At 41.4% G+C, this 71,470-nt stretch overlaps 4 protein-coding genes, 1 non-coding gene and 1 pseudogene across 7 annotated transcripts; 1 reads left to right on the top strand and 5 right to left on the bottom strand.

The window, feature by feature from the left end:
* Positions 1 to 15,662: 15,662 nt before the first annotated feature.
* Positions 15,663 to 20,454, bottom strand: LOC124449172. The gene is given in 8 exon segments (XM_047000121.1): positions 15,663 to 16,121; positions 16,123 to 16,420; positions 16,423 to 16,663; positions 16,885 to 17,198; positions 17,584 to 17,626; positions 18,011 to 18,601; positions 19,957 to 20,166; positions 20,263 to 20,454. Coding segments are annotated over 8 exon segments (2,082 nt in total). The 3' UTR covers positions 15,663 to 15,928.
* A 9,404-nt stretch (positions 20,455 to 29,858) lies between these two features.
* Positions 29,859 to 30,911, bottom strand: LOC124449171 (52 kDa repressor of the inhibitor of the protein kinase-like). The gene is made up of 2 exons (XM_047000120.1): positions 30,740 to 30,911; positions 29,859 to 30,619 (listed from the first exon to the last, which is right to left on the bottom strand). Exons 1-2 carry the CDS (start codon positions 30,909 to 30,911, stop codon positions 29,859 to 29,861), a joined length of 933 nt encoding a protein of 310 aa, XP_046856076.1.
* Positions 30,912 to 31,264: 353 nt separating this feature from the next.
* On the bottom strand, positions 31,265 to 33,138 carry LOC124448835. 3 transcript variants are annotated; one of them, XM_046999813.1, is made up of 3 exons: positions 32,868 to 33,138; positions 31,926 to 31,992; positions 31,265 to 31,840 (listed from the first exon to the last, which is right to left on the bottom strand). In XM_046999813.1, the coding sequence occupies exons 1-3, from the start codon at positions 33,092 to 33,094 to the stop codon at positions 31,838 to 31,840; spliced, it is 297 nt and encodes a 98-aa protein (XP_046855769.1). In that variant the 5' UTR covers positions 33,095 to 33,138; the 3' UTR covers positions 31,265 to 31,837. The 3 variants fall into 3 exon arrangements, with proteins under 3 accessions (XP_046855769.1, XP_046855768.1, XP_046855767.1); XM_046999812.1 differs by having other exon boundaries at positions 31,265 to 31,774; XM_046999811.1 differs by having other exon boundaries at positions 31,265 to 31,602.
* A 7,220-nt stretch (positions 33,139 to 40,358) lies between these two features.
* LOC124449170 lies at positions 40,359 to 42,231 on the top strand. Its single transcript, XM_047000119.1, has 4 exons — positions 40,359 to 40,392; positions 41,223 to 41,276; positions 41,398 to 41,638; positions 41,818 to 42,231. The coding sequence occupies exons 1-4, from the start codon at positions 40,359 to 40,361 to the stop codon at positions 42,182 to 42,184; spliced, it is 696 nt and encodes a 231-aa protein (XP_046856075.1). The 3' UTR covers positions 42,185 to 42,231.
* A 21,983-nt stretch (positions 42,232 to 64,214) lies between these two features.
* LOC124449898 lies at positions 64,215 to 64,378 on the bottom strand. Its single transcript, XR_006949663.1, has one exon. It is a non-coding gene; the product is annotated as a U1 spliceosomal RNA (small nuclear RNA).
* Positions 64,379 to 64,688: 310 nt separating this feature from the next.
* On the bottom strand, positions 64,689 to 64,870 carry LOC124450113 (annotated as a pseudogene).
* Between the last annotated feature and the right edge of the window lie 6,600 nt (positions 64,871 to 71,470).

Here is a 71,470-nt window from a genome sequence, read left to right as displayed (position 1 = left end):
GGCACACTTGTCGGGTCGAAATTGTAGACCGAGGATGAATGCGGCCTCACCTGCGGCAAATAGGAGCTCTCTCAATGCCTCACCACTGCGAGCCATCAAGATGAGGTCATCGGCCAAACAGGATATCTCTGTGCCAAAGTGATTGCATGCACCGGATTTAAGCGTTGTCGCTGCAGCTTTAACCATGCGCATGATTAGCTCAATGCACAGGTTGAAAACAATGGGGCTCATCGGGCAGCCCTGCTTGACTCCTGATTCGATGTGGATGGGATCCGTGGGACCGTCGTCAGTTAGGATCTCTGTAGTGGCGTTGGTGTAGACATTGCCAATGAGCTGGATCATATCGTCAGGAACACCCATATGTTCCAGGGTATGTTTAATGGCCAAATGCGTTTCTGAGGTCCAGCCAGGCGATGTTTAATTTCTTCTTCGACATTCGTGCCTGGCCAAACAAAGACTTCATCACGTAGGTATGCTCGTAGCATCCCTCACTTGGTCGACCACTTTTCTGTTCATCGGAGAGGAGGCCTGTATTGATGGCCCATTTTGTCAGCCGCCTTGCGAGAACACCCATAAGGAGTTTGTAGATGCAAGACATGAGGGCAATCGGTCGGAAGTTACTCGGGTTCGTTCTGTCACCCTTTTTGTGTATGAGGACGGTCCGGGAGGTTTTCCAGAGCGGAGGGACATCTTTTTGTAGCCTGCAACGCTGGAATATGCACGCGAGGATTTTCCCCGTCGGGTCGATCCTCTTCAGATGTGCATACTCCACCCGGTCTGCTCCAGGGGCAGTGTTGGCAGCTGAGCGAAGCTTCGCTGCGATTTCGTGCTGTGTGATAGTATCATATAGTGCTTCGCTTTCACGATCTTCCGTGGCAGAAGGGACGTATTTCTGCAGCATTTCCGTAAGCCCAAAGTTTGTACTGTGTTTTTCTGCAAAGCTTGTGGTGAAAAATGTGTGCGCATCTTGTAACGTGCCACTGTATGATATGGAATTGTTGTCTAGAATCTTGCACGTTTCTTTGAGTGTTTGTACAGACCTTGTATTCTTCGTGCTTCCAGGGCATTGAACCGTTTACTGTTTGGGATGCCCCTGCCGATGGAAGTCCGTCGTGGTGGCGGTTTTGCGGTGGTTTTTGTCTCCGAGGTGTTGTTGTGTGGTCGTGTGGTTGCAGGTTTGGACAGTTGAATGGCCAGGTCTCTCGTGGTCGGATGCAAAGGCGCAGGAGTGCAAAACTCTTCCCAGCTGCTTTCCTCTGTGAAGCTGGTGCCACGTTTGGCGGAATTCCTCTAGCTTTTGCCGGTACTCGTCTTCCTGAGTCTCCTCATCCGACTCTCCTAGCGTGTCATCGTCCTGCTGATGTTCGTGGGTGGATTGTGGGACGATATCAGGTGGACGCGGTGGTTGTGGTTGTGCGCAACTTATATCCTCCATTTCCGTAGGTTCGAGTTCTCCGCCGTCAGGCTCAGGTCCGTCTCTGCATTCAGGGTGTTCTCCCTTCGATGGGATCGTTGTTCCGTTGATGTGTATGACGGTGTGTGACTTGCGGCGTGGCGTCGCGGAGGAACAGTGAGGGATGGAGAGAGATTGGTTGAAGAGTGGTGGTTAAAAGGGTGTGTTTGGTGTGAGACGCGGAATTGGGGGCAACTTCTAACAACGCGACGTTCATTGGGGATTTGGTGGTGAGTATTTACCAGTGTGGGGTCGCTAGAGGCTGTGGTGGTGAAATTGATGTTAGAGAGGTCTGCTCATCCCTTAGTATGCCCGGAGGTTGTCGAAGTTTGGGTTGAATATTCACTAAGATTGTACGCCTAACGTTGGAGAGCTGTTGGGATGTGCTTGTCGTTTAAGGAGTGAGCTGTGGGGATGGGTTGTTTGTAATGAATGGCGGCGAGAGCGATTTCTCTGATGATGTGATCGATGTCGATGGATGATGGACCTGAGTTGTGTTTCCAATATTGGAGTAGAGGGTTGGAGATTGTGTGGGTATGGTAAATTGAGATGGGACGATAGGTGATGGCTGATGGATGATGTCAGGAGTACGGCTACGATTGTCTGGCGGAGATCCTCCATGTATGGAAAGTCTATCGTCCTGCGATGTAGGAGGGTCTAACGTGATCCAATGAGGTGATGAGAACGATAGTGGAGGACTCGACACAGGTGGTTGTGTAGGCGATAACGAGGGTGCGAATGGGGTAGCCAATGGGTTCAGTGGTGAGTGATGAAGTTGATGTGGCGCCAAAGGCTCGGAAGTTTTCTTTGGTGAGGTTAGGCGGAGTGATTCATGCGGGAGAGGAGCTTAATGTCAAGCTTCATGGGCTAAAGTGATGGCATTTTAGCAGACTGTGTTCGTCGGACACATGTCAGTGACTGGTCTGGGCTGGCCACATGGGATAGCTCATCTGTTGTAGGATCAATGATAGGGATCGGTGGGCTAAACACTTGTCCAGGCTGCGAGGCAGTAGTATGTGCTGTCCTGTGGGCAAAACGTTCGGCAGGATCCATAAATACTCTACATTGCTCACAGTGATACTGTATGACCAGCTCACTTCGTTTATGATGCTTGGTAAAGTGTTTCGCTAGGTGTCTGGTCGTGTTGACACGTTTGCTGATAAATTTACAGCCCCAGTGCGGGCAGCGGAGATCTTGGGAGGTGCAGTCCGTTTGGAAAACGAGCGTGCACTGGTTTGCCGGTGTATTTGTTTGTGCTTTGTGGTGTGTGTTCTGCCAGTGCTCCTTCAGTTCAGACCGCGTCCGAAAATCGGCGTTGCAGTACACACAGCGCATTGCTATTAGTCTATATGCGGTGTTGAAAGTTAGTTATTCCCTCAAAACTACTGGCGGTTGTCGGGTGTCGAAATTGAGGTTGCCGTTGAGAAAGAGCCGATAGTCATAGACTGTCAGAGAATCGTTAAAGAACGTACGTAATCGAGTGCAAATAGTCGAACGTTCGCACAAGTAGGTTTAAATATCTCGGGGAATTCCCCTACGTGAGGTTGATCGACAGGTCGTAAGTACAGACGAATTGCGCTTTTGAATGCGTAATTAGGTATGCGAGTTTTGATCTGGAATCTCTCAATGCAGCGCTTGGAGGAAAACAGCTTCCAGTTATTTGTTATGGTGTTTACGCTGTTTTGACGAGATAGAGCGTACACCAAGCCGTAAATGAGCACGGGATATACGCAGTGAAAGCGCGTTGCCGAATTTAAAATAGTTACGTAGCAACCGAATAATATCCAACGGTCGCTTCAAAGACTTGTGCTGCTGTCTTGCAGATTATTGATAGAAAAGTTGAAAATACCGTATGGGATGGTAATAATCAAGTTATCTGTGGTGTTATTTACTCTGTTTTGATGAAATTGAGCTTAGAACAAGCCGTAATTAAGCACGAGATTTACGCAATGACACCGCGTTGCTAAATTCGAATTCGTTGCCTCGCGACCGAATAATATCAAACGGTCGTTTTAAAACTTGTGTCGATTTCTCGCGAATTATTTGTCAAAAGTGTTCAAAATTCCGTATGGGATGTTGATAGTCAATGAAACACGTATGCACGGTACAATAACCTGCAAATTGTTCATGGAACACGTAGCGAAGCTTCGGCAAGATGTCCGGTTTCGTACTAAGATAGTTCGCCGGCCAAATCTCGGCTTTTAGCAACAGATATAATGGAAAAAACTCGCCCGAGGTAATCGTGGAGAATGCTAAGCCCGATTGCGGTGAGATTAATGTTATGAATCGCAGTATATGGACCCAATCGAGTGATATATAGGAATGCTGGTCAGAAAGTCAAACTTCCGTATCGCTCAGATAAAACCAAATACAGCCAAATTCACTAATTCCAAAGGGAGTCCAAAGCCAAGTCCAAGTCCGATCCGATTCGCGGACGAAGAGAAATCCAATCCAAATCAAAATCAAATCCACTAACCTTAATGAGGGTAATCCAATTAGTAATTACCTTTCAACGAACCAATTAACGATAATTGATCAAGTATAGCGCTGCCAATTAAGCTGATAAGAACAGAATTGACTTTTATTACAGTTGAAAGTTTTACACAGAATATAGATATATACATTATGGAATAGAGTAACGCTAATAACATAGGTGTTTAAGATTATTGTAAATATTGTACATAGAAATGTAAATATTGTATAAATGTAAAAAGAAAGGATACATTAGAATAGAAATATAGATTGATAAAAGGAAAAGTTAAAAGAAAAATAGAGAAGAATTTAGGTGAGACTATACTTCACATGTTCATAATATATGTCCGCTGAGCCACGGATGACATCGGTGCAGCACAGCTTTCGAAAGAGGGATTTGTAATTGTTGGACATGTTTCTTGGACATGTTGGACATGATTGTGTAATTGTTTAGATAGGACAGCTTCGTTGTTAGGATGCCAAGCACCAAGAGAGCCAATAACAAAGCCATGAACGCTACAGGATTTACCAGTAGATTGGAAGTAGCGCTTGACATGATCGTATTTTGTTATTTTGTTGAAGTCAGCTGTTGACAGCGCGTCAGGACCGTTCTCAAAAGGGCAAGTTACGTCGATGATGGTGACATTGTTACCGTCTTCAATTACTATGTCAGGTCTGCATTCATCGTCAACGCCGTCGACTTGTTGGTCAACTTTGACTGTTTCGGATCTTGCTGCATTAACCAGTCTATCGACTATTTTATCATGTCTTTTGCGAATGCTGACCATGTTCGTTTTGCAGTGGTTGAGTATATGTGGTAGGGTTTCAGAGGTGTCATGGCATTTACGGCACGATGATGACGTGTTGTTCCATTTGGATTTGTTTTGATTAACTGGAACCACGTTTAATCTTGCTTTATGTATGAACCTCCAATCACTGAATCTCATGTTTAGGCCACTGTTGAGAAATTTTGATCCATTGCCAAAGCAGTCTCTGTTGAGCGTGGAAGCTACCTTGCCTTGATCACGGAGGTTCAACAGTTTGGTACTGGAGATGTTTTGTACGTGTTGGTGTAAGAATGCAGAGGCGGCTTTGGCTGTACAAGGGCCTTTGTTAGCTGAAAAGATGGCAGGATGGTCGTTTGTCGGTACAGCGAAAGTTATGTTGAGGTTCCTGCAGGCATTTCGGGATCTAGTCCAAAGAGAGTGTGTGGGGTAGCGGATAACGTCCTTGTGGAAGCAACCGGTTGTTGACCCAGAATGAAAATCTTTAATTAGGGCAGGCGAAGGATCCCAGTCTACTCGATCAAATGCCTTTTCTTGGTCAAGTGACATCAATGCACCACCAAGGTTCGAAGAGTTTGCATGGTCCAAGCAGTCTTGCACCAAACGCACAATTTCACCAGAGAAGCGTCCCGTAATACCACAAGTCTGGCACGGGACACGACACTAGGAGGACCTTGGCCAAGCGGCCAGTAAGAACTTTCGACAGGATTTTATAATCTGAACAAAGTAAAGTTATCGGACGCCAATTCATTGGGTCTAATTTGTCCCCTTTTGTACAGCAAAGATATCATACCCGTATATTGAGACAAGCATAGTTTTCTTCTCTAAAGAGGCATTGAGCACCGATACCAAGTCGGGTCCCAAAAGATTCCAAAAGGCGGTAAAACTCGTAAGTAAGGCCATCCACCCCCGGAGATTTATTATTGGAAAAAGAGTTAAGGGCGGCAGTACATTCTTCTAATGTAACAGCTCCCTCGCAAAGGGTTGCTTCCATAGGGGATAGTTTGTGTGTTATCCTGTCCAAGAAAAAGGTTTGCTCTGCGGCGTCCAGGTATGCTGCAGAAAAAAGGGCAGTGTAAAACAGCATCCACACGTGCAATATGCCACGCAAGGTTCGCACAGTACGTCCGTGGATATCATTGATCGCATGCATCAAATTGCGCACAGCACGAGTTTTTTCCCGCTGAAAAAAATAGTTGGAGGAAATCTCCCCCTCCTCAGCCCAACGTTCTCGGGCACGCAAACGCGCACCAGCTGCCTTGCGCCAATAATGATCATATAGTTTGTCCTCTACTTCTTTAATTTCATCGGTCACATCATCACCCGCGTCACGACGTGAAGATAGGAAATGAAGGTGACTGCTGAGATTGTGGTGAGTTTCTTTTCGCTTCACCGCTTCGTCGGCAGCAAAATCCACAGTCAGTTGGCGGATGAGGTTCTTGCCAACGTCCCACCACACAGCTAGTGAAGGGTAATGGATCTGTTCCTGTTTCCATTCCGACCAAAAGTCTTTTATTAATTTAATATATAAGGCATTATTTAATAAGGTTTTATTAAATTTCCAGCAGCCCTTCCCACGCTGCGGCGCATCCGGAAGGGAGAAAGAAAGATACACGTACAAGTGATCGCTACGAAAGTAAGGCAGAATGGAGACTTCCTTAGCGGCACTATGATGACAGCCAGAACATATCCAGTCGCGATATGTTCTGGCTGTCATCGTCCTTATCAGATTTAGTAAGCGGGCCGATATAGGCCGGCTTATATCTCCATATGTCGATATATCTCCATATGTCGATATATCGCGATATGTTCTGGCTGTCATCGTCCTTATCAGATTTAGTAAGCGGGCCGATATAGGCCGGCTTATATCTCCATATGCCGATATCTCCATATGTCGACTAAATTGAGGTCTTGGGTAAGATTGGCTAAGGTGTGTGGCCAATTGTAAGCCCAAGGTGAAGTGGGTTTACAGCCAGTGCGGTCAATATGTGGATCGACCACCGTATTAAAATCTCCTCCTATGACGGTAGGGAGAGAGACATCAAGCAGAGGGAGGATAGAATTAAAGAACTCGATGCCAGGGTTCTTTTGGTTAGGACCGTAGAGGTTAACAAGCTGGAAAGATGTGGAGTGGAATGAAAATGGATAACTTCAACCGACCTTGTGAGTCGGCTGAAGAGGAAAGAACGGAAGAGAAGGGTGATAAAGAACGGCAACACCCCGCGAACGGGTCGTGCCGGGAGAGGAAAGAACTTTGTACTTGGATTTGTTGTTATCGTGACGAGTTTCACTGTCGATCCAATGTTCAAACTCTGTTTGACTTGTGGCGTGTGTTTCTTGCAGACACACGATCAGGGCGAAAACAAGAAAGCCAGGAAAATAAAATGGACCTCTGTTGCGAATTGCGGAGGCCTTGGCAATTCAATGTAATAAATGTTAATAATGACGGTGAATTAGTCATTGTAAGTAAGATAAAAGGCAAAAAAAGTTCGAAAAAAAAAGACAAAAATTGTCTAAAAAAGTTAAATAAAGTTAATACAATGGAGAGCCCCCCTGGGTTGGAAGCACTGCCGCCAATTTATATAATGCATCTGCATCGTGTGCTACGGCACCAGCAGATTCGTTGCGGTTCTCAGTTTGTGTGTCTGTCCTGAGAGAAAGTCGCACGGGACGAGGAGCAGGCGAGTTGGCAACTCCGCCTCGGAAACGGTAGCGAAGGAAGCGCCATCATCGCTAGAATATTCATCCTCCCCAAGGTCAAGGTAGTCGGCAGGGTCCAGTTGGTCCACTTCCGAATGCTGTGACGTGTTGTTGTCACCACTATCATCATTTTCATCATTATCAACATTATCATCATTATCATCATTATCATCAATATGATCAGTATCATCATTATCATCATTATCATCATCGCCATCCACGTTCGTGTCCGTGTTTGTCTCCTCGTCCATATCCGTTTCATTATTATCATCATCATCATCTTCATCTGTGTCTTGAGGAAGGGGCACAGTTTCAGGTTCCACATCTTCAGGCGTCGCACGCTTCTCCTCCGGCTGTGGCGATGTAATAGGGGAGTGGCGTCGTTTCCCACGTCTTCGTCGAACGGGGCTCGATGGTTGCGACGGAGAGGACTCTATGTTGACAGTGCTATCCCCCCCAGAAGGGGCAGAAAGGGCAGGAGAGGCAGAAGAGGCAGGAGAGGCAGAAGAGGCAGGTGCAGGCAAGGCAGAAGAGGCAGGTTCCGGAGCGTCGGAAACGCAGGCAGGAGCTGACTGGGTATTACTACTATTATTTAATATGGGAGTGGATGACCCGGCACTCTCGGAGGTGTTGGCAGGCAGAATAGTGGTCCTTGCAATCGCGGCATACGATCGCGAAAGAGCGGCAGGTACAGAAGACTCTGTATTATTATTGCTAGGAGAAGTAGCAGGATCCTCGTTGGGATTTGTATTATAGCTGGCCAGGGCAGCTCGATAAGACGGACAGTCAGCAATGATGTGTCCCTCTTTGTGGCACTTAGAACACACCAGCTTCTGACCACTGTATTTGACCACACACTAGTGTCCGGCGATACGAAGGCGAGCAGGGATGTTCGCTGTGATCTTCATGAGCACGTTGTGCTCACCAGTGTAGATTTTTTCATGCAGCACAGATTTGATGGTCTTGATGCCGCCACTGTAAGGGGCAAGTGCCCGAGTAATGGCTTCGTCTGGGATGCTGTACAAAAGACGGGAAATATAGACCCATGTAAATGGGGAAACAGATCGGAATTCCACGGGTTTGCCGTGTATCAAAAAATCCTGATTCGAAAACGCCTGCATTTGGCGGGCGTTGTTGAAAGTCAAACGATATCGCTCTGCTAAAATCTGAACAACAGCCTCGACAGTAGAAGACAAATCCCGTGTCTTCAGAAGATTTATCACGTCCTTGGCTCCCTTTTTGGGAAGAGGGCAGTCAGGGTGAAGAATAATATCGACCGTTCTCGATGCGTACGGTATCATGATTGCAGTTTAATACTATCAAGTATTGTAATTCCGTTCAAAAAAGATTAACAAACGGGGGCGTATGAAAAATTAGCAATGCATGCAATCATGCATTCGATTCATACAAACAAGGAATCAGACGTTTATGGCAGATAATAACGCCCAAAGCAGACAGTTTTCGGTCAAACAGACCAAATAATAGTATAAAAAGTTTAGAACACGCTTACACCAGTCGAAATAAAACAACTAGTGTAAAAACACTCAGGATATTAGCGTAATTTCAAGCAAAATACGCTCGACTACGCCCACGAAAAATATATAGACGCCGCGTAAATATACAACGGCAAAGACAAAATAGTAAGAAAATCTACAGTTAAATATGAAATTCACCGTAGAACAAGAAAGGCAGAAGGCAGAGTACACTAGTCTATAAGAAACTAGCAAAAAAACAAGGCAAAGAGGCAGAAACGAAGCAAACAAACAACGTGCTTCGCGAAAAGTATAATAACTTGAACGGCAAAGGTCCAAGCAAATCAAACGATAGCTTAAGCAACGCTGAATAACAGCAATCAGCGTTAAGGCAGAAATAATATAATAGTAAGTTCGAGCGAGAAGTTATGAAACAACGCCCGATTAAAGTCCAAACGACCTTCGATAAACGATCGTTTCTTATAGTAAAATAAACGTTCGAGCAAATATATAAACTCGAAAGCACACAGTATATAGCAGTTCCTACTTATAGCAGAAACCAAAAAGAATATAAAGCAAGCGTGAAGTCGTATAGATTCACAAAACCAAGTCGAGGAAGAAAGCTTCCCGATAACAAAATGGAGATAAACACACGAAGTATAAGAATTAACACTGAAGGTGTCAGAAAGTGGCCAAACCACCCCCCGACTAGACCCTAGCAACAAGTAAAGAGGAAAGACCCCCTCCTGTTCGGTTGCCCCCTAATAAGGAACTGCCAGAAAAATACAAAACACAAAAATTTACAAACAAGGAACGAATTCACGATTTTGTAGACGATATGAATTACGATTACCAAACACCAAACGATCACAACGCGCAGACTCAGCAACATCAAATCTCGACAGGTCACCGAGTCCGTTAGCGGCTACACTTGATCTTGTTTTGGGTGGGGACCGGGTAGGTTACGAAGTCGGGGGTGCAATGACTACGAACCCTTACGTGCAAGACCGGTACACTCAGGGAGGCCGCTACAAGCGACGAAGATCGACAGAGGTTGTGAACCTCTCCCCCGCGGACAAAACCGACAGAGAACAAAAAGGAAAGATCCAGGATCTTTCGACAATACTAAGCCCTGGCATAAATGCCAGAACTTTGACGCAACGAACGAGAATCACGAGACGAGATATTGAGAAGGACAGCAAGCTGCCTTCTCGCAATCTACGCAACGTACGACGAACGGGCTATCCGGCAGTACAACCAATAAAGGTGACCCCCATCACCACCGTCCAACAAATGACCAACAATTAAGACATAAAGTCCCTGAAAAGTATACAGTGTTTTCTGCGGTGATCGAGCCAACCAAACCACGAAGCAACCATTCCTCTTCAAACTTCGACAACAGACAGTGGCGATGTTCGAGTTTCACCGCGAAGCGGAAGGTCGATTTCGCCAACCGCAATACCAAGGAGGCATCGGGTGAGAGACGGTCGAACCTGCATCGATTGCGATGAAGCCAAAGGTGGTGTCGGAAAATACCCAAAAGGGCATTTATGGCAGCAGGGGTCTTCTTTGCTTCCGGGAATCTAAAGAGGATGGTCGAGATGTTGAGGAGAGTGGGGAGTTCCAGGGACACAAGAAGAGGAGCAAACCAATCCCATACTGTCTTGGCCACAGGGCAATGGCAGAAAAGATGAACAGCAGTTTCCTGCTCTCCACAGAAGCATTTTTCATCCACTTTCATCCCAAAGTGAATCAAGCGGTCGGCGGTGGCGAGGCGGCCATGAAAAATGTAATAGTTGGTATCCGCCACAGAGCGGATGAATCTCCAGAGCAGGAGCGAACGCCACACAGATGTCCAGGGGACTTGGATCTGCATGGTAGCAAATTTCTCGATGGCTTTATGAGGGGCCAAGGAATTTTCCAGGAGCACATAATACGTGCGCTTAGCGGTAAGTTCCGCCAGCGGAATAGGAGTGGCAACATCATGCCCGACAAACCAAGCAGTATCCACTCGTCGGCCCTTTAATTGCACCCACGCATGTACCAAGAATTGATAAAACTTTGGCAGTTTCTTGAGCAGATAGGCAGGGATGGTTGTTTGAGAAAAAGGTGTCCAGGTCTTGGTTAAAAACTTGGCCAATATTGTAGGAGAACAAAACCGGCCAAGGAACAGTAAATCGAGTCAGCAGAAGGCGACGTAGCCAAATGGCACGTAAAGATAAAAGTTTCGTACCGACATGCACGACACCCAAACCCACCCCGAAGACGAGGAGCAACGGCAGAGCTGCGCAATCGGTTCTTTCTTTTATTCCACAAAAAAGGGAACAAAAGTTTATTTACTGCATGCACAACTGTCTTGGGCATGTCAAAAATCGTAGCCTGGTACCAAAAGATACTCAAGCCTAATGTGTTTGCAAGCAGGGTGCTACCCTGCAAAGACAGAGATCGTGAGGACCAAGATTTGATTTTCGAGGTGAATTTTTGGAGCAGTGTGTCCCAATCTGGCAAAACAGAATTTCCTACGCGACAGCCGTGAATAATCAAAGAGTCGGACGTCCATTTCAAATTAATTGGTAGGTCTGTCCGTGATTGCCAAGACCCAAAGAGGAGACCTTCCGTCTTGTCGAGGTTTAGCTTTAGCCTGTGGCTTTGCAAAACGATCACAAATGGTCAATAAGGCGAGCAGGCTGGCATCATCCATGACGAAGCAAGACGTGTCGTCGGCGTATTGTAAGAGTTTCACAGTTGAGCCATTTGGTAACAGAAACCCATGGATAGCGTCGGAGTCCTGAATCGCTTGGGAAAGCGGTTCGGCAGCCAGGATGTATAGAAGTGGTGAAAGGGGACAACCCTGCCGTACTCCCCGGGAAATAGAAAAAGGATCCCCGAGAGCACCGTTAATTAATATACGGGAATATAAGGTGGTATAAAGCAGGCGGACCCAAGCACAAAAAGAAGGTCCAAAATTCATGGTGGTTAAGACGTTCTGTAGAAAGTCCCAATCGACCCTATCAAGGCTTTCTCTTGATCGAGTGATAAGAGGACGCCACCAGTGTTGGAAGAGTTTGCAAAGTCCAAACAGTCTTGTATCAAACGCACAGCTTCAAGAAACGTCCCGGAATGCCACACGTCTGGCATGGTGAAATGACAGTATGAAGGACCTTGGTCAAGCAGCCAGTGAGGATCTTTGAAATTTTTTATAATCTGTGCAGAGCAGAGTTATGGGACGCCAGTTCTTGGGATCCAGTTTGTCCCCCTTTTTATATAGAAGCGTTATTATTCCCGTTCTCTGTGACAGGGATAATTTCCCGTCGGTGAAAGAGGCATTGAGAACAGATACTAAATCTGGGCCCAAAAAGGTCCAAAAAGCGCGGTAAAACTCATAGGTAAGGCCATCCACCCCCGGAGATTTATTATTTTCAAAAGAGTTTAATGCAGCAGAACATTCTGCTAAAGAAACAGTTCCCTCACACAGGGCTGCCTCCATAGGGGACAGTTTCGTGGTAATGTCGCAGGAAGAAAGTTTGTTCGGTGGCATCTAAGTATGCAGCAGAAAATATGGCAGTATAGAATAGCATCCACACATGCAATATCCCACGCAGAGTTCGTACAACACGTCCGTTGACATCGTTGATCGCATGCATCAAGTTCTTAACGGCACGGGTTTTTTTCCCGCTGGAAAAAATATTTAGAGGAGATCTCCCCCTCTTCGGCCCAACGTTCACGTGCTCGCAAGCGTGCACCTTCGGCCTTGCGACGGTGGTGCTCGTAGAGATCATTTTCTACTTCATTAATTTGCTCCGTCACATCGTCACCCGCGTCACGACGTGAAGAAAGCGACGTAAGATGGCTGTTGAGGGTTTGGTAGTTTTCCCCTCTGCTTTGCCGCGATGTCGGCAGCGAAATCAACGGTGAGTTGGTGGATGAGTCCTTTCCCAACGTCCCACCAGACAGGTAAGGAAGGGTAATGGGTCTTTTCGTTTGTCCATTCTTTCCAAATATTTTCTATTAATTGTTTATATACTGCATTATTTAATAGGTTATTATTAAATTTCCAGCAGCCCTCCACGCTCCGGCGCATCCGGAAGAGAAAAAGAAAGATAAACATACGAATGGTCACTTCGAAAATACGGTAAAATGGAGATTTCCTTCACATACGGTGCTAAGAAGGAAGACACCCAAAACATGTCAAGGCGTGATCCAACTTGTCCGTTAGACCGAGACCAGGTATAGGAGCGTTCATAAGGATGGCGAGTTCTCCATATGTCCGTTAAATTTAATTCGGTAGTAAGGGTGGCCAGGTGTGTGGCCAATTATATGCCCACGGTGAAGTAGGATTGCAACCAGTGTGGTCAATATGTGGATCAACCACCGTATTAAAATCTCCTCCCATGATTGTAGGGAGAGAGACATTAAGCAATGGGAGGATAGAATTAAAGAACTCTATGCCAGGGTTCTTTTGGTTTGGACCATAGATGTTAATAAGCTGGAAAGATGTAGAATGAAAAGAGAAATGGATGACTTGCAACCAACCTTGTGAGTCGGCTGAAGAAAAAGAACTGAGAGAGAAGGGTGATAGAGAACGCCCAACGGTGGTGCCGGAGAGGAAAGGACTCGATACTTGGTCTTGTTATTATCGGCCCGATTTTCAGCATCGATCCATTGCTCAAATTCGGCATGGCTGGTAGCGTGGGTTTCTTGTAAACACACGATAACGGGGGAAAAACAAGATAGCCAGGAAAATAAGACAGACCTCTGTGTCGCATTACGGAGGCCTTGGCAGTTCAACGTAATAATGGATAATAATGACGGTGAAGTAGTCATTGTAAGTAAAAATAAAGGCAAGAAAAAATTCGAAAAAAGAACAGACAAAAAATTGTCTAAAAAGTTAAAAAAAGTTAGTAAGGAGAGCCCCCCTGGGTGGGAAGCACCGCCGCCAATTTATATAATGCGTCCGCATCGTGTGTCACGGCACTAGCAGACTCATTTCGATTCGCAACTCGTGTGCCTTTCTTGAGGGAAAGTTATGGAAAGCCGATACTGCCAAAAGTCTATCGAATTACGTAGATGGGTCTCAGTTGTGCAATAATATAGTTCAATCGACTTTTAATACTGTTGAGATAAAAAATACTAGAATTGAAAATTAAATTTACATGTTCGAGATTCTCGCAGGCGAGTTTTTTAATTCTCGCAGGCGAGTTTTTCAATTCTCGCAGGCGAGTTTTTCAATTCTCGCAGGCGAGTTTTTTAACTCTTGCAGGCGAGTTTTTCAATTCTCGCAGGCGAGTTTTTTAATTCTCGCAGGCGAGTTTTTTAATTCTCGCAGTAGTTGTATATAAATTTCTGATATCAAGACGAATTAAACATGGCGACCAGAGACGAGTTAGAAAAGTATTTTAGAGATTTCAACGACTTATTGAAGCAGTTGAACAACGTAACTGACAACATGCTCACGGAATATATGGAAAGAAAACTGGAATATTTCATCGTAGTTCTTTTTGGGATGATTAGCTCGTATGAAAATAATGAAAATACTCTGGAAACAAACGATGTACTTGTATTGTTAAAGCAATTGTACGAATTTGCTTATAGCAAATGGAATGAAGTCAAAGAGAAAATCGCAGCCGAACAGTCGTTGCAAAGTTCGCAATACCTCACTCCTCAGGAGGTGACTGGAGGACGCCCAAAATTTATAATCACTAAACAACAGTTAGGATATCTTCGCGAAACTGGAATGACTTGGAGCAAGATTGCAAAATCCATCAATGTTAGTGAAAGAACATTGTACAGGAGAGTCGAAAATTTTGATTTGTACGTACGATATTCTGACATTACTGACGCTGAACTTGACGTCTTACTGAAGAATGTATTAGCTTTGACTCCAAAAGCAGGAGAGAGCTATATTCGAGGAAGTTTAAAAGGTAGGGATGTGCTGGTGCAGCGCTGGAGGGTGAGACAGCGGCTTCAAGTTGTAGACCCTATAGGACGAGCTGTTCGGTGGGGGTGTACTGTTCGAAAAAGAGTGTACAATGTTAAATCACCTAATAGTTTATGGCACATAGATTCTGACCATAAACTAATTTCTTGGCAGTTTGTGTTCCATGGATGTGTTGATGGTTATAGTAGAGCAATAATTTACTTGCAATGCTCGACCAATAACTTGTCTGCCGAGACCCTTCGTTACTTCCAGGATGGAGTTATGCAATATGGACTCCCTAGTAGAGTTCGTGGCGACAGAGGAGTCGAAAATTACGATGTTGCACATTTTATGGTTTCTAAACGTGGCACCAACAGAGGAAGTTTTATCGCAGGCAGGAGCGTCCACAATAACAGAATCGAAAGACTTTGGAGAGAAGTCAACAGGGTGGTCATCAGTTTGTATAGAGATATATTTCAGCACATGGAACTGCACGAGATTCTTGACCGTAACAATGAATTGGACATATGGATACTGCACTACATTTTCTTGCCACGCATTCGTCAATCCACGGATGAGCTTATATTGCAGTGGAACTACCATGGCATGAGAACAACAAACCAATCTTCTCCTATTGCCCTTTGGAATTATGGTATGTTAACACGGAATACTAACGCCTTAAACACTGACACTGCGGAAGACCTTAACAGTTATGGTATCGACTACGATTTTCCAGGAGTTGATGATGATGACAATGGAATAAGTGTCCCAACTAACCAATTTGGTCTTACAGAGGATGAGTATATAGAACTCAGCAATCGTTTTGATCCTTTGAGCAATGACGGAGATTCAGGAATACAACATTTCTGCAATGTTCGTTCTTACATTATAACTTACTTTAACATAATTTAAGACGCTATTTTTTTACTTTTGTCCTCTACCGACTTTTCTGACACATTTTTATCTATTTATATGAAAGTCCATAGCATTTTTATGCAGAAAGATTAAGATGGCGTAATAAGCACATCACTAACAGAACGTCATGTAATCATAACATAAACAAGAAATTTTGTATACTGTATAACAAAACAATTTGTAAAGTAGAATGTCCAATGTCTTTTTCCAAGCACTAAGCTTTACCAAAGTATGCATTTGCAAAGGCAACATCGTAAATATCAAATAATGCATTCTCTTGCGGAAGAGGGAACCTGCCAGAGACGCACCTCGGCAAATGAAGTGTGTTTGAGCATGTGTTTGCAGACGGAATAAACGACCAGCGGTTAGCATCGTCTACGGACGGAAAGGTTATTTTGGTGGCAAGCAAAGCCAAGTGGAGGCTCCTCATCTGTTCCAGTTACAAATTGTAATAAGTGGTTCAGAGTTATCGACCCCCTGATGCCACTTGCTGCAGCTTGCAAATATTGAAGGAAGCACTGATATGTGAGGTTTTCATCATAATGGGCATTTGATCCGTCTTCTGAAAAACTTGGGACAAGGATATGAATAAGCTTTCGTCTTGACAGTAGTACTGCTGGAGATTGGTGTAAAAGGTTGAAGAAGCTAGGCAATGCTTTTCCAATCTCGTAAAGTCCAAGTTTAGCAAATCCTGTGCGAAGATTCTGCACTTGGACGGACTGTCCGAGTGCAAAAGATCTTGTAGATCATCAGGTGACATAAATCTTGGGATCGTACCATTTTGGAGAATGCTCAAGGCCATGATTAAGCCAATAACACTGTAGTCATCACATAAATGATCTTTTAGACCTCCTTCAAAATATTTAGCCTTAATTTCGTGCAAGCACAACCGGAAAAACTCTCGTCTTGGTCCTCCGTAGTCAGTGGCAATCTCTCCGTAAAAGGATACCTGCAGTGATCAATTGACATAATCAGGGCAAAACACATTCAAGGGCAAACGCCAAAAAATCTGAACATTAAGCTGCAGTTTGCAATTAAGAAAGAAAACATTACTATCAAAGTCATTATAAGTATTGAATATTGACACTAAAAGTAGCTATTTACTAGTTGGCATGAAAAAACTTTAAATGTGATGATATAGAGAATAAGATATAAAAGACCACTGAATACCTCTAGTGTCAATCTTGGATTCACTAACGGATTTATTTCCTCCATAGCACTTTTAAGGACATCTTGGCGGTTGACTAAAATGTAGTTGGTCTCTCCCTCTAAACATACACTTGGATCTGTAACCTCTAGCTGGCGACCTGTTACTATAAATTTTTGAGCAACTCTTAAAATCTCCACTGGGTCTTGTATGTTCCTTTCATGGCAGTAATCTATACATTGCTTTACAGAATCTGCAATGGTTGACATATCTTTTACTGGTGGTTCAATTTCTACTACTTCATCTTCAATAATTGATTGCACATGGTCTACTACACCTAGTACATGCAACAAACTGCTTTTAACTCATAATGCACACAATGTATTTCTGATCAGTAAAACATCAAAACCCTTTATTCCAAAACCCATTAATCTCCAACCCCCTTGGGGGTTAGGGCTAAGGTCATGCCTCCTTCTTATGAGAGTTGCTGGAAATTTGTTAAATGTTAAGATTTGTTGTAAATTTACAGAAAGTGGAAATCAGGGTATGGCAGAAAATTAGCCCACCTTTAATGGAGTTGTGTTAAAATTTGTCTAGCTGTTGGATCTCCTGTTAAGCAGTAGACCCCTTGTTATTATTGGAATTTTAACATTAATTACTGCTAATCATTTGTAAACCCTTACGTATTCGTGACGGTTAAAAATAAAGGAAATACTACACACCCAATGTGACATTTGAATCCCACGTTGAATGCCTGGCAAATTCCTAAAAAATCAGACGATATACCATTATTTAATAACAACTGAATTTTTAATTATTGGCAAGAAAAAGACTTTGGCAAAGATCATAAATAAACTTCTAAACAATTTGGGTCCAATCTCATGCACAACTCTCCGCCCTCAAGAAGAGTTAACAAACTACAACATCCTGTCCAATTGCTAATCTGTCACCGTGTTTGTCTATAGCTTATTAATGTGAAATGTGGTATGTTTGTGACACGCTGAATACAATAAACCTCCAGCTCATGCTTCCAGACAAGATGTTGGAATAGAAGAACTGTAATATGATTGCCATAACCACACTATGGTGCTGGAAAATATGGTAAAACTATTCAAAATTGATATGATTGTACTTAAAATGTATATTTACCTCAAATTGTTCATCATCTAGCTTCTCTTTTTTTGCTGCAGGTTCTTCTGGGTTCATTTCAAGAATTTGCCGTGAAGGGCGGATGTAAATAGGCTTATCCTTAAATATCTTTTGAAGAACAAAACCAGTAAACAACTGCCCTGGAGCCAAAGTGGGTGGCAATAGTTTGAAGTGGACTGACAGTAAAATCTCAATTTCATCTGAATCCATGAGTTTGGATGGGAATAAATTTTTGAAAAAAGATATCAATTTAGTGCTATCCCATTCTTTTCGAAGCTGCACGCCACATAGGATGTGTTGATTCTCCATTAACCACACCCTAGAACCTTGACGAGGTACTGTGTCATCTTCTGGACCACTCAGCAAGATGACATCTTTTGTGAATGGACCTGCAACTCCTTTATCTTTTTTCCTGCCTCTAGATGTTGTCTGAGGAAAATTGTGCCTGAGTCTAAAGCGTGGAGTGCTCATAGTAGCAGTTGCAATAGATTGTTGCGTTTGGCTTGCAGCAGATAAGGGACTGGTAATGGAAGGGCTTGATCCCCTGAATATTCTTGAAACTTCACTGTTAGTACTGGTGCTCGTACTAGCCTGAAAACAAAATAAAAGATAAACACTGAGAATATCACACAGCACAGATGATGTGGAGGTAGGTTTCAGTCAATGACATTGATATCATGAACTTCATCAGTCGTTTATTTTTGGCAACTATCAAGACTAATTTATGTGATATGTACGGCAGCTCCATTAGAACGATAATTGATATAGCTCTGATATGTCAATACACTGATATAGCTCTGATATCTTAATATTAAGATACACCCTCCCTCGATAGTTATTCAAGGCAAACAGATTGTTTTTTAAATGCACTAGGTAGAGATATGAAGTCATATAATGAGTACAAGCAGCCAAAACTGATACCTAAATATATGTATGTAGAAAAATTGAAACACAGAGCGTACCTGATTTTGAGTGGGAGTATTAAACAGAACAGAGCTTTTTCCATTGTTTTGTAGTTCACGGCCCAGTCGGTTTATATTTGCCAAAATCTGTTCTATTATTGCATTCATGTCTTTTCTGTTATCACTCTGTTGCACGTGCAACCTTGTGACGGTGTAATTATTGAATACAACATAATAATAACGCGTGTTCTGATTGGTCGATGCCATGCATAGATCAGGCCATGTCGTTAAAAGCAAATACGATTTTTTGCAGAAAGTTACATTCTGGCGGTGTAAATCCTAACTAAAAATCGGTGATTTTCCCAAACTTTTAAAGGTGATAACGTCACAGTAATTCCACGTTTTCGTTGTTGTTGCTTCATTGTTTACTAAATTTTACGTCTTCGTTCGCGTGGGAGAATTTAACTTTCGTATTTCCGGTTACTAAAAAAAACTTGCAGCACTATCCTCTGGTGCTAATTGCATAAAATAAATACTAAATGATTTCAAGTGCTTAGTTGGCCCGATCCAAACACTTGGGAATGTTCCTCGAGTGAAGAAAAATGGTGAAAAATCCTAAAACTGTTTAGGTTGACGGTCAGTCATTTTGTGTTGAGAGTTGCCTATCTTGTCTAATATAACATATACGAAATAAACTAAATTAAGAGAAAAACTCTACGAGGCGTTTCTAAGCTATAACATACAATCATACCAACACATTTGCTATTTTATACATGTAATGTTATGTGAAGTGAAACTGTTTGCTAACGTGGAACTCACTCACGCGAGATCACGCGCTTGACAAACAAAACTCGCCTTTGAGAATTGAAACTCGAGAATTAAAAACTCGCCTGCGAGAATTAAAAACGCAGAATTGAAAACTCGCCTGAGAATCTCGAACATGTAAATTTAATTTTCAATTATAGTATTTTATCTCAACAGTATTAAAAGTCGATTGAACTATATTATTGCACAACTGAGACCCATCTACGTAATTCGATAGACTTTTGGCAGTATCGGCTTTCCATAGAAAGTCGCATCGGGACGAGGAGCAGGCGAGTCGGGCAACTCCGCCTCCGAAACGGTAGCGAAAGACGCGCCATCATCGCTGGTGTATTCATCCTCACCAAGATCAAGGTAGTCGGCAGGGTCCATTTGGTCAACTTCCGACTGTTGTGACTCATTGTCGTCACCAATATCATCATTTTTATTGTGCTGAACATTATCAGCATTATCATCATTATCATCAACATCGTCATTATCATCATCATCATCATCATCATTATCATCATTATCATCATCGCCATCAACGTTCGTGTTCGTGTTTGTCTCGTCGTCCATATCCGTTTCATTATTATCATCATCATCGTCGTCATCAGTGTCCGCAGGGAGGGGCACAGTTTCAGGTTCTGCGTCGGCAGGCGTCGCACGTTTCTCCTCCGGTTGTGGTGACGTAGTGGGAGAATGGCGCCGTTTCCCACGTCTTCGTGAACGGGGCTCCATGGGTTCGATGGAGATGACTCCATGTTGACAGTGCTACCCTCCCCAGAAGGGGCAGGAAGGGCAGGCAAGGCAGAAGAGGCAGGCAAGGCAGAAGAGGCAGGTTCCGGAGTGTCGGAAACGCAGGCAGGAGCTGACTGGGCATTACTATTATTATTAGTTAATAAGGGAGTGGATGACTCGGTACTCTCAGAGGCGTTGGCAGACAGAATGTTGCTCCTTGCAATCGCGGCATACGATCGCGAAGGAGCGGCAGGTACAGAAGACTCTAGGAGCGTAGTTTTTTATCTATTTCTTCGGAGCTGATGTCATCGTCTAACGTGTTGTCGATAGGGCCCGAAGGAACAAACTCAGATAGTTTGTCTTTTAGTAGATTGGAGTTGACATTCTTTTCAGAGAATGTCTCTTGGAAGAAAGAGTCGGCAGCGTCTACGCTTCCAGAGTAGGGTGGTTTGTTATCTGTGATGACTTTCCGCGCTGCTCTCTTTTTTGAGATCCTGTAAAGGGTTTGTATTCGTCGTGCCTCGCGAGGGTTGTATTGCATTGGCCTTCGGTTTACATTTACAGGGCGATTCGATGGTCTGGAAGTATTTCGAGCCTTAGGGATGTTTTTGCTCAAGTTACCGTTGTTTTTACAGTAGTTCCATAACTCTTCTGTAAATTCCTCACAGTCATTAGTGAATTGTGTCCAATCCGAGTCTCTGGCAAATGTTTCTGTCCATTTTGACTTGAGCGATGTGAGAGCCTCCTCGGACTGATTTGGTAATGTGGATGGGTATGAATTGGTTAAGACGTCATTAGGACTTGTGTTTTCGGGTTGTGAATCTGGTAACGTAGTGAGCTGAGGGTGAAAGTCATGGAGAGTTGATGAGGGTGTTGTGTCTTGTGAGGACGTGTGTTCTTCAGTGCCTGAGTAAGTGTCAACAACCTCACTAACCCATGGTCGATCGATGAGTGATGGAGGGATGTGTCTGTTTGGTGAATCGTTAATTGGGTTATCGTCTGTGTAGTTAGTGGTTGAAGTGTCGTTATGGGTGAGAGGTAGAGAGTGGTGTGTATTAATAGGAGATGTTGTTATTTCAGGCAGTGGTTGATTTTGGCAGGGAAGTAAGCATGGCAGCGGTTTAGAGATAGAGGTGGGCAGTCTTGGTGAATCAAGTTGTGGTGTTGCTAATAGTTGTTGATGTGATTGTGATTTGGAGTCGGGGCTGTTGCTTGTCTGTTGTGTTGATGTTGTAGAAGGGCTGGTTGGGGGTTGGGTGAATGTCAGTGAGCATCTGGAGGCACGAGTGTGTCTTTTCATGTTACGTGATTGTCTCGTTTTCGTAGAGGTGGGTTGGCTGGTGGATGGTGGTGTCGACTGAGGTGGGTCCTTTGAGTTGGGGTGTTTATTTGAGAGTCATGATAATCCACGAATGAAATTATGGGTTCAACGGGTGGTGGGTTGAGCGTGAATGTGGATGGTAGTTTGTGTGACCGTTTGAGGTGGACTCCCGCCTTTGTTGTGTCGAAAGGGTGTCGCAGATGGTGCATAGACATGATGTATTGAGAGGTACTTGGGGTGTGATGTCAGGCAATGTCTGCAGAAGTTTGCTAAAGAGGCTATGATCGTGTCGCAGATACAGCAGTAGAATGATTTCCCTTTGGGGTATTCGACAACCACATTAATTGACTTGATGTTATCGTCAATACAGTGGGGTGTTTCTTGACACGGTGGAGGCTTAGTCTACTTTGTATGTGTGTTTCAAAATCGCAGTCTTTACAATGGAATGTTTGTGAGCAATTATCCGTATAATTTGAGTTGTCCATCGTATAGTCTTAGTTGAAGAGCTTTGCCGTTGAGGGCTATTGGGACATCGTGCGTCGTCTGTTATTGGGAGCAATGATGTTCGATGGATTTGTTGTTTTAAGCGTAGAACGAGCGGCAGAATATATTAGGAAAACCCTTGTATATCTTGGGCGGTGGACTTGATTGGCTGTTGCTGAGTAGCTTAAAAATTGTAGAATAAGATGGGGAATTCTGACAAAGATGGCATCGAATATATGCAAATTTCGGATTTAAAAATCGTCACCGTAGCAATCGATATACAAACTGCAACGGACTTGTCTTCTCAGTTCTGTTATGAAACGACGATAATCTCCGTTTTTATACTTCGAAGATCTTGATCAAAGATAAGATGACGATAAAACAGGATATAAGGTAAGGATTATATAACTTTCAATATATCTTGAGGTAACCGGCGATTTCGTTTATAACGCACGATATTTTAAATTCTGACGTTGAGATAGAGTACTCACGCAACAAATAGAAAAACGTTGAATCTCCAAAAGTACCGCACGTATAGTTGCCAAACTTTCCAAAAGTGTTAAGAGATAGCCAATGGATCTTCTTATATAAATTCCAAGTGATAGAGCTTTAGAGAACTCCAGAAACTTTGAACGAAATGATTGCCGTTAATTGAATTTAATTAAAGTCTGCTGTCAATCCAGGCTTCGTGATGAAAACCGAAATTTCTTCAATAATACGTTATCCAGAGGAAAAATGAATATTATAACAGGAAAGATAACAACTTTATCTATATTTTTATACCAAAATTAATACGAAAATGTAGTGTTTAACTACAAAATTTTATGAAAAACCTAGAGCGAAAGAATGAGCGTACCGACGTCATACGCTACTACACTTGATCTTGTTTTGGGTGGGGACCGGGTAAGTTACGAAGTTGGAGTGTGCAATGACTAGGAACCCTTACATGCAAGACCGGTGCACTCAGGGAGGCCGCTACAAGCGACGAAGATCGACAGAGGTTGTGAACCTCTCTCGGACAAAACCGACAGAGAAACAAAAGGAGAGATCTAGGAACTCGACGATACTAAGCTCTGGCATAAATGCCAAAACTTTGACAAAAACAGACTAAAAAAGGATGAGACGAGATATTGAAAAGGACAGCTTGCTGTACTACGCAACGTACGACGAACGGGCTATCCGGCAGTACAACCAATGAAGGCGACCCCCATCAGCACCGTCCAACAAATGACCAAACGTCAAGACATAAAATCCTTGGAAAAGGAACTTACCTAACCAAACACAGACCTGATTACTTAAGATGCTACAAACCACATTTTAGGTATACTTCTGATTCCACAACATTAACTGTGTACCTTCTAGCTGTAGATAATTCAATGATGAACAAAACAAGAATTAAAGAAAATATTTAAGACAGTTATACGTGAGTAAAGGCAAACCATGCTTTTATTTATAATTCTTACACTACTGCACTAAAATTCTCATTAAATCAATCTTCGTTTTCATGCTGTATTACTCTTATTATCTGGCTGAAAATGCAAATTCTGTTCATAATCGTTGTTGAATGTTTCATTCTCCCTAATCCTGTTAGTTTGGTAATGATTCGGCATTCTGTTGTATATACCAGATTGATAATGTACAGGTGGTACAAATTGAGAAGACATAGCAGGTGGTTGCTGCATAACTTGCGGAGCATTGCAAAGCCTTCAACAATGGAACCAGTCAACTGTTCCATGTTTGAAGTTAACCTCTTCATGTTTTCTCCCTGCTGTCTGTCTATATCATCCATTTTGAAAAATCCTTTTCTTCATTTCCATATCTTCCTTGGCAATATTGAGAAGTTGAGTCAACAGAGAGTTTTCGTTTAAGTTTGTCTTGTCTGTAGCTCTTTAATCTGTTATTTAGTAGATCTCGTCTTTCCTTTAGGGAACTTGAATCTTTTAGTGTTGGATCTTGTTCATCATCGACTTCCAAACACTCGTGCTCATTTGAGGTTTCACTTTCCCTGCTCAGTGGAGAGATGGACCTTGTGGTAGGGATATTTTGTTGGTAGGGTTGGGAATTAGGGGTGCTGGAAGAAGGAGAGCTAAATGACAAGTCAAGTTCTTGTTCGTCACTTATTTGACTCGTTTCAATGCCATTTTGTAGCGTGGTTGTAGCTGGCGAGCCACCCCATATTTCCTGGCATTTATCAAAGAAGAGAAGGACAACTCTTCCATGGCCACTTTTTCTTCCACTGTCGATGGCAGCGCGAAACTTTGAGCGAATGGCTTTCGTTTTGGATGTCAGAATAGCTTTTGTAAGCTCATTTTCTTGATGCGGAAATTCCTTATCAAGCTGAATAGCGTTTTCAGCGGAAGGATATTGTGATATAAACAGATCCAAAATGTCAGCATATTTTGACTGGCAGGTTTCCCAATCGAAATTTTCTGATGTTTTCGCGATTTTATATTCTAAAACGACGCTTTATAGAAGGTCCACTTCATCATCTGTCCACACACAAGCTTCATTCTTACTTTTTTTCTTTGATGACCCCGAAGCAGTAGTTTTTGTTGGACAATTCGACATTTTACCGTATGATCGAAGCAATCTCTAGTCAAAAATATTGCGTGCTCATTATTCATAACAGCGCATGCTCTGTAAGCAATAATTGCGTATTTGTATCGTTTTCGCGGCTACGTGTGGACGCACAAAAACGCACCGAGTTCGCATACGTGTGGACGCGTAAAGTTTTGAATCCGCAACAAAATTTTTGCGGATACAAACGAATCCGGATACGTGTAGATGGGGTCTTCGTCTTCGAAATATCGGTTTTTTTAGCGATAGTTATGAGTAGAAACTCGTGCACAGTGTTCGTAGCAATGGCAAAACCAGTTGCAGTAGAGAAATAACGTGTTCGAACGCGATAGATCGGGCCGAACCGAACGATGTACGGGAATACCGGTCGAAAGTTCAAATTCTGTATCGCTTCGTAAAACAATGCCAAGTGCGATGATACCAAAGGGTCGTCCAATTCCAATTCCAATTCCAATCCGATCCAGCGACGTAAATGCAAATCCTAAATCAAATTCCACTAACCTTAATGAGCGTAATCCAATTAGTTGACCAATTAACTTTCCAATGAACCAATTAACGTAATTTGATCAAGAGTAGCAACTTCCTATTAGGGGCTGTTTACATGAGCCCGGCAAGCCGGGCTAATTTTAAGCCCGACTTTACATGGCAATAATCGCGCGAGAAGTCGCTGGTGTTTTTCGCGCGAAAATTAAAAAACCTAACATGGCGAACGTTTCTGCACTTATAACGATTATTGTATTAGTTATTTTTGTTTTTTTGATCGTTTTCATTCAAATTTACGGCTTTTTGGTCATCAATATATTAAACCATCATCAAATGGTACAATGTATGGCTATATTATTGTGTGCTACAAGAAGTTGTTTCGCTCGAAAAAGAAGACGAGCGTGCTTTGCAAAAAGAAACAACAAAAAGCGGAGGTCAACTTGGAGGCAAAATGGAAGGACAGAATCTTGGTGGGCAAAGCTTTTATCTAACGAAATGCCACTTGATACGTGGAAAAAAAATTTTCGAATGAGCCGGGAAGAATTTAAAAAACTAGCTGACGAACTACGGGCCTTTTATATCCCCAGATCTTTCTTCTCCAAATTATATGGCTTTGAGCGCAGAAAAAAAGTTGGCTATGACCTTGTATTTTTGAAGGACACCGCTCTATGGCAATGACAGCAAATACTTTTGGTGTGGCTGTGTACTGTTTCTAGACATGTAGTACAAGTCAGTTATGCCATTGAAGCATCTCGCCCGAAATACATACATTTGCCAATGAGTAAAGACGAAATGAGACAAAATCTGCTGAATTTGAAGCAAAATTTGGGATGCCCCAAGCATTTGGATGCATTGATGGAACTCATGTACGAATTAAAAGACCAGTTTGTAACTCTCAAGAATATTTTAATTATAAACAGTTTTATTCCTTGAGTGTTCAAGCTGTTTGTGATTTTAAGGTCGTTTCATGGATGTAGATTGCAGATGGCCAGGAAGTGTCCACGATGCGAAAGTGTTTGCCAACTCTTCTATAAATAGAAAGTTGAGCAATGGTCTACTTCCAGTTACTTACAAACGACTAGTGCCAGGTCATGCAGAAATCCCAAACTATTTAATTGGGGACCCAGCCTATCCTCTTTTGCCGTATTGCATGAAAGAATACCAAACATGCACAACAAACCAAGAGGTTCTATTTAATAATTTGTTGCGATCAGCCCGAAACCCAATTGAATGCTCATTTGGAAGGCTTAAAGCTAGATGGTCAGTTTTAAGTAAGCAGATCGATGTAAAATTAGAAAATGTACCAGTAATAATTTACTCATGCTTTGTTCTTCACAACTATTGTGAACAAAATAAGACTGGAATTGACCACAGCTTAGTTGAAAAACAAATTTCGTTAAAGAAGGTGCAAGAAAATGGAAATCCTTTGGCAAAGTATTCTAGCAATGAAGGGAAGGAGGAGTTGTTAGAACTGTTTTGACTACTTACATTAAGTTAAATCTTCCTGATCATTTGGTAACAGATTAATAAGTAAATGAAGTCTACACTTTCATGCAATTGTAAAACTTTAGGATATATATAGTTTGTTAAGGTAAACAAAATTGTTTCAAATAGGAAATATACAAAAAAAACAAGCATGTTACAAAATGTTAATACTTTGTCCCTATTAAAACAACTCAACAAAACAACAAGAACCCATTAAGCCTCTTTTAAACATACATTATCAGAAAATGGGATTGCAAACTACAAATACTAGTAGAAAGTAGAAATTTCAAAGTGATGTAAGTGCTTATATGGGTTATTGAACATACAGGGTCTCTGAGTGAAATAATATGTGAAAAAGAGGAACTGAAAAAATTTAATAATATAGTGACACAAAAGTTACTGTTGCTAACAATGTCTTAAGTTTCAATGCCAAGTACAGCCATAGTGTCATCTGCTCATACTCTAAAGTAAATACCTTTTGGAGTGTGACTACATTATATAGCTACACTGCAGGGTCATCTGGATTATATGATGACGCAGAGTTGTTTTGCATTTGTTGCCGTGCAGGTATTGACAATCGTTGGTGATATTGTGGCTGCTGATATTGTGAGCGTTGATATTGTGGATGTTGATATCGGGGGTGTTGATATCGTGGATGTTGATACTGCTGCTGCTGCTCGTTGGCAATCACCGAAGCTAACATCTCAATTGATCGTGTCAATCCTGATCCAATATTTTCAATGGCCGTACTCATGTGTGTAATTGCTGCAGTTGCATTCCTCGAGGATTCTCTAACAACATCTGTCATTTCTTTCCTAAAATTCATTTCATGTTTGCTTTCTTTAAGGAGAATTCGATCTCGTTGAGCCGCACTGAGGGTGCGCTCCATATGCTTTCTTTTATTGTCGATTAACTTAACACATGCATATGATTATTTTTATGCAGTGCGGTGTTTGAAATTAAATGAGATATGATCTTCGCACTTAGCTGGACAATTTAAGCAATCGTCTCAGGACCTGAAAAAATCAGGTGACTCAACGGATTCAACCCATGACCTCTGCGGTGCGGTGCAGTGCTCTGACCACTGAGCTATGAAGTCACACAGTGGTGAGCAGGTCAATATTGTTGGGCTCATGTTTTCTCGTGAAATGAATGTCATATGAATGTTTTATGCAGTGCGGTGTTTGAATAATGAGATATGATCTTCGCAAGCTGGACAATTTAGCAATGTCTCAGGACCTGAAATCAGGTGACTGATTAACCCATTTGCGTGCCAGTGCAGTGCTCTGACCACTGAGCTATGAAGTCACACAGTGGTGAGCAGGTCAATATTGTTGGGCTCATGTTGAGTCACCTGATTTTTTCAGGTCCTGAGACAATTGCTTAAATTGTCCAGCTAAGTGCGAAGATCATATCTCATTTAATTTCAAACACCGCACTGCATAAAAACATTCATATGACATTCATTTCACATGAGCCCAACAATATTGACCTGCTCACCACTGTGTGACTTCATAGCACAGTGGTCAGACACTGCACCGCGAATCCCGTTGAGTCACCTGATTTTTTCAGGTCCTGAGACGATTGCTTAAATTGTCCAGCTAAGTGCGAAGATCATATCTCATTTAATTTAACACATGCATCTTCTGCACCCCGCTTATCACCAAAAGATACACCTCCAGAGCTGGTATCCAGTGAATCATTGGATGATAAATCTGAACCATCATGGCTTTCATCTGTTATAGTTAGCCCAATTTCATCACATTACTCTTGGTTTATGGTACTAAATGTATCAGTGTCTACTCCAATGCTTAGAGGTGAAGCTGATGCTGAGCCACCATATATCTTGGCCAGCCTATCGAGAATTCAAACACGATTTTACGCTGCCACTTCTTTTACCATTGGTTACAGCAGTGCTAAAATTTTGACGTATTTCTTTAACTTTTTCTTGAATTTGACAATACCCTTTTTGATAAAGTCACGTTGAACTTTTAAATCTTTAACATAAGCTTCTTTTTCATCTTTTGACATTTCCATGGCATGTGGTATATCGGCTTCTGCTGGACCAAAGTGATCACTATACATCTCTAACATTTGCACTGTCAAGATAAAAAATATAAAAGAATCATTCAGAGTGGTATTAAACTACAAATTTAAAAGCTTATTAAGCATACTTGTGCGCAAAAATTCAACCAGAAGTACATAAAATAACAAAAGCTTTACAGTCTTTAAGTACAGTATTACCTCTTATCCATTCAGATTGTTTCAGGCTGCATCGAAATCTTTACCTTCGTACTCGCACATTGTTTTGTATGTTTCGATGTTATTGATAAGAAGTTCGATCATTTCATGTGACAATCGAAAGGTCTTGTTTTGTAATTACTGACCTTGATTGAGCACATGTGTCCGGCCATTACACAAAGAACGAAGAATGAACGTATCTAGTTACTATGGTAATTCTACTTTAAGCCCGGTCAGCCGGGCTGACGTGTTTACATGGAAAAATTACCCGTTTAACCGGGCTCCCCGGCTAGCTCAAACGGGATCTCGGCAAACCGGGCTCATGTAAACTAAATTATATTTTATTAGGAAGTTCTTATGAGGCCAGGTACCTCGGCTACATCTCTTAGCCCGGCTTGCCGGGCTCATGTAAACAGCCCCTTAAGCTGATAAGAACAGAGTTCTTATCAAGTTTAATATCCAAAAATGATGGGACCAGTAGGTTACCCAGAGATTATTTACAAAGGTAGTATTACGTATTTATACGGTCAGTCAATTAAATCATACTCTTCATACCATGTATCGTGATACTTATCAATGGAATTCCTAACATTAACAACAAAAGTTTTCAACGATGTAATAAGATGTAAACCATCCATAATGTCAATACTCTTCCCTTGAAGAAGCTGAGTAACACCAATTGTAGAATCAAACACATTTCTACAAATAACCAGGGCAACTACAAAATCAAACTTTTCCAAAAGATCAAGAAGTTCAGAGGCATCCAAAGAAACATTGAGACTGTGATCTTTATCTACATTTTTCTTCATTTCTCTCAACGTTTTAAAACAGGAATAAGAAGCTGCTGGAAAGTATCTAAGCCGTCGATTCTCTCAACCCACCTAGTTCGACACACATCTATTAATTTCTTTTTCCTACCGGCTGATAAAGAACCATGAAGGTCAATATTCTTTTCTAAAGGTATTTGTCGTGTAGGGGAAATATTAAAAAAATCAGAAACTTTTTTAACTCTATTGAGCATCGATTTTACATCCATTATATTAATAGACTCACAAATCGCTAAATTTAATCTGTGGCTGTAGCAATGGGTAAAAAGAGCCTTATCATTCAAACGACGCAAATGAGCAGCCATCCCATTAATATGACCAGCAACAGCACCTGCCCCATCATATCCCTGTCCTCTACAATCAGCAATAGAAAGACCAAGGTTGCCTAAAGCATCAAGAACAACCTTAGCAAGCTGCTCACCTTTTAAGCCCCATTTACAAGGAAGAAATCCAACAAACTCCTCCCTAATATCCATATTTTGGTCGATAAAGCATAAAACAAGAGACATCTGTTCAGTATTTGAGATGTCTCGAGCCTCATCAGCAATTACAGAGTAGAACCTGCTTGCTTTTAAGTCAGAAATGATTTTATCTGTTATTACTTCACCACAGCATTTAATAAGCTTGTTCTGGGAAGTTTTAGAAATATATGTCTGATTCCTACCACATGAATTCAGATGGTCCTCTAACACCTTGTCCCCAGCACGCACTCTAAAATTAAGAAGTTCAACAAAATTCCCAACACCACCTGCAGAAAAATTACCAGTTTCAGGATGATAGTGCCCATCATCACGATGACCTCTAAAGGCTAAGCCCAAACGACCACATGTTAAGACCGTCGGTAATTGAACTTAATTTAGCCGGTTACCTTCAACTTCTTTCTTAACCTTAGAATCAATAATAACATTAATGCCTTTTGTTTTACCAGACATGTTAGATTTGAATGCAGAATAAACTGGAAAAGTAGAAGCATGCAAACCATTCAAACCATGAAAACTCATTTTGCCATCACTCTCTTTGCCATCATGACGTTTTAGCATTTTGGATGCATCTGTCCAACGACGAAGTGGCTGAGAGAATAGGTTGGAAATTTTGAGGCCTTATCTTTAAAATTATCACCAAAAAGGACACATGGCAAACAAAACCCCATCCAAGGATGGAGAATAACATAACCATTCATACCTTTCTAACCAATCATAACGAAAAGATCTTCCATTCGTTTTGGGAATTCAAAATTTTCATCTGGTCTATAAACATTTACTATGAGATTGTAAATTTCCCCATCGCTCATGCCTTTTCTTTTTCTCTGAAAGTTGCAACATCAAAATTAAGGGAATATGACAGTCAACAAGAGAAGAAGCCTCACTAAATGACACTATTTTATCAGAAGGGGTTTTGTAGCAAGTTGCATCAAGAGAAGAAGACTTGTCAATACATAAGGTGCTAAGGCTAGACTTATCAGTTTTAAAATTACTGTTAGAAGGTTTATCAATGCAAGACAGCTGGAAGAATCGCTTAATATCTTGGTGTTCTTGTAGAGAAGAGTTGTCAGGATGCTTGCGCTTTTTGTTACACACTTTATGTTTTTCATTTTGTGTTGAGCAAAGAAGAGGAACATAACGGTTTGACAAAAAGCTCTCGCCAGACTTAACCTTGCCTTCATAGCAGAATAATATGTGAACAGCAACATCCTTCACAATTGCTTCATTTGCCAAGCGAGGGTTTACATGTCTATTAAAAAGTAATTTGGGTCTTATGTCCCCACAATCTGGATAATAAGTAAATGTTTCATTACCAATAACTGATGATAAGCCCAGAATACACAAGAAAGGTGACCAGATACCATCATAACAATTTAAAATAGCTTCTTGCTTAATTAAATCCTCATTCTTTAAGCCGGAATCTAAACATGAGGCCGATACTGATAATGGCAAAAGATTAACAAGACTAAGGTCATGGTGCTCAGTCACTGCCAAAGAAAATGCAGGATGTTTATTGTAAAAATCACAATGAAGGTATAGCTCAAGGGAAGTCAGTATTCTTAAAATACTTACTAAGCTGTTGTCTCCTACAAGCAGCAAAGATACTGAGCTGTAAAGACAATTCCCTGATGCTTGAGATCTACAAGGTTCAAAATAATCCCTCTTTAGTTTAAATTTCTTTTGTGTTGTACTAAACAGCGTAACTTTAAATATTAAACATCCAATAATGTTATATTACGTATTTAAAAACAGCTAATAACATGTAACATTGCCATATAAAGGAATGTCGTATGAATGTTTTACGCAGTGCGGTGTTTGAAATTAAATGAAGATATGATCTTCGCACTTTGCTGGACAATTTTAAGCAATCGTCTCAGGAACCTGAAAAAATCAGGTGACTCAACGGGATTCGAACCCATGACCTCTGCGGTGCCGGTGCAGTGCTCTGACCAACTGAGCTATGAAGTCACACAGTGGTGAGCAGGTCAATATTGTTGGGCTCTTGTTTTCTCGTGAAAGGAATGTCGTATGAATGTTTTACGCAGTGTGGTGTTTGAAATTATTGACCTGCTCACCACTGTGTGACTTCATAGCTCAGTTGGTCAGAGCACTGCACCGGCACCGCAGAGGTCATGGGTTCGAATCCCGTTGAGTCACCTGATTTTTTCAGGTTCCTGAGACGATTGCTTAAAATTGTCCAGCAAAGTGCGAAGATCATATCTTCATTTAATTGCCATATAAAGTTATTCATTCAGATTCTTAATTTTCCTTACATAAATAGTATACCAGTATTTCAGTTAAATTTATAAGTTATTATTCGCTTATTTAATTATTCGAATAAAATACAAACTTCGATTGGTAAACGAAGGATTTCTGCACTGGCAAGTAATGCAAAATATAAGAATTACAAAACATCAGATATTGACAAGCTTATTAAAAATTCAGATAAAGCATCGTAATCGGACAGAAGTAGAATAAAAGCTAAATTGAACAGCCATATCAACACATCGTTACCTGATTGCAGTGTAGATATTTCCCTGCGATTTCATACTGCTTGGAATATATGTCTCAGCGACAATATGCCGGTACAGTGAATTGCCCAGTTTTGATTGAAGCAAGTAAGATGAACATCTTGGCTTTGAATTCAACTGCCCGCGTAGCTCGTTGTACAGAAGCAACAGAGCTTCTTTGTTGTTGCTGTTCATTGCCTCTTGGGCTTCTAGAAAACAATCTCTATCCATTTTCAGAAGAAATTGCGTGCGGTAAATGTTAACGATACTAGTATCTCGAAGTCGAAAGTCGAAAATAGTGAGGCGCTTGCTGTACTTGAGGGAGTTGATAAAATGCACCAATAAAATGCACTGTTAGAATAAACATGGAACATCGTAACCAATCATAGACATTATTCCAAACAAAGTTCAAGGTCAAAAAACCAGCTAGTGCCTCAAAATATTCTCCTTATGCCTCAAAATTTTCCTTGGTACCTCAAAATTTCCTCAAGTCCCTGAGAAACCATGGTAACTGCAAGTTTTAGCCAATCAAAATGCTCATTCAAGCTTGGGTACCTCAGTAGCCGCTGACAAGTACCTCAAAAAAATCGCTTTGCTTCAAAAAGCAAACTATAAAAACTGGAATCAGATTTGAGTATTTTGCGATCAGATACTGAACGCTGATCGCAAATAGTAACTTAACTCAGTTAACTGGACTAAAACCTATGATCTCAATTATTACGTAATTCTTTGAAAATTTTATGTACCTCGCGTGAGGGTCTTGAGGTACCCTAGATCCGCCACTGGCCAGGATGATCCGTTGGCATATTGATCGTCCGCTAGACATCTCGCAACTTTCCCTTGGTCAACGATTTCGGTCAGATCTTTAGAGTGTCTGTCAAGAACCAGCTGGTGCAAGAAATATGTAACTTTGTCCGATTTGATGGCGGGAGATTCGTCCGCATTGATCGTTGGTGGTTCAGAGTCAGAGAATGAAAAAGTAACAGAGAGTCTACGGCATGCTTGACGAACTCTTGACCACAGGGAGGAGTATGAGTAGTATAGTCGTTCAGTACGGCAGTCTTTGGTGCTAGATAAGTAGACAGAGATGAGGTCCGCAGTTGCATTGAGCTGGGTGGATCGTCGGACTATGTATTTTAGCTCGTGTTTAGCCATAGCCGCAACGTTCGGATCAGAGGACGAAAGCATACGGAGACCTTGGACAATTGCTTGTATGTCACATTCTGTTCTAGGGTCGAACATTGACAGACCACCAACCTTATGCTCTCTGTGGTAGGAAGCAAATATCTTTGAGCGCCGATACGAGTATTCGTTTATATTCATCCAGGGACTGTTTTAACGGATTACCGGCACGTAGGGCGTAAGTAAGGCATGGCTGAATAAAAGTACGGATCGCATCTAGCTTCTGCCGAGGGGCAAGGAGTGACGAACGAATGATGTTAATGTGTTGGATGAGTTTCGGTACTATGCTCGGGATATCGTCTATATTGTGTATCAGACCTATTGGAACTCCTAGATATCTGTAGGACTCTTCTTGCGAGAGAGCTGGGATGTGTTCGCCTTGAATGGTGTAGTCAGTTGGCTCGACAAACGTGGCACGTTGTCTGGTTGATGTTAGAGAAAGAGTAGCACACTTATCAGGTCGGAATTTCAGTCCAAGAGTGTTGGCTGCTTCAGCAGCAGCATACAGCAAACGTTGGAGAGTATCTTTGCTGCGTGCCATAAGAACCAGGTCGTCGGCATATGCCAGGCAGGATAGTTCTGTTCCGAAGTGGTTTCAGGTTCCAGACTTTAACTTTGCCGCTTCCTCTTTGGTCCATCGCAGAATTAGCTCGATGCATAGATTAAATAAGATCGGGCTCATTGGACATCCTTGTTTCACACCCGATTTGTAGATCAACACCGTGAGGGACGTTTTCCACAGTGGGGGAACGTTGTTTTTGCTTCGGCAACGGTTGAATATGGCGGATAGGATTTTCCCACATGGGTCTATCTTTTTCAAATGACCATACTCAACCTTGTCAGCGCCTGGTGCAGTGTTGACGACTGATCTAAGCTTCGTGGCGACGTCAAATTGCGTTATGGGCGAATATAGTTCCTCACACTCCCTTTCATCGCTAGCGGATGGGACCAATTTAGAAAGCATTTCTGCAAAGTATTGTTGGATGCAAAATTTCTCCCCTAAACTTTAAGTGAAATACTCCTCGGCCTCGGACACTTAGCCCGAGTAAGTCACGGAGTTGTTAATCAGTAGTTTCCTCGCTGCTCGTTTTTTAGAGTGTTTGTAGAGACCTTGAATTCGCCGAGCTGCGGTCGGGTCGAATCGATTGGCCCGTGGAATTCCTCTACCTAACGGAGGGCGTCGTTGAGCTGGGCCTTTAGATTGGGTGTGATTGTCCTTAGAGGAGTGCCGATGTTCGGGGGCTTTCGCCAATGTGATGGCCAACTCTCTGCTCTCCTAGGCAAATGTTGTGCAAGAGTCACAGAATTCCCCCCATGTCAGATCCGAGTTGAATTGGTCGGACCAATGTTGACGGAAGTTTTCCAATATTTCCTGGTCAATTGGGTGGTTAGGTTCTTCGTCTGCATCACAGAAGACTTCACCATCTGAGGAAGCAGTATCCTTGTCGTCTCCTGGGGCCACGTTAGGCGATCGTGGAGGGCGTAGTTGTGCACACTGAATGTTGTTGTCAGCAGAGATATTGTCGTCATCATTAGATGGAACAGATGGAGTTTGAGAGTCTATAGCCCGGTGCAGATGTGTTGAGGTCAAGGACTCCCCCCCAATGTTCTCATCCGGGTCGATCTCTTGTTGGATGGAATGTTCATCGAGTTGGGGAGGAGACCCAATCCCCCTCTCAGCATTGTTGAGGCTCTGCATCCTGCGATATTCCCTCAGAATAGGTGTGAGGTGGAGGTTGGACGATGTACGTGAAGAGTGTTGATCTCGCCGATAGTGTGGATGAATTTGTTGTGTTACAGGAAGTGGAGGTGCAACATCTGTTGGTGTGCGCCGGTCTATGGCTGTGGAGCATGTGGTATTTATTTCCACGTATCGTCCTATCGCTGTTACCGCTGGTAGAGGATTGTCAGACGAGGATGTGCTGTTGGAAGCATGTGATGGCGAGTTTGACAGTGAACTAGGCATTGTGAAAGGCTGGGGTGGTGAAATTGGCGTTGTGGGAGAGGTCTGTTTATCTCGTGACGGCGAGTTTGAATGGAAATCTCAAAATGTTGTTGAAACTGATTATTGGGTTGATGAGATGTGAGGAGTTTCCGAGGCTGGAGTAGAGGGTTGGTGATCGTGTAGGTATGGTGAATTGAGATGGAACGGGCTGTGATGGCGGATGGATGGAAACAGGAGTGTCGCTGCAGTTGTCTGATGGAGATCCTCCGTAGATGGAAAGTCTATCATCTTGCGATGTGGGGGGGTCTAGTGGCTCGGAGTCGCAGGAAATCTGTTTCTTCGAGGGGTCTTGCGTGGGTGTGAACCAATTGGATGATGGGAATGAAAGCGAAAGTCGTGGGGGGCTCGACACTAGTGGTTGTATAGGGGATGATGATGGTGCGAACGGGGTAGCCAAAGGGTTGAGTGGTGAGTGGTGGAGATGACATGTTGCCATAGGCTCGGAGGCCTTCTTGGGTGAGGTGAGACGAAGTGATTCTTGTGGGGAGAGGAGCTTTATGTCGAGCTTCATGGGCGATAGCGATGGCGATGATGAAGGTTGATGGTGGCTTGGAATGAGCGTCAGTTCTGCTGTGGTGGGATTAATGACTGGTGTGGGAGGACTGAACTGAGCACCAGACTTGGAGGCTGTAGAGTGGGCTTCCCAATGGGACTGGCGCTCAGCTGGGTCCAAATATACGCCACAAGTGCCACAAAAGTAGTTGATGACAAGTTCCTCGCGTTTGTGGCACCTGGAAAAGTGTTTGGATAAATGCTTGACTGTGTCAACGCGTTGGCTTTGGAAGTGGCAGCCTTTGTGTGGGCAGTGAAGGTCCTGAGCCGAGCAGTCCGTGTGGAACGTGACTGTGCACTTTGCGGGAGGAGTTCCATCGCCTTTAGGCCGACCATGGTGCGTGCAGTTCCAGTGGCTGCTCAGGGCGTGACGGGTCCGGAAATATTGCTTGCAGTATACGCACCTCATTGCAAAAAGCCAAGTTGAGATGACGTATTCCGCAGAACAAACATGGAACGATCGCTAGTAGCCACGTAAGCAACAGGAACGCCAGAGATACCAAAAACGTTCGTGTAAAAGAAGCCAAATTACGCTTTAGTAGCCGTATGTGGCGGAAAACGCGCGAAAATGAACGGCACGTGCCGAAAAATTTGACTTAATTAATTCGGTGTCAAGTGTCGGCTCGTGTATAGAATGTATAATGAGTAGGACTCTTTGCAATGTAGAGTCGGTCGTTATAAAATCAAAAAAAAGGAACCCAGAGATACTGTGATTTATGGTGGCCTATGAGTGCCATAGTAATTTCTAGTGTTTCCACTCCATTATTGGTATTATTTCATTTCTATTATTTTACAATTATAGTTTTGTTTCAGTTTTGTTTTGTTTAATTATTTTTTTAACAGTTCAATTATAGTTTTGTTTCAGTTTTGTTTTGTTTAATTATTTTTTTAACAGTTCAATTATAGTTTTGTTTCAGTTTTGTTTTGTTTAAGTTTGGCTTTTTCTCCAAATCAGTTCAGTTTTCCAAAAATAAACTGAATCAATCATATGCCATGGCCTATGAGTGCCATAGCCCACAATTCCCTGTAATTCTTACCTCTAAACCCTATATTTCCATATTACATGAAGTGGGCTCTATACTTTATAAATATGGCGGAACGCATAAGGAACTCTGATTGGGAAAATGATGAAGAGATGAGACATGATCTTGAAAAATATGTACAGCGAAATTTAAAACGAAAAGAGATACTAGACTTTATGTCTGCAGATTATCCCATGTATGCATGGAGCATTCGCACTTTAAGTTGCAGGCTTCAACATTTTAATATTAAATACACAAACTACGACATTGCATTGGAAGACGTTAAAACAGCTGTCAAAAAGGAGTTGAACGGTCCTGGCGTTCTTCTAGGTTATCGGGCAATTCAGCAAAAGGTAAGAGAGGTGCATGGACTCAATGTCTCATGCGACTTAGTTTACGCTGTAATGGGTGAAGCTGACCCAGAAGGACTGCAATCACGAGGTGGAATTGGAAACCCGAAACGACCACGTAGGACAAACGCGTTTGTTAGTCGAGTAAGTCAGCCATCTTATTTTATTTGTGTTGCGATAAGTAAAATATTAATTGCTTTGTTTCAGGATATTCCTAGTATTTCTTTAAAACTATGCGGCTTTTTTGTGATGAAAATTTACATCATCTTAAGCGTTATTCTAAAAACCAGTATTTTGTTTCTACCATTTGATGAGTGGTGTAAGGAACAAGCTAAAAAAAATTTCTGTGCACAACAATTTGCACTATGTGGGTGGAAAACAAGTTTGTAGTAAAAAATCACCATGCAAATTTGATTTTCAAAGTTTAAAGGAGGGGGGGGGGAGCACTTGAGGGTGGACAACAAAATTTTATTGAGGCATGTATCTCCCTTTAGCAATGCCACTTCTGAAAACTGCTAACTTGAGCCTTCATTTTATTAAATTATAAGAAGGATCAAACTCTACAATGTCCTTAGATGGGCATGATAAGCTTTGTGGCTATCAGAAATCTATGTTTCCTTTGTGCATCTATGGTGGACTTGATGTATACAGTGGCAGGGTTAACTTTCTGAAAGTGTGGACAACTAACAACAACCCATTGGTTACACTGTGCAACAAAATTGAAGTGAAAAAAAAGTACAAGACATATAAGACCTGTTTCGGTGTAAGAAAAGTATGCTGATTCCAAATCTGACATTTATTTCTCTGGATTAGGTGCCATTTTCATGTACTGTAATATTATATATTAAAAAAACACATATATATATAAAACAACGAAATCACCAGTTTAAACAACATTTGTCCTCTTAACTCTCTTGTGTAGAGTGTCATCATCCTTTTAAATTCCAGCAGTAGTCTGCCAACATACCAGTGTTCCATTTTCCTTTAAAACGTTTTTCTATTAATGAAATATCTTGATGGAACCTTTCGCCATGTTCATCACTCACATGGCCAAGATTCTCAGCAAAAATCCAAATGAGAGTGGAGCACATGAACTTTTAGAGACATGTTACATCCCATATCATGAAAATGACGCAGTAGATCATTCACAACTTGCACATAGTCTTCTGAACGATGTTTTCCCAGGAAGTTATCACAAACTTTCTTGAATGACTCAAAGGCACATTTTTCTTTTCTCGTGAGATGTGTGTCAAAATTTCATCAAGAACAATTTTTCGAATTTGGGGACCTACGAAGATACCTTCGTTTATTTTAGCTTGACTTAATGAAGGAAACTTTTCTGCAAGATATGCAAATGCCAAGGAATCCTTGTCTAGTGCTTTCACAAACTGCTTGAACAAACCGAGCTTAATATGCAAAGGTGGTAAATGGATTCTATCACTTTGCAGAAGTGGTTTGTGTTTGATGTTATGTTTTCCCTGCTCAATTTCATCTCTAGCGGGCCAGTGTTTGCGTACATAGTGTTCAGCTCTTGCTCTAGAGTCCCACAAGCACAAGAAGCAACAAAATTTAGTATAGCCTGGCTGAAGGCCAGTGAGCATGGCTATAACCTTGAAATCTGCACAAACATGCCATTTATGGACTTCATACTTTATGCTTGTTAAAATAGTTTTAAATTTTCATATGATTCTTTCATGGTTGTGCTGTAAGCTATAGGAACAGGTGGCAGGGTGTTCCCATTGTGAAGCAAAACAGCTTTTATACTTTCCTTGGATGCATCTAAGAAAAGTCGCCAGTTGGTGTTATCATATGGTATTTCCAGTTGTTCAAAAAGTTCAATAATGTCATTGCAGAAACATAAATCATCTTTGAAAGTGAACAAAAAATGCAAGTTTTGTGCACGTTTTCTGTATAATGTTATTTTCACACCTTTTCTAAGAAGATTTCGTTCTTTAAGCCTTGATGCAAGAAGTTCACTTTTGTCTTTGGTTAAATAAAGATCTCTGCATAAGTCATTTAGAGCGTCTTGAGAAAATAGTATTGGTTTATTATTGCTTTCTGAATTAGAAAATTCTACTGATTCATCACTGTAATGTTCATCCCCACTGCTTGAACTCCACATTTCCTGATCAGGGGGTTTTGGTACAGGTAATTCTTTTGAGTGCTCAACTGGGCGTATTGCTGATTGCAAATTTGGGTAAACAATGTGTTTCTTTTTTTTCGCTGTTGTACAGCCCATATAATCTTGCTGACAAAAATAGCAATCATTAGAATGATCTTTCTGCTCTCGCCAAATCATTGGCACACCAAACTTCATGTGAACATCTTTTTGCATACCATGCTCAATGTTTTCACACATGTAAGGCAACAGGCATGAGGAGCCCATGGCTTGTCTTGGTCTCCCATATCACAATGAAAGTACTTTGTACAATTTCTTGATATTGCTGGTAATGCTGCGCCTTTCTTTAGCAAATGTTAATTCGCCACATATGTAGCAGAATTTGCTTGGATCATTTTGCACTGTCTTGAAGTCATCGTCAAAGCCAAAATCTAAAGAATAAAGACAATTATCAAATAAGGTTCTGAGCTATAAAAAATTAAAAAAAACCTTGACAATTAATATTTTACATTTTTCTGACTTATATTGAATTTAAAAAAATGAAAAGTGCAGAACATCATTTATTATATATTTTCACAGACTAAATTTTTTTAATTAAACTACCTACGTGTTTAAAAATCAAAAATTTAATAAAATAAAAGCATTTTAATAGACTTTATGGACTGCAAAGTCGTCAGTATCCCATTTTTGACGCCATTACTGAAATAAACGTACTAAAGCATATGAAAAGAGCCATAATATCATTAAATAAAACAGATTAAAACCAAACAACATATACATCGCAAGTGAAAACAAATATGGCTGATGTGTTGTCATGCTTTGTCTACCCACCCTCCACTCCCTACTGTCCCTTTTGTCTAACAACCCTCCCTCCCTACTTTACTATACTATCCCACATTTATTTTGAGCAATATCATAAATATATGTGCATCCCATACGGTGAATCCAAAACTCTGTTTAGGCATAGATTAAAATATTAATTGTGAATTTTGAAATCCACAGTCGTGAATTTCAGTAATGGCGAATTTTGAAAAATCTATGCCTAATTCAACAAAACGAAGGCCAGACATGAATTTCTCATATTATTGTGCATATAAAAATGACCACAGATTTTCTGTACTTTTTTGAGTGTTGCACAGTGTTATTGGACGATTCTATTTTGAATATCTGTTTAAGGCTAGGGGTAAGATATTTTGAATTTCAATTTTATATTGTTCACTTTTTTTATGTTCCATATGTTTTCTGGATGAAAATAGTGAGAATACAATCAAAATTTTAAAGTCTGTATTATCTTTTTTGTCCAGTTTTGCCACAAACATTAAGGTTAGACAGAGGGACAGAAACTGATGTCATGGCAACAATTCATTGCTTCCTACGAGGTGATTTGTATAACGCTTTAGATGCTATAATTTATGGACCTTCCACTCAAAACAAGATTGAAAGGTGGTGGAGGGATCTTCTTGAGAGAATGGAAAGGTTTTTTAAGGAACAACTTAAATGCTTGGTTGAAAGTGGAGATTATGATTCCAGTGATCAAAATGACAGGTACTTATGATAATTGCATGCATTTTATTTCAAGTCATGCCTGATGTTAGTTCTTTTGTGTAAATTGTAGAAATTAATTGTAAATTTAAGTGGTAAAATCGGGAGAAACGTATTATATCTTTGTATGTACTGATACAATATATTTGACAACATGCAAACACTCTACTTGTTTCTTAAAGAGACTTACTGGCTTATGTATACATCCCAATAATTCAAAAGGAACTAGATATTTTTCGTGAGTGTGTTTGGAATAACCACAGAACACGTAAACAGAGAGGAAAAGAACTGCCAGCAGGAATTCCAGAACACATATTCCATTTTCCAGAGAAGTATGGTGGTGAACAATGTGGAATTGATATTACAGAAGAACAACTGCTTGAGGTTTCTGAGTTATCAAATGTTTTGGAAGACAATGATGATTATATAAGACCAGCTGTTCGTGAAGAGTGTAAGAAGCATTTGCCCCAAATACATGAAATTAATCCCAGTGATGCTAAGGAAGCTTATTTATACTTAAAGAGTCATGTTGATGTGAATATTTTTTAAGACACAATAGAAACTCGCTTTATTAAAATCGTATTTTGAAAACTGAACTTAATCAAGTAATTTGAACAAAAACATTATTACTGTCAATCAAACTTGATTTAAAATGTCAGTCAAAACTTCACTATATTATCTACATTTCTTTGAGCTTAAGCATAAGGCAAAATTTGTTGCAAACATGCTCTACCTTAAATCTATCAATGGCATCTGTCGAAAGGTTGCCACAGCAAAAGAAAATTGTCCTGTCAATCTCATCAATAAGAGTTGAACTTGCAACCTCTGGATCAAACAAACTATGATCTACTCCCTGGATGTCCAAAACCATTAGCTATTGTCCAGACTTCTCATAGCTATAGTGACAGAATGATTCTGCCTTGAGTGTTACCTCACAACTCCCACAAACTTCACCAGTGTTGTTCACATACTTTTGAAATTCACCCTCTATATAATTTTCCAATGTTACAAACTCACTATAAAGCCTTCCAAAGTAAACATTTGTGTAATTTAGAACATGACCATACTCAACGGGAGCCTCACTTGCTAATGTTTTGGCAAAGTTCCTAACTAGTGCATTCATTTGCACTGCTTTTCTTGTGTGCTCCTCAATTGATTTAAACAGCTGCTTAATTTCCCCAACTTTTTCTTCTCGAACTTTTTTTAGCACATATTTTCCTGGCTGCAACCTTGATATGGGGGTGGCAATGTATGCATCTCTGCAACCTCCACTTGCAAATTTCTGTTTGGAAATAGAGAGTGTAACTTCAAACGGCTGAGCCCATGTTTTATCACATATTTTGAATTCTTCAATATATAGTGTAACTATTTCCTCTGTTGGTTGAATTATTTTACCAAGTTTAAGCATAGCACTCAGAGGAACAAAGGCTGCAACTTTCGTGGATATTGATGGAGGCTTTTTCGTTGGGGTCTCATGAGATTTCCACCGTTGATTGAAACTGATTTCTATCGGCTTTTCATGACACAAATGGCTCTCATCACTTCCCTCAATAAAACGAACATGGATTACCTTCCAGTTATTTATCTGACTCGTTTCAGTCCAAGATGGCCCTCTCCCCAGCTAGTACATCACAGCACAACCCGTCTTCCACGTTGAAATAGCGCTTGCATGCCTCTTTAATATTTTCGATTGTTGGTTCTCCACCAAAAGGAACACTTGCTAACGGCCCAATCCTTGCGTATTTTGATACCTTCCTTCGACATGTCCGACTTGGAACTTTTTCTTCTTTTCTTCTCTTTTTGAGATTCGCTCCTTAAACTTTGCAAAATCCTCTTTGAAATTTCGTTTTGACATAGTTTAGAGAAACAGCCTTCGGAATGGTAGCAATTTCAAAGTGTAAATAAATATAAATAATCAAAATTCAAAAATATATCCCACGTGCGAATATGGCCAATCATGTGCCAATCAGAGTTCCTTATGCGTTCCGCCATATTTATAAAGTATAGAGCCCACTTCATGTAATATGGAAATATAGGGTTTATGAGGTAAGAATTACAGGGAATTGTAGGCTATGGCACTCATAGGCCATGGCATATGATTGATTCAGTTTATTTTTGGAAAACTGAACTGATTTGGAGAAAAAGCCAAACTTAAACAAAACAAAACTGAAACAAAACTATAATTGAACTGTTAAAAAAATAATTAAACAAAACAAAACTGAAACAAAACTATAATTGAACTGTTAAAAAAATAATTAAACAAAACAAAACTGAAACAAAACTATAATTGAACTGTTAAAAAATAATTAAACAAAACAAAACTGAAACAAAACTATAATTGAACTGTTAAAAAATAATTAAACAAAACAAAACTGAAACAAAACTATAATTGTAAAATAATAGAAATGAAATAATACCAATAATGGAGTGGAAACACTAGAAATTACTATGGCACTCATAGGCCACCATAGTGATCACACGTGGGCCACAGAGAAAAGCTGCCAGGCGGTAGGACGGTGTATAAAGCGTTCGAAATACTAGCGAGTGAGCAGCGTACAATTGACACGCGATGCGCTTGACCCGCCGAACAAAAATATGATCGGGAAAGTCTAGTATTAATAATCGCTGAATATTATCGGTTATCACCGATGTCGGGACGAATGGTCGATAGGCACTGTGGAGCACACGTAAAGGAACAATTATGTGCTACAAGTGAGCGAATTAGTCCACTGTACGGCGAGAAATTAACGGCGAGGATGGTCGATGCAAATGTAAACAAACAAATGATCGGTCGGGAATATATAAACGCGTACGTGTAAAACTATGTATCTCGAAATCGTTAAAGGCGGTTTGAATGTTTATCCCTCGTTACAATCGCCGTAAGATAGTAGCAGCAACAACTATCAGAGAGAGTCCGGTGAAAATTGCGGTTGACAGATGAACAAGCGGCGAAAAGTTCCGTATTATGTGACCGTATTATTGTCACCACAGATCTAATAATACACTAGATGGTTCAACTGACATACAAGTTGAAGCCGGGCAAATTACTTCGGAGCCCCAACGTATTGAGAACCAATATGGCGTTGTATTAGAAAATATGTGGTCCAAGTTAATATCTCGCAATTATTAGCAAATCGCGGAGGTTGCATCAACTTTTTTGCACTATTTATGAAATAAATCATTGTGACTATAGTTTGTAAGAAAAAAATTGCACAATACGCCAATACATCGCCGTAAAATTGATTTCAAGTGTAGCTCGACTTGAAAGCATCAGCAGCGACGAAGGCTTAAGTACTAGAATTTCACATCTAAATATCGTATCACTGGACAATCTTCGATAGTGTGGCTTAGTTCGTGTGGCAAATACAACGATATCATACTCGATCTATGGATGTATTGTAACAGAACAGGCATATTACAAAAATCAGTCAGAAATTGACACATGTTACAAGCACAAATTAAATATTTTGCTCAGAATAAATAATTTAGGTTTGATATTTTCAATAACAACAATGTGTAGAAACTTTCATATGCATATACATGCCTGAATGGTAAAAAAGACAATAAAAATGTTGAAAACAGTAGCATAACATCACCATAACAGTACATTAAGCACTGTGGGCAGTGGCCATATAACCCACTGGTTTAGACTATGACAATATATTGTTTATATATATGTGTAAAACACAGTCAATACTACAAGTCTGGTGACTCTTCTTGCTTTAACAAGTAAATATTTTCCCCATGTTGGACAGAGTGTATTGTATCAACCTGTGGTATCAACAGTTTCACAAGTGACCTGCTATTTTCTACTTCACAAAAAATTTGGTGTAACAGAGGTAGACTCATAATATAAAACAAATTCCGAAGAAGCAAGACAGACTCTATGACATAGACAAGCAAGACAAGCAAGACATAGACAAGACATAGACAAGCAAGACATAGACTCTTCGAGGTAGACTCTTCACATTCTTTCTGTAAATAATTTCTGAAAGTATTAACTACTCACATCTTGACATAGCTATATTCGTTTGCCGACCAGAAACACCAGAAAAATGCATTTCTGGTACAATAATCCAGTGCAATATTTAATTATGTACAGTGAACAATATACTTTATATAAATCGTGAAAAATCTTTCAAACTGTTATCTCCAACTCGTTTTACTTAACAATAAATATCGGAAGATAATTCTACGACGTTCGATTGAACATTTTGTGGCAGATTGTGCTGTGATACGATATTTAGATGTGCAAATTCCAGTATCTTGAGCCTTCGTCGCTGCTGATGCTTTCAAATCGAGCTTCACTTGAAATCAATTTTACGGCGATGTATTGGCGTATTCTGCTATCTTTTTCTTGAAAAACTATGGTCACATTGATTTTTTTCATTAATAGAGTAAACCAGTTTATGTAACCGTCGTGACTTGCAAGTAATTGCAAGATATCAGCTTTGACCAGATATTTTCTAATACAACTCCATATTGATTCTCACTACTTTGGGGCTCCGGAAGTAAATTTGCCCGGCTTCAACCACTACTTATGAAATGTAAGCCGATGCACTATCTAGTGTATTATTAGATCTGTGATTGTCACGCGATAATTGCTCGGTCAATTGAGCAGGCAATTCGATGTAGTAATGATTTAAATTCGTTACGTAGCAACCGAAAAACAGCCAACGGTCGCTTTTTGAACTTGGGATAGAAAAACTTGCCAAATATTGGAGCAATTTGGAAGAGACTGAGTATACTCGTGTATATCAGTAATATATACCAGCAATAAATAAAAAGTTCGAATATAACGAGTTGTAGAGAAAAGTGAACGCGAATTTGAAATCGTAGCCAGGCAACCGAAAAACAGCCAACGGTCGTTTTAAAACTCGCTGAGATTTCTTGTGAATTTGTTGTCGAATTCGTGCAAAATTCTGTTTGTAGTCCTATATTGCCGGTGCTAATGCAAATTCGATGCGATATTTGAGAGAACGATCCTTCAAACGCGTAATGGGGTCGTGACGGAATCTCGAGCCACTTGCTCGTGAAAGTTTGTCTTCTTCGAAATATCGGTTTTCTAGCGATATATATGAGCAGAAATTCGCACACAGTGTTCGTAGCGATAGTGAGGCCAATTGTAGTAAAGGAATAACGTGGTCAAACACGATAAATCGGGCCGAACCGAACGATGTACGGGAATACCGGTCGAAAGCTGAAATTCTGTATCGCTTCGTAAACAAAGCCAAGTACGATGATATCAAAGGGTCGTCCAATTCCAATTCCAGTTCCGATCCAATCCAGCGATGTAAATACAAATCCAAAATCCAATTCCGTAATCCAATTAGTAGACCAATTTACTTTCCAACGAACCAATTAACGTAATTTGATCAAGAGTAGCAATTTCCTATTAAGCTGATAAGAACAGATACTTTTTTGAGTATATTTCTTGTTCCATCATTAATTTATTTACAGATGCTCTTTTTCCTTGTGCTTTTATCTATGTTCTAATGATGTCTTTTTCTGTTCTATTTTAAGGTAACTAATCTTTCTATATTTTTATTGTATATTTTTCGTTTCTTTTTTCACATAGTACATTTTTGTAGCTCCATATTTTGTCTGTGTCCTGGTGTTTTGTCTTGATTTCCCTTGTTATTCTCTCCCTGATGTTCTTCTTTACATTTGTGAATGTTGTTCCTTTGTTGTTTCTTTGAAAGAATTCCCTATTTCGTCCTCCATCTTTCTGCTGCCGTTGCGTGCATTATGTAGTCTATCAGTTTATTCTCTATTGGGTTTGTTGGCATGTTCTTCCCTAGTATCAGTGTCTCTAACGATGGTTTAACTGTCTTTGTGGTGAATGCTTTGATCAGTTCCATGGCCTGTTTCCATATCCTATGGGCTCTCTTGCAAGAGGTTAGTGCATGGAAGATATCTTCCCGATGTCTGCAGAATGGGCAGTCTAATCCGGTCTTCATACCCCATTTCTGTAGGTAGCTCTTCGTTGTAAGTACCCTGTGGCACAGGTGCCATCGGAAGTCTCTTTCCTCATTTGTGTTTAGGCTGTTCCATATCCTTGTCCATCCATCGAATGTTGTTCCTATCGTTATTGTTCTTCTCCATTCTGCTATTGCTTTTGGTTCTGTTATTTCTTGCAGTTTGTTTTTCACGTAGCTTCTGTTAATCTCCTCCTCTTTCACTTGTGCTAGTTCCTTTCGATTTTTTTGAGCAAATTTCACTAGGATATCCTACCATGGCGGTCGTTTTTCTGGGTCGCCATGGGGCTTCGTATTAGATCGTAGCCATGTCCACTCTTCTTTTATTGTTCCAAGTTGTTGTCCGCTCCAGTATCTGCTCATGGTGATTGCTGCCGTTAAGTTCTCTTTGTCTGTGATGTCTTTAATCCATTTGATCAATAGTAGCTGTCGTTGCGTGTGGGGGTTAGGAATGTTCCATCCTCCTTCTGTTTTCGGGGCGGCGTAACATGTCTGTCGTGCCACTCTTTCGTTCTTCCCTCCCCATAGAAATGTGAATATGTCCTTCTCGATCTTATTTGCCGCCCATTCCGGCATGGGGAAACACGATGCTAGGTAATTAATCTCTGCCATTGCGTATGTTTGTATAAGTAAGGTCTTTCTGCTGAATGTTAGTGTTCTGTGTTTCCATCTTTCTAGTTTTTGTTCGATTTTCGTTAATTTCTTTCTCCAATCTTGTTCCATTGTTCTGCTGATGTTTGTGCCTAGTACTGTGATCTTATCTGTTTTCCATTTAATTGGCACCGGGCCATGTTCTCGTCCTTGCTGTTTTCCAATGTATATACCTTCCGTTTTCTTCAGATTGAGTAAGCTGCCAGTTGCTTTTTCATATTGTTTTATTGTCTCAAATACTTCTATTACTGCTCTATCCGTACTCACGCTAATTTTTCCGTCGTCCGCATATGTTGTGATTTTGAATTCTTTTCCGCTTACAGGTGTATAGCCTTGTATCCTGTCGTTCTTCCTGATGGCGTTTGCCAGTGTTTCTATTACGATAACGTAAAGTAATGGAGAGAGAGGGCAGCCTTGTCTGACTCCTCTCCTCAGGGAGACGGGTTTAGACATGTGTCCGTTGTTTAGAATGAAGGTCTTTGCACCTTGGTAGAGTGTTTTTATCCATTGAATGAAGGTGGGTCCGAAATTTAGTTTTGTCATTGTTCTATATAGGAATCTTCTATCCACGCGATCAAACGCTTTGGTTTGATCTAGGTTGATCAGTATCATGTTGTCGTTCCTTGTGTTGGCGTCGTATGTGAGGTCCCTTATCCTTTGGATATTGTTTATGATTGTCCTGCCGGGTATTCTGCATGTTTGGTCTTGGTGTATTATTTCTGGAAGAGCTCTTATCAATCTATGTGCCATTGTAGTTGCCAGGATTTTATAGTCGCAGTTTAGTAATGATATCGGTCTCCAGTTCGTCAGGTCTTCCGGATCGTCTTTTTTGTAGATCAACCTTAGCACTGATTCTTGTTGTGTTTTTGTCATTTCATGGTTTATGAAATTTTCGTTAAAGACGTCTTTTAAGACTTCACCTAGCTGTTTCCAGAACGTTCGGTAAAACTGTGTTGGTATTCCGTCCAGTCCTGGGGCTTTGTTGTTATTCATGGTTGAGATGGCTTTCATTAATTCATGTGTTGTTACCGGTCCTTCGCATTTTCCTTTTGTCTGTTCCGTTACTTTGCTTTCCAATTGGTTTAGAAGTTTGTTCTGTGTGCTTTCTTCCGTGCTGGTGGTTTTGTATAGTTCTTTGTAATATTCATGTGCTTCCTTCAATATTCCTTCGGTGTCTTCTACTGTTCCTTTGTTTGTCTTCAATGCGTTTATCGTTGCCGCTTTTGCTTTTACTCTCCAGTCCAAGAAGTATTTTGTCGGCTTTTCTCCTTTTCAATCCACTTTGCCCTGCTTCTAGTTTTACTCCGTTTATTCTTTCTTGCATTATGTTTATAAGTTCATTTTCTATCTTTTCAGTCTTCTTATGGTCTGTGATCGTGGCTTGTTTGGCTTTAGTGAGTTCTTGTTGTAGCTTTTTCTCTTTTTGTCTGTTTGTTTTTGCTTTGTTCGTGCTATATCTTTTAGCTGCTTCTCTTATTTTTCGTTTCCCGTCTTCCCACCATTCTGCTGTTGTTTGGTACTCATCTTTCGTCTTCATCCATATATCTATAACTGTTAGCATTTGTTGTTTGAATCCTTCTTCCGTTAGTATTGTTGTATTCATTTTCCATATTCCTTCTCCTCTTGTGTTGTTATTCGTTAATCTTACTGTCAATATAACCACTGAATGATCGGACGTCGGGCAGGCTTCAATGTCGCTAGTACATAGTTGGGGTGTCTCGTAGTACCATCGATCTATTCTTGTGCGTAGCGTGAGGTCAGCTGTTGTCCATGTAAATTCTCTTTTGAGGGGGTGAAGGTTTCTCCACACATCCTTTAATTTGTATTGTTCTGTAATGTAGTGCAACTCTTTCATTCCCTGTTGTCCCGAGTTTGGGTTTCCTCCTGCTTTATCTTTTTGTGGCTCTTCTATACAATTAAAGTCGCCTCCGATAATGATATTCTCTCTCCCTGTGTTGTATTTGTCCATTGTAAGAGACTCTCACACATATTTTGCCATACATATGATGGAATTTCCTCGTTGAGCTTGTCAAAGACCGCTGTTTTCACTCCTGTTTTATTCCTAATGTCCTATCCTTGTCATCTCTCAGATCAACCAGTGTTCCGTAAAGTCCTAAGCATTTCTCCAAAATTTTTGTTCCCATGTCCAATGGATACCCAAAGACTTTCACAAATATTTGTCTCTGTCTTGAATATCCGTAAAAAGGCTTTCCTGCTGTTAATTAGTTTGTATTTCTTGTCTTCTATCTCTATTTCTTGGTTTTCATGTCTTATCCTTAAGCTTTCCGTTTCAAAAACTATAAACCATAATTTCTTACTCAGGCATTCAATTCCTTCAATTTCTCCTTTCCTTATTCCTGCGTTAATCAGCGATCTCAATATGTCCGCTCTGACTCCTAAAGGCACTTTTTTGTGCTAGATCATCGCTTATGATGTCCAGATTCAACTGCAAAGACCGAGGTCTTGCCATTACTTATTTCTAGGCTTCTAGAAGCTTGTCTAACAACTAAGACTTCTATAGGCTATATACTATAGAGCGCGTCTTAACTATTACGGTATTCGCACCTTTGCACTTCCACCTCTGCACTGCCAACCGTGCCAGACCTTCAACAAACCTGAACCTCTGAAAACCGCTTCTCTTTCGATCAAAACCTCAACACTTGATCTTATTTTGGGTGGGGACCGGGTAGGTTACGAAGTCGGGGTGTGCAATGACGACGAACCCTTACGTGCAAGACCGGTACACTCAGGGAGGCCGCTACAAGCGACGCAGATTGACAGAGGATGTGAACCTCTCCCCGCGGACAAAACCAACAGAGAAACGAAAAGACCGAGGATCTCTCGACGATACTAAGCTCCGCATAAATGCCAGAGCTTTGACAAAACGTCCGAAAAGGACGAGACGAGATATTGTAAAGGACAGCACGCTGCCCTTCCGCAATCTAGGCAACGTACGACGAACAGGCTATCCGGCAGTACAACCAATGAAGGCAACCCCCATCAGCACCGTCCAACAAGTTACCAAACGTCAAGACAAAAATTCCCTAGAAAAGGATACGGTGTTGTCTTCGTCGATGGTGCCAACCAAGCCGCGAAGCAACCATTCATCCTCGAATTTGGTCACCGCGAATCGGAAAGTCGACTTCGCCAACCGCAATACTGAGGAGGCATCGGGTGAGAGACGGTCGAACCTGCATCGATTGCGGTGAAGCCACAGATGGTGTCGGACAATGCCCAGAATGGCATTTACAGCAGCGGGGGTCTTCTTTGCTTCCGGAAATCCGAAGAGGATGGTGGAGATGGAAAGGGGAGTTGGTATGTTGGTAAGTTGGGAGTTGGAATGTTGCCTCGAGAAAAGAAGGTGTCCAAGTCTTGTTTAAAGATTTCCAGTATATAGTGTGCGAATAAGGTAGGCCAAGGAACAGTATATCTTGACAGCAGAAGACGGCGGAGCCAAATTGCCTGTAGAGATAAAATCTTGGTTGCAACATGGACCACCCCCAAACCCCCCCTAGGGCGAGGAGCAACAGCAGAGCTGCGTGCGATGGGTTCTTTACGCTTATTCCAAATAAAAGGGAATAGAATTTTATTAATAGAGTGCACCACGGTTTTGGGCATATCAAAAATTGTTGCTTGGTACCAGAAGATACTTAGGCCCAAGGTTTTGGCAAGTAGTGTTCGACCCTGCAGGGAAAGAGTACGTTTATTCCACGATGTAATTTTGATTTTAAATTTATGGATAAGTGAGTCCCAATCTGGTGATATATCCTTGCCCACACGACAGCCCAAGATAGTTAAGGATTCTGATGTCCATTTTAATGGGATTGGTAAGTCTGTCCTCGATTTCTAGGAACCAAACAGCAGACCTTCTGTTTATCGAGGTTGAGCTTTGTCCTGGTGGCATTTTTTCATGCACGACGGACTTGATTGTTTTAATGCCACCACTGTAGGGGGCAAGTGCCCTGGTGATGGCTTCGTCCGGGTTTTCCGTGCACCAAGAAGTCTTGATTTGAAAACGCCTGCATATGGCGGGCATTGTTGAAGGTCAAGCGATATCGTTCTGCTGAAATTTGAACGACCGCCTCGACAGTGGAAGACAAATCCCGTGTCTTCAGAAGATTTATCACGTCCTTGGCTCCCTTTTTGGGAAGAGGGCAGTCAGGGTGAAGAATAATATCGACCGTTCTCGATGCGTACCGTATCATGATGACAGTTTAATACTATTAAGTATTGTTATTCCGTTCACAAAATATTAACAAACGGGGGCGTATGAAAAATTAGCAATGCATGCAATCATGCATTCGATTCATACAAAAAAGAAATCAGACGTTAATGGCAGGAAAAAACGCCCAAAGCAGACAGTTTTTGGTCAAACAGACCAAATAATAGTAGAAAAAGTATAGAACACGCTTACACCAGTCGAAATATAATAACTAGTGCAAAAACACTCAGGATGTTAGCGTATCTTCAAACAAATACGCTACCACAAAAATATATAAACGCCGCTAAATATATAACGGCAAAGGCAAAATAACAAAGAATTCCTACAGTTCATACAAAAAAGAAATCAGACGTTACTTACAGCAGAAACCAAAAAGAATATAAATCACACGTGAAGTCTTGTAGCTTCACAAAACAAGTCGAGGAAGAAAGCTTCCCAAATAACAAAATGGCGATAAACGCATCGAAAAACAAGAACGAACACTGAAGGTGTCAGTAAGTGGCCAAACCACCCCCCGACTAGACCCTAGCAACAAGTAAAGAGGAAAGACCCCCTCCTGTTCGGTTGCCCCCTAATTGGGCCCCCTAATAAGGTACTCCCAGAAAACCAGATACAAAATACAAAAATTGACAAACAAGGAACGAACTCACAGTTTTGACGACGATATTGAATACGATTAACAAACACCAAACGATCACAACGCGCAGACTCGATAACAGCAAATCTCGACAGGTCACGGTGTCCGTTAGCAGCTACACTTGATCTTATTTTGGGTGGGGACCGGGTAGGTTACGAAGTCGGGGTGTGCAATGACGACAAACCCTTACGTGCAAGACCGGTATGCCCGACCAACCATGCATTCTCTTCACGGCGACCTTTCATTTGGATCCAAGTATGCACAAGGGATTGGTAGAACTTCGGGAGTTTCTTGATACGATAGGCAGGAATGGTTTCCCGCGAGAAAAAGGTATCCAGGTCTTGTTTAAAGACTTGTTGCACATGAAATGACAACAAGGAAGGCCAAGAAATACCATATTGCGAGAGCAAAAGACGTTTCAGCCAAATCGCTCGCAGGGAAAAAATTTTTGTACCAATATGTACAACCCCAAACCCCCCCGAAGGCGAGGAGCAACGGCAGAGCTGCGGGTAATAGGTTCTTTGGCTTGTTCCAAATAAAAGGGAACAAGATCTTGTTGATAGCATGAATAACCGTCTTTGGCATATCAAAAATTGTCGCTTGGTACCAAAAGATACTTAAACCCAAAGTGTTTGCAAGCAGGGTTCTACCCTGCAGAGACAGGGATCTCGAGGACCAAGATGTTGTTTTTTGTTTAAATTTCAGTACAAGCATGTCCCAATCCGGTAAAACGGAATTCCCAACCCGACATCCCAGAACAGTCAGAGAATTGGACGACCATTTTAAAGCAACGGGTAAGTCAGTCCTTGATACCCAAGAACCAAAAAGGAGACCTTCCGTCTTGTCAAGATTGAGCTTTCCGCCTGTGGCTCTGGAAAAACGATCACAAACCTTCAGCAAGGCAAGCAGCCTGGCATCGTCCATGACGAAGCAAGAAGTATCATCGGCGTATTGTAGGATTTTCACGGCATCGCCGTTGGGTAGCGGAAAACCGTGGATAGCATCCGATTCCTGAATCGCACGAGAAAGTGTTTCGGCAACCAGAATGTATAAAAGCGGGGAAAGGGGACAACCCTGCCGCACTCCCCGGGAAACAGAAAAAGGACCCCCGAGAGCACCGTTGATTAATATACGCGAATATAGGGTGGTGTACAGCAAACGAACCCACGTTCGGAAGGAAGGTCCGAAATTCATTGTAATTAAGACTTTTTCTAAAAAGTCCCAATCCACTCGATCAAACGCCTTTTCTTGGTCGAGTGATATCAAAGTTCCCCCAAGGTTAGATGAGTTTGCGTGGTCCAAGCAATGTTGCACCAAACGTACGATTTCTCCAGAAAAACGACCAGGAATACCACATGTTTGGCACGGTGAAACGATAGGGAGGACCTGGGCCAAGCGCCAGTAAGAACTTTTGAAAGTATCTTATAATCCGAACAGAGTAGAGTGATCGGACGCCAGTTCTTAGGTTCCATTTTGTCGCATTTTTTATAAAGCAGGGTTATGATACCTGTTCTTTGCTATAAAGGTAGCTTCCCGTTGCTAAACGAGGCATTGAGCACCGATACTAAGTCCGGGCCTAAAATATTCCAGAAAGTACGGTAAAACTCATAGGTGAGGCCATCCACTCCCGGAGACTTATTAGTGGAAAAGGAATTTAGGCAGCAGTACACTCCTCTAGGGTAACAGCTCCCTCACAAAGGGCTGCTTCCGTAGGGGACAGTTTGTGTATGATCCTGTCCAAGAAAAAAAGTTTGTTCTGCTGCATCCAAGTAAGCTGCAGAAAAAAGGGCAGTGTAAAACAGCATCCACACGTGCAATATGCCACGTAAGGTTCGCACTGTACGTCCAGAGACATCGTTAATTGCATGCATTAAATTGCGTACAGCGCGGGTTTTTTTACGCTGGAAAAAATATTTGGAGGAAATCTCCCCCTCAGCCCAACGTTCGCGAGCACGCAAACGCGCACCAGCTGCCTTGTGCCGGTAATGTTCGTATAATTCGTCCTCCACTTCTTTAATTTGTGCAGTCACATCTTCACCAGCGTCAAGACGTGACGATAAAAAATGAAGATGACTGCTGAGGTTTTTTATGAGTTTCCGTCTGTTTGGCTGCTACGTCAGTAGCAAAGTCCACAGTCAGTTGGCGGATTAGATTCTTGCCAACGTCCCACCACACTGGTAGTAAAGGGTAATGGATTTGTTCTTGTTTCCATTCTGTCCAAAACTCTTTTATTAATTTAAGATAGGCGGCATTATTTAATAAGGCTTTATTAAATTTCCAGCAGCCCCTCCCACGCTCCGGCGCGTCCGTAAGGGAAAAAGAAAGATAAACGTACGAGTGATCACTATGAAAATAAGGCAAGATAGAAACTTCCTTAACGCACGGTATAAAAGTCGATGACACCCAGAACATATCCAGTCGCGATCCAACTTGTCCCTGAGCGCGAGACCAGGTATACGACCGTTCTTCGGGATGGCGAGATCTCCATATATCTGTTAAATTAAGTTCGTGGGTAAGGTTGGCCAAGGTGTGTGGCCAATTATAAGCCCAAGGTGACGTTGGGTTGCAGCCAGTACGATCAATAAGGGGATCGACCACCGTATTAAAATCTCCTCCTATGATGGTAGGGAGAGAGACATCAAGCAGAGGGAGGATAGAATTAAAGAACTCGATGCCAGGGTTCTTTTGATTAGGACCGTAGAGGTTAACAAGCTGGAAGGATGTGGAGTGAAAAGAAAAATGGATAACTTGCAACCGACCCTGTGAGTCGGTTGAAGAAGAAAGAATGGAAAGAGAAGGGTGATAAAGAACGGCAACGCCCCGCGAACGGGTCGTGCCGGGAGAAGAAAGAACTTTGTACATTGACTTGTTGTTATCGTGGCGATTTTCATCGTCGATCCATCGTTCAAACCCGTTTGACTTGTGGCATGGGCAAGCACACGATCATGGGCGAGAAACAAGAAAGCCAGGAATATCATCGGACCTCTGTTGCGGATTGCGGAGAACCTGTCAGGTAATGATGAAGAAAAGTGAAAAATCAAAGGAAAGAAAGAAAGAAAAAAAGAAAAAGAAAAGAAAAAAGAAAAAAGAAAAAAGAAAAAGAAAAAAGGAAAAAAAAAAAAGAAAAAGAAAGAAAAGAAAAGGAAAAAGAAAGTGAAATATCAAAGGCCCCTGGAGAAACCTTGGCTTTATAATTCCTCACGTGCCACGCACCAGCAGACTCATTGTGGTACTCAGGTCGTTTGTCTTTCCTGAGTGAAAGTCGCACGGGGCGAGGAGCAGGCGAGTTGGGCAACTCCGCCTCCGAAACGGTAGCGAAGGAATCACCGTCATCGCTAGGATATTCATCTTCGCCAAGGTCTAGATAGTCGGCAGGGTCCATCTGGGCCTCTTCCGAATGTTGTGACTCATTGTGGTCACCAGTATCATCATCTTCGTCATTGTCATCATTATCATCATGTTCATCATTAGCATCATTATCATTATCATCATTATCATCATCATTATCGTCATTGTCATCATTGCTATCCACGTTCGTGTTCGTGTGTGTCTCGTTGTCCATGTCCGTTTCCTCATTGTCATCATCATCATCTTCATCAGTGTCCGCAGGTAGGGGCACAGTTTCAGGTGGGGATTCCGTGGTTACGGGATCATCCGCGTCACCAACAGCTGCGTCGTCAGGCGTCGCACGTTTCTCCTCGGGTTGTGGTGAAGTAACCGGAGAATGGCGTCTTTTCCCACGTCGTCGAACGGGCTTGAAGGGTGTGTAGGAGGGGACTCCGATGGAGAAGACTCCATATCGACAGTGCAACCCCTCCCAGAAAGGGCAGGCAAGGCAGAAGAGGCAGATTCCGGAGCGTCGGAAACGCAGGCAGGAGCTGACTGGGCACCACTATTATTATTAGATAATAAGGGAGTGGATGACCCGGTTCTCTCGGAGGTATTAGAAGATAAGGCGTTGCTCCTTGCAACCGCGGCATACGATCGCGAAGGAGCAGCGGGTATAGCAGACTCGGTGTTATTATTGCTACTAATAGTAGCATTATCCTCGTTGGGATTATTGTTATTATAACGAGCTAAAGCAGCTCGATAAGACGGACAGTCAGCGATGATGTGTCCCTCTTTGTGGCACTTGAAGCATACAGGCTTTTGGCCACTGTATTTAACCACACACCAATGTCCGGCTATGTGGAGGCGAGCGGGGATGTTTGCCACGATCTTCATGAGCACGTTGTGCTCACCAGTATATATTTTTTCATGCAGCACCGACTTGATGGTTTTAATGCCGCCACTGTTTTAATGTCTGGGATGCCGTATGAAAGACGGGAAATATAAACCCAAGTAAATGGGGAAACTGATCGAAACTCCACAGGTTTGCCGTGTACCAAAAAGTCCTGATTTGAGAACGCCTGCATTTGGCGAGCGTTATTAAAAGTCAGGCGATATCTCTCTGGTGATATCTGTACGACAGCTTCGACTGTAGAAGACAATTCCCGTGTCTTCAAGAGGTTTATGACATCCTTGGCACCCTTTTTGGGAAGGGGCAGTCAGGATGCAGTATGATATCGACGGTTCTTGATGCGTACAGTATCATTGTTCAAGTTTAATATTATAAGGTGTTGTTATTCCGTTCACAAAATATTAGTAAACGGGGGCGTATGAAAAGATTAGCAATGCATGCAATCATGCATTCAATAATACAAGCAAAAAATCAGACGTTTATGGCAGAAAAAAACGCCCAAAGCAAAAAAGTCTTCGGTCAAGCAGACCAAATAATAGCAGAAAAAGGATAGAACACGCTTACACCAGTCGAAATATAACAACTAGTGCAAAAAACACTCAGGATATTAGCGTATCTTCAAGCAAAAGCGCTCGACTACGCCCACGAATAATATATGGACGCCGCGTAAAAATACAACGGCAAAGGCAAAATAGTAAGAAAAGTCTACAGTTAAATATGAAATTCACCGTAGAACAAGAAAGGCAGAAGGCAGAATACACTAGTCTAAACAAACTAGGAAAAAACAAGGCAAAATAGGCAGAAACGAAGCAAACAAACAACGTGCTTCGCGAAAAGTATAATAACTCGAACGGCAAAGGTCCGAGCAAATCAAACGATAGATTAAGCAAAGCTGAATACCAGCAATCAGCGTTAAGACAGAAATAATATGATAGTAAGTTCGAGCAAGAAGTTATAAAACAACGCCCGATCAAAGTACAAACGACCTTCGATAAACGATCGTTCCGTATAGCAAAATAAACGTTCGAGCAAATATATAAACTCGAAAGCACACAGTGAATAACAGTTCCAACTTATAGCAGGAACAAAATAGAATATATATCGAACGTGAAGTCGTATAGGTTCACGAAAAAAAGTTGGGGAAGAAAGCTTCCCGATAACAAGATGGCGATAAACACACGAAAACAAGAACGAACACTGAAGGTGTCAGAAAGTGGCCAAACCACCCCCCGACTAGACCCTAGCAACAAGAAAAGAGGAAAGACCCCCTCCTGTTCGGTTGCCCCCTAAATGGGCCCCCTAATAAGGAACTGCCAGAAAACAGATACAAAATATAACAATTTACAAACAAGGAACGAACTCACAGTTTTGAAGACGATATTGAATACGATTAACAAACACCAAACGATCACAACGCGCAGACTCGATAACAGCAAATCTCGACAGGTCACCGTGTCCGTCAGCAGCTACACTTGATCTTAGGCAAAAGGCCGAGAAGCGATACAGAAGAAGACCTTTCGCCATTTTTTCACTCTACAGGTTGCATGAGAAACACACGGTTCTATTGTATCTTTTCGCGTAGAAATCGATTAGATTAAATGATTAAAAGGCTTTTATTATTCATCTTCAGATTAAAAAGTACGATGAATTTACATTGATGTTTTATATATTTATCATACTATACTAAGAATTACATGTTAACTTTATTATATATATTTACAAGATCTAGCAATAAAAGATTGTTTATGACGTTTGGTCCGGGATAAAATACTATAAGTTTTGCTTTTACGCAACTCGTGCGAATTTTCTTTCGGATAAGGTACTAAAATTTGCATGGATGATCAGGTTCCTCTAATCCTTTTGATCTCTTGGGCAGTTGCTAATTCACGTCTGCTTTTCAAAGAGGGCAAGTAGTTTTATCTAGTTGTAAAATTTTAAACTTCTTCTTTGCACGTTCAATTTCTTGCTGTAAAAAATGTGGAAGTCCTGCCCAGACTGCCGATGCATACTCTAATACTGGTCTTATTTTTGATGTATATGTTAATAATCCAACATCTGAAGGTAATTGAGACTTCCTACAAAGTCGAAGATGATATAGTCTCTTATTTGCCTTGCCTGTAATTTGGTGTACATATTCATTCCATTTAAGATCATTTTGACATGTTACGCCAAGAAGTTTGAAATTAGTAACTCTTTCTATTTCTTCTTCTCCAATAAATAGGGAGGGTGGTTCTTGTATTGAGTCCGTAAAGCATATCCACATATCCTTTGTTTTTTTCGGATTCAGAGCCATTCTGTTATTATCAGCCCATTTCCGTAATTCGTCGATTACTTTTTGCATGGAACTGCATTCACCTCTTTCGACAATCTGGTTCTGAGTGCAATCATCCGCATATTTACATGTATTAGCATCTATTTCTTTAGGAATATTATCCTCTAAATCATTTATATATACATTAAAGAGTACTGGTGATATTACAGCGCCTTGTGGCACGCCCAAAGGGCAATGTTGGATTGATGACATGGCTCCTTGTAGGTTGACTTGTTGCGTTCTTCCTGTCAAAAAACTTCGAATCCATTGCCAGAAAGACTTATTAATTTCCATAGATGCTAATTTTTGTAGTAATATATTGTGATTCACCATGTCAAACGCCTTTCGAAAATCTATAAATAATACGTGAACTCCCTTTCTACCTAATTGAGAATTATCTGTTGCATTATACCAATTTTGTGTCATAGATATTAGAGCAGATACAGTAGATCGTCTATGAGTAAAGGCATGTTGGTTACTCTTTATTTTGAAATCTGATTTATTCAAATGGAGTTGAAGTTTGTCTATTACTTTAGCCATTTGAGGAAGGACAGATATAGGTCTGAAGTCATTTTCAACATTGCTTGGATTATTAACTTTAGCAACTGGAGTTATTAGTGCATGTTTATATTGGCTGGGGTACTTGCATTGTTTTATACTTGTGGTTACTATATTGTGTACGACTGGTGCAAGATCTTCGCAAAAACGTTTAAGTATCCATGCCGGAATTTTGTCATCTCCTGTTGCTTTTCTGGGATTTAGGTGCTGTAGACAACTCTTGACCTGTCCAATAGATGGTAAAGGAGGTTTGATATCCTTAAGCGTTTGGTTGATCAAGTTATCTTCAATTTCGTAGTTGGGTAATTGGTTTAACCAAGGTTTTGTAAAGACTTGTTGTAATTTTTCAGCTAGTTCCAGTACATTTTCATCATAGACATTTCTTTTTACATTATTCCCGTTATTAATTCCCAACATTAAGAAGATTGATTTATACCATTTTTTAGGGTTAGTCGTACGAAAGTCTTTTGCTTTTCGTTTGTAATATGAAATTTTGGCGTTGTTTATAAGTTTTGAGACATGAGAACATAGTTTTTCATAACGTGCTTGATTATTACATGAGAAAGCACGTTGTCTGGCTTTGATGTTTGATTTTATAAAGCTTGTCATCCAAGGTTTATCTGAAGTATGCATTCGAACTGTTTTTTCAGGAATAGTTTCATCCATAATACTAAGCATCGTCGAGGTAAAAGCATTTACTTTTTCATCTACATCTTCTACATTAAAGACCTCCGACCAATCTTCAAGAATAAGTTTTGTGCATAAGACATTTACTTTTCCAGGTGTTAAGAGTCTTACCCTTCTGGGAATTGTTGGTGTTTTTTCTTTCTGTTTTGGCACTAATAGAAGGCATTGGTGATCAGAACGTCCCAATGGTGGTAGATGCTGTGTTGGTTTATACATATCTCGCATATTTGTCAAGACTTGGTCCAAAACGTTTTTTCCTCTGGTTGGGTATAGGATAGATTTTTTTAAATTGAAACAATTACATAGATTAGTCAAGTTTAATTTATTGAAGTCTCCAGCAACTATAATTGCAGAGGATGGACGTTCACATAGCAACTGATCTAAATTTTTGATGAGATATTCAATCATATCATGTTCTTTTTCAGCACTTTGTCCAGGTGGATAATAAATAATGACAATAATAATTGCACTAAATGGGCGAGGCGTTCTTGTTGGTTTAAGTACTAACCATAGCACCTCTTTATCATTGTCTTCATCAAATAACTTACGACTAACAGGTATACTTTGATGTACATAAGTAAGTACTCCTCCACCAAGGGTGGGTCTGTCTTTGCGAAATATTTTGTATTCATCATGAATCGATATTGCTGTGTCTGGTATATTTGGAGAAAGCCAGGATTCTGTAATCAGTACAACTTCAGGACCATTATTCATGACGACTCCATGTAGTTCATCAATTTTATTAGTTATATGACATGCATTTGTGAGCATGATTGTTGGGAGAAAGGTTTTGACTGGATCATTACTATTAGTTTTAATTTCTATACAGTTGCATTTGCCATAATTCGTATTGTATCCCTTATTTACTTTAATATGTTTGATTGGTTTTCTCTGGGTTATACGAACGTCAATGGAGAAGATGTTATCATTGGTTGTGTAGTCTGATGCGATTAAACCACGATGCATTCGATCCATTTTCCTCCCCAGCTTAGCCCCGAAACCAGTCCTATACTGAGAACAAACGTCAACATGCGGTTCAACAGTAGTTATTTTTCGTTCAGTGTTTGATGAACAAAGTGTAGGTATGTTAGCCATTCTTTTGCTTTGTTCATCCTTTTGCAAGATGTCTGATAATCGTACTTCAAAAAAGCTTGTTTGCGAAGATCTTGGTGATGTGAGTGTGTTCGGGGATGATGGTAATACCGAAAAGGGGTACTCTTATGATAAAAATTGTTTTTCTTTGTACTTTTAGAAGGTGTTTGAGATGGTGGATATTTAGTGGCGTTAAATTTGACTTTATATTTACCATCCTTTGAGTTGTTTTGCTTTGAGTTTTGGAAAACAGTAGTAGGACTCAGCAGTTGCTCGGTGTTAATTGCTGTAAGCGATGTTAAATTTTGTTTTTGATCAGAAAGGACTTCATGAGTTGTATCAACTGGGTTTGATGACTTCTGTTCGAGATGGATAGTAGCAGCAGAGTTGTTTATTTGGAGTTGTTCCATGCTAGCATGATTTGCAGTATACTTGACATGTTGTTTTTCACGATATTTAGTCATTTGCATTGAAAACTTGTCATTGAAATTTTGTTTGTTATTAATTGTAGTATTATTTTGTAGGGTAACGGAACAGTTTTTCGCCTTGGTGTAATTATTTTTGTGTTTGGCACGATATATTTCTAGTTGATCATCAAGAGAGTTAAGCGATTGTGATGGAACAAAATTATTGCAAATTTTAAATTCATGTCTATTGTTTCTAGTTTCAATAGCTCGATCAGTCTTTTTGTTTTCAAATCCCTTTTTTAACATTAATACATCCGTTCGAAGCTCTTTAATTTCCAACTCAAGTTTGATATTTTTATCCTTTTGTACTTGCAACTCTGTTTGCAATGCCCTTATATCATCTATGAGAATTTGAGCCTTTGCTTCGGGGGGGAAAGATTGGGTATTTTCCAAAGTTTGAAGTGCATCGACTCGGCTTTGAAGAATTTCGATATCAAGTTTAATATCTTCGACACACTCTTTAATGTTAACATTCGACGATAGAGGTGTCATTTCACCTGAGGCTTGGGAAGGAATACGTTGTAAACATCTACAACATACCTTTGAATTAGCTTTAAATTCCTCCAAAGTTGCAGATACACACATTTGAATGAGACAATATCTTAGTTGATTACCGCTTTCTCCTTGAAACATCAATGTATTCTGTCTACCACAGTACCAAGTACAAACCAGATCATTGCTTGAACCGACAAACTTTCTTGAACTACCTCCCGGTGATGACCATTTACCTCGTTGATCAAGGCCATTTTCGAAAAAATCTTGCAGTGTTTTTAAGCAAACTTGCCATTTCAACCGCTTTCCATCATAAGCAATACATTTAGAAGTTTTAAAACTATAAATTCTTTCTATATCACAATTAAGATTACATTGATCGCGAGATAATAAAACACAACCTTCCGCCATGTTCGCTCAGATTAGCGCAACAAATGAAAAAAATCATGCAACAAATGAAAAAAATCAACCAGTACGGATAACGAAGGAATCATCCTTTACTACAATCGTCATGTCAAGCGTTCTTTCTAATCCAATGTACACCTGTTCGTAAAGAAGAACATGTTTCAAAATTCGCGCATAATGCCGCGAAATTCGATCTTTTCATATGACGTAAGAAACGCGCGATGTCTGTCGCGAACTTGCTGCAGACGTGCTTTCTCATTGTAAAACAAACGCTTTGTGCTGGTGGGGGATAATGATTCGCATTGTATGCAAGTGCTGCAATGTCAACAAGGTCATGCTTCATGAAATCGGCAGACAAGCAGCTCAATGAACGAATTTTACACTACGAGCCGTTAAATGTCAGTGATACATAGAAATAATTACTATAAAAAGCTAAACAAACGTACGACTAAATAAGAAAAACGTTCGCAATGCAATATCATCACTGTTAACGTCGACGATACATATTATAATTTGTATACTTTCATAATGTATATGCCGTCAAAATATACACACACGCCGGCCGTTTACGTCGTTGTTAAATACAAGTAATTTATTCTTGCTAATAGCTGATATAAATTTCTCCTGCATCTCGCTATGCATTTTGGGATAGGTCAGTAAAAAATTTGGCAGCATGCAACCTAACCCCGAACGAACAACGAATTTATATATGTCCCAAAGCGTGGCATACAATTGACGGACGAAAGGCCCTCTTCTCTCTATTGTGTTCTATTGTGTTTTATTGTGTTCTATATTATTTGTTCTTTTTCTCCGCTTCTTCCTCCCATCGTGCGAAACGAAGGGGACGAGCGCGAACGCAGGTCCCCACTACCAGAAATTATACGCTCGAGTTACCCACGTTAGGGGTAATCGCAGGAGTCAACCCAGTCGAAGTGCAATGAAAGGGCCTCATCCTGAGAGGACCTCCTAGCTGATCAAGGTGCCTCTCGCGTCAGGTAAGTATGCTCGAACGACGCACGGCGAGCATACTTTGTACGCGAACGTACGCTCGGTGCGACACGGTTGCACCCCTCCTTTACTTTTCACTACTTTTGCACTTGCAACTTACCGTCTGACGGCCTTTATTGTCTTCCTTTCCGACGACGACGACGTCTTTTCGTCTTTCGCCGACTCTGTCGAAAAGAGACGTATGTTAGTTAGTTAGTTAGTTAGTTAGTTACAGACAAAATAAATTCGCTTAGCTATTTGATTTGCTGGCTGTTTTGTTTGTTTTTTTTCTTTTGTTTAAAGTAAATGTGTTTCCCTTCCGCGAAGGGAAATGGGCCGAACTCGGAGGTAGTGCAATACCGAGACAACCCGTGGCCAGGGCGAAGCAAGCTCCAATCCCATGGCCGATATCCAAAAATCAGTTTAATATAAGAGTCGGGCATTGCCCGACATATCAGATATTAAGCTGATAAGAACAGATCGTTAAAATTTATTCATGAAAAGCAGATAATTATTTACAAAGTATTAGTTGTTACTATTAAAGCAAGTTATATACAGAACTGATCATGCGTGAATATATAATGATAACGAAGTTAATAAACTTGGTAAGAATGAAAGAAATAAAGCAGGTGCAGAGAAGTAAGGTAAGTTATCATGGATGGGATGAGGTAAGTAACGGGTAGGTTGTGGGGCATGAGCTAGTTACATTAGGGGGGTAGGGATGAAATTAGTAGGATGTGACTTTTACGCACTGGGGGTTGGTATAGGGTTAGAGATGTTTTTGACTATTTACAAATGTATATATATATATATATTAACAGTTTATTATTTGTCTTTTAAAAGAGTTTGTAGTTTCGTCTCACCATGGAGACGAGCTGCCAATATGTTTGTAATAAATGTCCGCGGATCCCTGAATAGCGTCCGTACAACAAAGCTTCCTGAACAGGGATTTGTAGGATTTTGACATCCGTAGAGCTTTCATGACTTTTTCGTTGTTAGGATGCCAAGTTCCGAGTGCACCGACAACGAAGGCAAATAGATCGCATTGGGAGCCTTTCTGACGGTAGTAGTGAACGACATTTTGGTATTTTTGAAGTTTATCGTGCTCAGCGTTTACGAGAGCGTCTTCACCGTTTTCAAATGGGCAGGTAACGTCTATAATTGTTACCTTGTTGTCTTCCGTTATGACAATATCTGGGCGACATTGGCTCTCTAGACCGGGGATAGTTTTGTCAAGTTCTACTTCGCCATATCTTATCGAGTTAGCGAGTCTATCAACTAGCTTGTTGTGTCGCTTTCTAATGTCGACCATGTTGGCATCGCAGTGACAGAGGACATGTGGTAAGGTTTCCGCCTGGTCCTTACATACACGGCAAGAAGGACAACAGTCAGACCAACGAGCTTTATTTTGGTTTGTTGGAACGACGTTGAGTCTTGCACGGTGAATGAATCTCCAGTCACGGAAACGCAAATTTAATCCGGTGTAGTGCCACGATGAGTTGTTGGCGTGTGGATCTTGGATCATTGATCGAGCAACTTTGCCTTGGTCAGGTAAAGTAGTTACCTCCGTAGCTTCGGCATCTTGTAGGGCTCTGTGAAGGAAAGAAGAAGCGGCTTTTGCTGGACAGGGACCTTTGCCGTTGATGGATATAGTCGGCGGGCCTGCAGGAGGTACTTTAAAGGTGACATTTAGTCTCCTGCATGCAGATCGTGTCCTTGTCCATAGCGAGTGTGTTCTATACCTGATTTTATCCGGGTGAAAATTCCCTGTCATTGAACCCGATAAGAAGTCTTGCGTTAATGAAGGAGACGGGTTCGTCTGGGCGGCAAAAGCGACAGTTCGGGCAAGTTCTCCTCTGGCTACACCAGACACGAATTTATCATCAGAGGCTAGCATTTTCATGGCTTGGACTATTGTCTGGACGTCTGCCTCTGTTCTTGGATCTTGGAAACCAAGGCCGCCGACTGACTTGGAAGCAAAGATTATGTGTGATGTAGCTCGTTGCGGGAGATGGCAAATGTTCCTTATGGTTTCAATAAGTTTTCTCCGATAATCGGCTAGTGCAGATTTGTTCGGTTCACCCGCACGGAGGGCGAAGGTGAGAGCAGGTTGAATAAACGTACGAATCATATCTAACTTTTGCCATGGTGCAAGTAGAGATTTCTGAATGCGATCTAAGTCGGTACAGATTTGTCCTACGATGGTATCGATGGAGTTTACGTCTCGGAGCATGCCGATCGGCACACCAAGGTAGCGATAGTGGTCGTGTTCCAATAGAGCTGGCATCGAGTTCCCTTGAATGTTGTACCGGGTGGGTTGAATGTTATCGTCCCCTCTCCTCCCGTATGTGAGGCTGATGGATGCACATTTATCAGGGCGGAAAGTAAGGCCTAGTATGTTCGCTGTATCTCCTGCCGTTGATAGAAGAGACTGTAGCTTATTTTCGGTTTTGGCAATTAATACGAGATCGTCAGCGTAGGCTAAAACTGAGATGTCATTGTTATAGTGCTTGACTGGCCCAATAGTTGCGCCGGTGGAAGCAGTTGCACGGATTATAACTTCGATGCAAAGGTTAAAAATTATCGGAGATAGAGGGCAGCCTTGTTTAACACCTGCAAGGATTGGAATTTGTGATGTAAGACCACTTGTTGTTGAGACTTCCGTTGAGGCGTCAGTGTATATGTTTTGGATGAGGTTGACTATGGAGGAAGGTATGCCCAGGTGTGAGAGAGTTGTTGTGATGACTGAGTGGGGAACACTTCCGAAGGCGTTCTTTAAGTCTAACCATGAGACAAATAAATTTTTCTGGTGACGTTTAGCATCCAAAACGAGGGATTGTAGAATGAAGGTGTGTTCATAACATCCCTCGCATGGCCTAGCGCTTTTGGGCAGGAGATAGTATGTTGTTCTCAATTGAGAATGAGACTATACGGTTTGCTATGACACTCGTGAATAGTTTATATATACAACTCATCATGGCAATCGGGCGAAAATTTGAGATATTGCTGGCGTCACCTTTTTTATGAATCAATATTGTCTTAGAAGCTTTCCATGTGGCCGGTACATCGTCAGCATGCAAGCAGCGGTTGAAAATTTTGACAAGGATTTTACCTTTGGGATCTACGAGCCTCAGGTGGCGATATTCTATACGATCGGCACCAGGGGACGAGTTTGAAAGGGCGCGTAGTTTTTTCTCTATTTCTTCAGACGTGATGTCATCATCTAATGTGTTGTCAATGGGGCCCGAGGGAACAAACTCAGATAGTTTCTCTTGTAGTAGGTTAGAGTTCACGCTTTTTTCCGAGAATGCCTCACGAAAGAAAGAGTCGGCAGCGTCTACGCTTCCTGAGTACGGTGGTTTGTTGTCGGTGATTACTTTCCGTGCTGCTCTCTTTTTTGAGATCCTATAGAGGGTTTGAATTCTTCGTGCTTCGCGTGGGTTGTACTGCAGTGGCTGTCGGTTAACGTTTATAGGGCGATTGGATGGTCTAGTAGTATCACGGGCCTTAGGGATGTTATTGGTCAAGTTTCCGTTATTCTTACAATAGTTCCAAAGCTCCTCTGTAAATTCATTACAGTCATTGGTGAATTGTGACCAGTCCGAGTCCCTGGTGAATGTTTCTGACCATTTTGTTGTTAATGATAGGAGAGCATCGTCGGCCTGGTTTGGTGTTGTGGGTGTGTCTGAGTGGTGTAAGACATTGTTGTGTCTGGTGTTGTCAGGTTGTGAAGCCGGTGGCGTGGTGGGCTGAAGGTGAGATTCGTGAAGAGATGAGGTGGGAGAAGTGTCTTGAGAGGTTGTGTTATCTTCTGTTGTGTCTGTGTAAGAGTCGTCTGCATCTGTTACCCGTGGTGTATCGTTGAGTGGTGGAAGGTTGTGTCCGTTTGGGGAGTCAGAAGTTGTATTATCATATGTATTGTTACTTGGTATAGTGTCGTTTTGGGTAAGGAGTAAAGTATGTTGTACAGTGTCGTTTTGTGTAGGAGGTAGAGATTGTTGTACAGTGGAAGGAGGAGATGTTATTTCTGGCATAGGTTGTATTTGGTCGGGAAGTAAGCTAGGCAGTGATTCAGTGATAGAGGTGGGTAGTCTTGGAGACTCGGGTTGTGGGGTTGTTGATAGTTGTTTGTGTGGTGTTGATTTGGACTTGGTGTTGTTGGTTTTTTGTTGTTTTGATGTCGTGGAAGGCCTTGGTGAGAGTTGGGTGAATGTCGATGAGTGTCTGTTGGCACGTGTGTTTCTTTCAGGCCTCAATTGTCTCGATATGGGTGGTGTGGGATGGCTGATGGATGGTGGTGTGGTCTGAGGTGACTCATTATGAATTGAAGTATGAGTTGAAGTGCTTATTTGTGAATCGTGGTAGTCCACAAATGATATAATGGGTTCAACGGGTGGTGGGTTAAGCGTGAATGTGGATGGAAGTTTGTGTGATCGTTTCAGGTGGACTCCCGCGCCTTTTGTGGAGTCAAAAGGGGTGTCACATATGGTGCATATACATGATGTATTCAGAGGTATTTGGGGGTGTGATGTGAGGCAATGTCTGCGGAAGTTAGCTAGTGAGCCTATAATTGTGCCGCAGATACAACAGTAAAACGATTTCCCTTTGGGGTACTCTGCAACCACATTAATTGACTTAATGTTATCGTCAATACAGCGTGGGTGTTTTTTGACACGGTGTAAGCTGAGTCTACTCTGTACATGTGTTACAAAATCGCAGTCGTTACAGTGGAGCAATTGTGAACAATTATCCGTTGAGTTCGAGTCCGAGTTGTCCATCATTTGTTCTTAGTTGCGGGGCTTTGCCGTTGTGAGCTATTGGGACATATCGCGTCGTCTGTTGATGGGGTCGACGATGTTTGATAGAGTTGTTGTTTTAAGTGTAAAACGTGTGGCAGGATATATTAAGGGAGATCCTTGTGTATCTTAGACGGTATAGTTGATTGGCTGTTACTAAGCAGCTTAAGCGATTGTAGACTAGGATGGGGAATTCCCTGATGGTTTTTGCATCGGTTATATGCAAATTTCAGATTAAACAGCCGTCACCGTAGCAACCGATATACAAGGTGCAACGGTCTTTTCCCTTCAGTTCTGCTATGATGCTGCAATAAAACGACAATAATCTCCGCTTTTATACTTCAGAGAGGATCTTGGTTAACGCTATGATGGCCCAATGAGCAGGATATAAGGTAAAAATTATATATGTTCCATTATATCTTGAGGAAAAACGGCGATTCCGTTTATAGCGCACTATATTTCAAATTCTGACGTTGAGAAGGTGTATTCACGCAACAAATAGAAAAACGTTGATTCTCCAAAAGTATAGTACATATAGTTACCAAACTTTCCAAATATGTTGAGAAATTGCCAAGGAATCTTCTTATATAAATTCCCAGCCGTGAGACTTTAGGATAACTCCGAAAACTTGATCGTAGTAATTCCCGTTGATTGAATAAATTAAAATCTGCTGTCACTCCAAACTTCGTGATAAAAAACCAAAATTTCTTCGTTGATACGTTGTCCAGAGGAAAAATGAATATTATAACAAGAAAGTTGACAACTTTATCTATATTTTGATATCAAAATTATTACGAAAATGTAGAGTTTAACTACAAAATTTTCCAAAAAACCTAGAGCGAAAAATTGTGCGTACCGGGCGTACTGATACTACACTTGATCTTATTTTGGGTGGGGACCGGGTAGGTTACGAAGTCGGGGGTGCAATGACTACGAACCCTTACGTGCAAGACCGGTACACTCAGGGAGGCCGCTACCAGCGACGCAGATCGACAGAGGTTGTGAACCTCTCCCCCGCGGACAAAACCGACAGAGAACAAAAGAGGAAAGATCGAGGATCTTTCGACGATACTAAGCCCCGGCATAAATGCCAGAGCTTTGACAAAACGAACGAAAAAGACGAAACGAGATAGCGAAAAAGGACAGCAAGCTGCCCCCACGCAATCGACGCAACGTACGACGAACGGGCTATCCGGCAGTACAACCAATGAAGGGGACCCCCATCAGCACCTGTCCAACAAATCACCAACATTCAAGACAAAAATTCCTTGGAAAAGGATACCGTGTTGTCTTCAGCGATGGTGCCAACTAAGCCGCGAAGCAACCACTCATCTTCGAATTTGGTCAGGAGACAGTGGCGATGTTCTATTTTCACCGCGAATCGGAAAGTCGACTTCGCCATCCGCAACACTGAAGAGGCATCGGGAGAGACGGTCGAACCTGCATCGATTGCGGTGAAGCCACAAATGATGACGAAGGATGCCCAAAATGGCATTCACGGCCGCGGGATCTTCTTCGCGTCCGAACGAAGAGAATGGTGGAGATGGAAAGGGGCGTTGGTACGTCCAGAGACACCAGTAGAGGGGTCATCCAGGCCCAAACGGTCTTAGCGACGGGACAGGAGTAAAAAAGGTGGATTGCAGTTTCCTGCTCTCCACAGAAACAGTTCGCATCAACTCGCATGCCAAAACGAATCAAACGATCCGCGGTGGCCAAGCGGCCATGAAAGTTATAATAGTTCGTATCTGCACACGATCGTACAAATCGCCACAATGCTAGAGAGCGCCACACAGACGGCCAATGTACCGTAATCTGCATGTTGCTGAACTTCTCAATAGCCTTGTGAGGTAACAAGGAGCGCTCCAGTAGCACAGAGTAAGTACGGCGGGCAGTGAGCTCCGTAAGCGGCATCGGTGCGTTGTTATGGTTCCCAAGCAACCACGAATCATCCTCACGTCGTCCCCCCAATTGCAGCCAGGCATGCACAACAGATTGATAAAATTTGGGCAGCCGTTTAATTTTATATGCGGGAATGGATTCCCGAGAAAAAAGGGCGTCCAGGTCTTGTGAAAAGACTTGGCGGACATGGGCAGAAAAAAGGGAAGGCCAAGGAACAGTATTCCTTGAAAGCAAAAGACGGCGAAGCCAAATTGCTCGCAAAGATAAAATTTTCGTAGCAATATGCACGACTCCCAAACCCCCCCGAAGATGAGGAGCAACGGCAGAGCTGCGCGCAATAGGTTCTTTTGGCTTGTTCCAAATAAAAGGGAACAAGATCTTGTTAATAGTATGAATGACCGTCTTTGGCATAT

This window comes from Xenia sp. Carnegie-2017, unplaced genomic scaffold, assembly GCF_021976095.1.
Source record: "Xenia sp. Carnegie-2017 unplaced genomic scaffold, XeniaSp_v1 HiC_scaffold_23, whole genome shotgun sequence".
NCBI lineage: Eukaryota > Metazoa > Cnidaria > Anthozoa > Malacalcyonacea > Xeniidae > Xenia > Xenia sp. Carnegie-2017.
Note: the sequence above shows the minus strand (reverse complement) of the source record. Positions and strands in the feature narration are given on the sequence as shown.

What these genes read in the sequence shown, in the direction of transcription:
- LOC124449171 (XM_047000120.1), bottom strand. Translation starts at nt 30,911, where the DNA reads ATGCTAAAACGTCATGATGGCAAAGAGAGTGATGGCAAAATGAGTTTT. An exon ending in GGTTAAGAAAGAAGTTGAAG is followed by an intron (nt 30,620 to 30,739) that starts GTAACCGGCTAA and finishes ATTTTTCTGCAG; the next exon opens with GTGGTGTTGGGAATTTTGTT.
- LOC124448835 (XM_046999811.1), bottom strand. Translation starts at nt 33,094, where the DNA reads ATGGATAGAGATTGTTTTCTAGAAGCCCAAGAGGCAATGAACAGCAAC. An exon ending in AATATCTACACTGCAATCAG is followed by an intron (nt 31,993 to 32,867) that starts GTAACGATGTGT and finishes TGAACCTTGTAG; the next exon opens with ATCTCAAGCATCAGGGAATT. An exon ending in TTGTAGGAGACAACAGCTTA is followed by an intron (nt 31,603 to 31,925) that starts GTAAGTATTTTA and finishes ACTTTTTAATAG; the next exon opens with ACATGTAAACCCTCGCTTGG.
- LOC124449170 (XM_047000119.1), top strand. Translation starts at nt 40,359, where the DNA reads ATGGCTTGTCTTGGTCTCCCATATCACAATGAAA. An exon ending in TCTCCCATATCACAATGAAA is followed by an intron (nt 40,393 to 41,222) that starts GTACTTTGTACA and finishes TACTTTTTTGAG; the next exon opens with TGTTGCACAGTGTTATTGGA. An exon ending in ATATCTGTTTAAGGCTAGGG is followed by an intron (nt 41,277 to 41,397) that starts GTAAGATATTTT and finishes TTTTTTGTCCAG; the next exon opens with TTTTGCCACAAACATTAAGG.